At 33.2% G+C, this 72089-nt stretch overlaps 5 protein-coding genes and 1 long non-coding RNA gene across 9 annotated transcripts in view; 3 read left to right on the forward strand and 3 right to left on the reverse strand.

Annotated features, from left to right (window-relative positions):
• Positions 1-11589: 11589 nt before the first annotated feature.
• LOC120092225 (copper chaperone for superoxide dismutase, chloroplastic/cytosolic) lies at positions 11590-16888 on the reverse strand. Of its 2 annotated transcripts, none has more exons than XM_039050496.1 (6): positions 16538-16888; positions 16392-16418; positions 16086-16158; positions 15571-15705; positions 12819-13042; positions 11590-12135 (listed from the first exon to the last, which is right to left on the reverse strand). In XM_039050496.1, exons 1-6 carry the CDS (start codon positions 16796-16798, stop codon positions 11872-11874), a joined length of 984 nt encoding a protein of 327 aa, XP_038906424.1. In that variant the 5' UTR covers positions 16799-16888; the 3' UTR covers positions 11590-11871. The 2 variants fall into 2 exon arrangements, with proteins under 2 accessions (XP_038906424.1, XP_038906425.1); XM_039050497.1 differs by having other exon boundaries at positions 16392-16453; positions 16538-16666.
• Positions 16889-18249: 1361 nt separating this feature from the next.
• On the reverse strand, positions 18250-20747 carry LOC120089960. The gene is made up of 3 exons (XM_039047412.1): positions 20574-20747; positions 20095-20210; positions 18250-19006 (listed from the first exon to the last, which is right to left on the reverse strand). Exons 1-3 carry the CDS (start codon positions 20679-20681, stop codon positions 18511-18513), a joined length of 720 nt encoding a protein of 239 aa, XP_038903340.1. The 5' UTR covers positions 20682-20747; the 3' UTR covers positions 18250-18510.
• Positions 20748-23312: 2565 nt separating this feature from the next.
• On the forward strand, positions 23313-32218 carry LOC120091245 (PGR5-like protein 1A, chloroplastic). The gene is made up of 11 exons (XM_039049187.1): positions 23313-23617; positions 25874-25989; positions 26621-26717; positions 26803-26903; positions 29635-29691; positions 29915-29991; positions 30717-30768; positions 31267-31377; positions 31466-31563; positions 31697-31773; positions 31960-32218. The coding sequence occupies exons 1-10, from the start codon at positions 23425-23427 to the stop codon at positions 31764-31766; spliced, it is 972 nt and encodes a 323-aa protein (XP_038905115.1). The 5' UTR covers positions 23313-23424; the 3' UTR covers positions 31767-31773; positions 31960-32218.
• A 65-nt stretch (positions 32219-32283) lies between these two features.
• Positions 32284-33929, reverse strand: LOC120091246 (histone deacetylase complex subunit SAP18-like). The gene is made up of 6 exons (XM_039049188.1): positions 33723-33929; positions 33537-33569; positions 33117-33227; positions 32921-33016; positions 32682-32756; positions 32284-32590 (listed from the first exon to the last, which is right to left on the reverse strand). The coding sequence occupies exons 1-6, from the start codon at positions 33912-33914 to the stop codon at positions 32558-32560; spliced, it is 540 nt and encodes a 179-aa protein (XP_038905116.1). The 5' UTR covers positions 33915-33929; the 3' UTR covers positions 32284-32557.
• A 5866-nt stretch (positions 33930-39795) lies between these two features.
• On the forward strand, positions 39796-59172 carry LOC120090231. Of its 2 annotated transcripts, XR_005485459.1 has the most exons (4): positions 39796-39846; positions 57387-57640; positions 58220-59008; positions 59114-59172. It is a non-coding gene; the product is annotated as an uncharacterized LOC120090231 (long non-coding RNA). The 2 variants fall into 2 exon arrangements; XR_005485458.1 differs by lacking the exon at positions 39796-39846 and having other exon boundaries at positions 57242-57640.
• Positions 59173-63575: 4403 nt separating this feature from the next.
• Positions 63576-72089, forward strand: part of LOC120091007 (transcription initiation factor TFIID subunit 11) — an 8532-nt gene continuing 18 nt past the window's right edge. Inside the window, exons 1-5 of one of the 2 annotated variants that reach the window (XM_039048779.1) lie at positions 63576-64049; positions 65738-65825; positions 66042-66141; positions 66311-66397; positions 71892-72089. The exon at positions 71892-72089 is cut by the window's right edge and continues 18 nt beyond it. In XM_039048779.1, the coding sequence (XP_038904707.1) occupies positions 63610-64049; positions 65738-65825; positions 66042-66141; positions 66311-66397; positions 71892-71950 (774 nt within the window). In that variant the 5' untranslated portion in view covers positions 63576-63609 and the 3' untranslated portion in view covers positions 71951-72089. Of the gene's footprint in view, positions 64050-65737; positions 65826-66041; positions 66142-66310; positions 66683-71891 lie in introns of those variants that run through there. The other variant, XM_039048780.1, reaches the window with a different exon arrangement.

The following is a 72089-nucleotide window of genomic DNA, read 5'->3' on the forward strand; positions in this document are numbered from 1 at the left end:
TGATATCCTGATGTATTCAAGTAGTAAAGAAAAACATGTAAAGCATCTAAGAATAGTGTTGTAAACACTACGTGAGAAGCAGTGCTGAGTTCAGCAAATGTGAATTTTAGCTCGACCAGGTGGTATTTTTAGGACATGTAGTGTTTACAGCACGTGTCAGCGTTGATCCTCAGAAGATTGAGGTTATAGTAAGATGGGAACGACCTGCCTCAGTAACAAAGGTACGTAGTTTCCTTGGTCTTGAAGGTTACTATAAGAGGTTTGTGGAAGATTTCTCGAAGATAACTCTTCCATTGACCAATTTAACCAGAAAAGATGCTAAGTTTGAATGGACAGATAACTGCCAATGGAGTTTCCAAGACTTAAAGAAAATATTGGTGACTGCGCCAATTCTAACCCTTCCAGTGCAAGGGAAGGAGTACAAGATTTACTGCGACGCATCCAGACAGGGATTAGGATGTATGCTAATGTATGATGGTAAGGCTATAGCTTATGCATTCAAGCAATTGAAGAAGCATGAGGGTAATTACCCTACTCATGATCTAGAATTAGCAGTTGTTATGCTAGCATTAAAGATTTGGAGGCATTACTTATATGGTGAGAAATGTCATATCTTTACAGACCATAAAAGTTTAAAATATATCTTTGATCAGAAGAAATTAAATCTGAGACAGAGATGATGGATGGAGTTGATAAAAGATTATGATTGCATCATTGACTACCACCCAAGTGAGGTTAATGTGGTAGCATATGCTTTGAGCAGGAAGTCGAGCTGTTCCAGAGATATATGGAGTTCTTTAAGGGGAAGGTTATTATAGGAATTCAAATGAGCTAATACAGTATTAACAGTAGGAAGTTTGGGAGAAATGATAGCTCATTTTTAGGTGAGACCTACATTAGTAGATGATATCACCAGGGCTTAAATGGCAGATGATAATCTCAATAGGTTGATTGAAGAAGTTAGACAACAACAAAGATCATATTTTATTTTAAGACGGGATGGAGCCTTGATGAAGGATGACAGGTTATATGTTCCTAACGATGAGCTGCTGAAAAATGCAGTGCTGGAAGAGGCACAAGATTCAGCCATGTTATGCACCCAGGTAGCACCAAGATGTACAAGACATTGAAAAAAGTCCTATTAGTGGCAAGGATGAAAAAGGACATAGCTAGTTATGTAGATAAAATTTGATCTGTCAACAGGTTAAGCTAGTGCATCAGAGACCTATAGGATTGTTGAACCTGTTGCCAGTACTTGAATGGAAATGGGAGCATGTGACCATGGATTTCATGTTTACCCAGGACACCCAGCGGTTATGATGGCATTTGGGTAATAGTAGACAGGATGACAAAGATAGAAAAGTTTTTGCTTGTTAGAGCCACATTTACCCTTGACCAGCTAGCTAGGTTATATGTTGATTGAATCGTGAGCCAGTTTGGGGCTTCAGTATCTATTATATCAAATAGAGATCCAAGATTCACCTCAAAGTTTTGGCCTAGTTTACAAAAGGCACTTTGTACTAAGTTGCATTTTAGTACAACCTTTCATCCAAAGACAGATGGACAGTTAGAATTAACGATTCAGACCCTGGAGGATATGCTGAGAGCTTATGTATTGCAGTTTAAAGGTAGTTGGGATACACATTTACCATTAGAGGAATTTGCTTATAATAATAGTTACTATTCCAGCATTGGTATGGCACCATATGAAGCTTTGTATGGAAGACCTTGTACAACTCCAGTGTGCTAGAATGAAGTCGAAGAAAGACAATTGATAGGACCAGAGTTGGTTCAGAGGACATTAGAAAATGTTAGGTTAATAAGAGAAAATATGAAGATAGCTCGTGACAGACAGAAGAGCTATGCAGATAAGAGAAGAAGGGAGTTAGAATTTGAGATCGGAAATCGAGTATTTCTGAAGTTATCTCCGTGGAAAGGGATACTCGGATTTGGTAGCTATTTCATTATTATCTTTAAGTATTTCACCTTCCTCACTAGTCATGTTGAGGATTTTTTTATGGGTATTTACCGTTGGGGTTGATGCCCTAAATCTCGTAGGGTCTTATAGTTTGTAAATACCTGTATGAATAAACGCTTGTGATGTAATAATATGAGATATTTTCTTCACTGTTGTCTATGAAATATGAGATATTTTAGTTGCATTTACCACAAACCAATAAACTAAGATCCCTAATTGTCGTTGTAACTTAAACATGTATGTGGAGACATACAAATAGATCATGCCTTAAGTGATAATCTAAATGGTATGTAGTATATGGATAAAGGAGGGAAACCTTATCTTGGTGACACTACGGATACGACCTGCTTTGTAGATGTTACAAGTGTTGTAAAGTGCTACAGATGATTTGATCCTGATCATTCATGTGAAGACATGCGAGCAGGGGTGTCCTATACAAAGGAGTTTGTATAAGACCGAACCACGAAGTGTTTAGTCTCGTTATATAACGTCGTTCATGACAGAGACTTTCATTTCACTATGATGACCATAGGTAACATGACCTTAATCCTGAATGAGTTGGGAATTCTTATCTATGATGGCGGTCCTTTGATTTGCATGGGTGCGAGTGGCCAGATTGTCGACTCAAACCTACCACTTTGGGGATTCATCTAATTGGAGAGCTGAGAACTTAGCTACACAAGATGGAATTCACTCCTTCCCCGAAGCAGGGGTAAGTAGATAGATTTCTCCCTTAAGGGCTGATTTCGGGGCTTGAACAATGTGGTGCCATACACTTTCTCATGACCCTAGAGGTGTTCACTCATAGTAGGACTATGATGTATTGTTCACTAGAGGAATCAGTGGTACTTGAGTTAGATGTAACTACAGGGACAAAACAGTAAATTGGCCCATCTGTACTTACGAGAGATTTGTGAAAGGTTACCGTATTGTTGACTGGTTATATCAATGGACACAAAAATATATCTGTAGTGAGAAGAGTGCAGTTTTCAGTCTTTAGTGGAGTGCTCGACAGTTAACGGATGGTGGATCTCGTGATTAAAGAGCTTAGTCAGCCATTAACGTACCGTTAGAGCTTCAAGCTACAGGTCCATAAGGTCTCCTTGGTAGCTCAATGGATTCAAGTTGAGAATAAGTTTTTGGGTTAGTTTGAAGTGTTCAAATTAACAAGAGAGAGTTTGAGTATATATGATATAATTAAACCGATTCAATTATATGTGATATAGTTGACATGATGTATGAGATACATTAATTGGAGGAATTTGATATAAATATGATTTATATTGAATAAAGGAGAAAATAAATATAGTTTAAATATTACATATGATGTGATATTAAAACTATATGTTATAAATATAATATGATAAGTTAGTTATTATATTTATTTATAATTAAAAAATTATGAGATAATTGTGGTTGGTCATTTTTCTCCATTAACCGTGAGAGTGGGAGGTTATTTTCAGTTTTGAGTAACTGAAGGATAAAATGAAAAGTGTTTTCATTTGAATAAAATCGCTTCATTGTGTGCATTATTAATCGTTTAGCTCACAAGAGACTACATGATAGTCTTCTAAGTGAGATTCTAAATGATCGTGTAAAGCGCCTTTTACTAAACGATCATGTAGACGATCTAGTGTGATTTACTAAGCGATCGCGTGCCAAGCAAGATTTACTAAACGATCGTGTAAACAATCAAGAGTGTTTTTACTAAATGATTGTGTACCAACCGAGTTTTACTAAACAATCAAGCATACAAAGTCTATGTGATAGACAGTACATTCTCTCACTTGCTTGATCATATAGTTCGATCGTTGCTTTTGTCCGTCTCTCTACTAAATCTAACAGAGCACACACCTCCTGGATTCTTACTCTAAGAATACCAAGGTTTCCAAGTGGTGGTGTCTAAGGGTGCTTGCTCGTGGAGAAGACTGTTCGTGATTACTAGGCGATTGGGTAGGCGATATGGACTAGAGCGAGAGATTGTTGTCCAATGATTCACGGGAGTGAGAGATCTTCAGAAGAAAGGTTCTTCAAAGGTATGTTTCTCATTCCTTTTATTTTTTATTACTAAAGTATGTTGTAATTTGTTAAAGATGCATAACTGTTCTGTATGTTTGTGAATGCATTTAATTCTTTCACAATGGGCTTAGAAAGATCTTGCTTCTGCTCTTGAGTTCTCTTGGATAAGAGTTCTTTCATTTACATCCTCAACTAAGTCTTTTTCACTATTAATTATTTTTCGTTTTCGAGGATTTTTTTTCTTTGGAATCGGTCTACCACGCTTCTGGGGTGACAACTTGTTGTGTTGGGATATCAATTTTTTATGAAATATTTGCAGCTGGTATATGTGACTTAGTTACTTTCTTTGCATCCATAAATGCATTTGGTAATTGATTTGCTATATTTTGAAAATTAATTATTTTCTGAACATCAAGTTCACATTAATCTGTACTGGGATCTAAATGAGACAATAATGATGCATTCCATGTAATTTTTTTTCCAACTTCTTAATTCCTCCCCCAATGTTGGAAAATTTGTCTCATTAAAATGAATCAGCAAATCGTGCAGTAAATACCTCACCGGTCAAAGGCTCAAGATATTTAATAATTGATAGGGGATCATATCCAACATATATTCCTAACCTCCTTTGAGGACCCATCTTATGCGTTATGGTGGAGCAATTGGAACATATACTGCACATCCAAAATCTCAGATGGGAAATATTTGGCTCATGACCCTAAGGTAATTGTAATGGCGAGTACTTATGATAAGCTACTGATCTAATGCGTACAAGTGACGCTACATGCAAAATAGCATGTCCCCATACAGATGAAGGAAGCTTAGCTCTCTCATAAATAATGGTCTTGCAATTAATTGCAAACATTTTATAAATGATTTTGCTAAACTATTTTGTGTATTAACATGAGTTATAAGATGTTCAACGCTTACGCCAATTGACATACAATAATTATCAAAAGCTTGAGATGTAAATTCACCAACATTATCAAGACGAATGGTCTTAATTGTATACTCAGGAAATTATGCTCTTAACTTAATTATTTGAGCAAGTAGTCTTGCAAATACAAGATTTCAACTTGATAATAAGCACACGTGTGACCATCTGCTGGATGCATCTATTAATACCATAAAATATCTAAACGGTCCACTTGGTGGGTTAATGGGTCCACATATATCACCATGAATTCGTTCTAAAAATGCAGATGATTCAGTTTCCACTTTAGCTGGTGATGGTCTAATTATCAATTTTCCTTGAGAGCAAGCATCACATGATAATTCATTAGATTGAAGAATCTTTTGGTTCTTCAATGGGTATCCATTTGAATTCTCAATAATTCTCCTCATCATTATAGATCCTAGATGACCTAATTGGTCATGCCAAATTGTAAATATGTCTGGTTTTATGAACTTCAAGTTCATTATTGTCTATGTTTCAATTACTCGTATATGAGTATGATACAATCTAGAAGATAATGCAAACAACATTTCCTATATACGTTTTTCATTTGAGACAGTGGATATGATATATAGATATTCCACATTTTTCTTACTATCAGTTTCAATATGATAACCATTGCAACATATATCTTTAAAACTTAGAAGATTTCTCTTTGATTGACTAGAGAACTAATGGATTGACCCCAGCAGAAGACATCAGAATCCATAAGCATTCTAATTGATTAATTTTGGCAGAAAAGAAACATGCTAAAACCGAGTTTAATGGGTTTCAAGAACATACCTTGGCCAAACCATTGAATTCTTCATTTCCAGCTGCAATATCCTCCAAATCCTTGTGTAGACCACCACAAGATCTTCCCTACTATTCTTTTGGTGCTCTAGATTGTGTTGTGTGACTCAAAATAAGCTGGAATCAAAGGGAATATAGAGAAAGCTCACTGAACCAACCTATTGAAGAACACCTTCTTCATCCGAATTTTTTGGCAAAAATTCAATCGGTTCATCCATCTTTTCTTCACTCCAATCTCTTCAATATATTGCAGACTATCATGCAAAGAGATTTGCTGCATGGGATGCAGCTCAATTTTGGAGTAAATGAAGGAAGAGGTGGGTTCATTGTAAGCTAGTTGAAGATGAACATGAAAAACCCATTTTTCAATTTTGTGTAATTTTATTTCCAAAATCCAAAATTGATTTAAAATCATATTTTATTTCTAAAATCAAAATTTATTAATTTTAAAAATTAATTTCATAAATTAATTTTCTAATAAAATTAATATATATTATTTAAACAATTTAAATAATTGTAATTGATTTAATATCTAATATTAAATTAATTTTTACACAAACTCATATTCATATATTTAAATCATATTTAAATATATTTTCTCCAATTCCGTTTGATTCTAATTTGAACTTTTCAAATTAACTTATCACGCTACTCTAGAGCTAATCCATTTCCGAGCTAGTAGGGGGATTTCATGGACCTACAGATCATGGGCTCCAACGATCCGAGATTAATCGACTAAACTCATTAAACCAATCTAACACCATTCGTTAACTAATGTGTCACTTAGTTGAACTCCCCTCATTGTAGATATATTATGTCCACTCGATATAACCATGATTAGTAAGTTAACCCTTCACAGGTTGTTCATAATAACGGATGGGTCAATTCTCTGTTTTACCCCCGAAATTACCTCTTCTTTCTTAAGTCCCCATTGATCCCCTAATGAACAATTGTTTTGTGATCCAATCAACAAAATCGAGTCTCTCTCATGCCAAATGAGAGGGCGGGATCCCTTGTTCAAGCCCCAAAATCAGCACTTAAGGGAACAACCTCTCTACTATCCCTAAAAGCGGGTAGGAGTGAATTCTCTCTTGCACTTTATGTCTCCAGCTATCTATCCAGTCTTACCCCTGAAATGGGAGTCTTATTGAGCCGGCGCTGTTGAGATAACCCTCACCTATGCAAATCTAAGGATAATCCCGCATAAACAGAAGTTTATAGTTAGCTCAGGATTAAGGTCAAGCTACCTAGGTCATCGCTTTGAAATAGTCAGTCTTAAACAGTAAACAATGTTATAAAGTAAGAGTGACTCATTTCGTGGTCCGATCTTGTACAAACTCTTTTGCACAAGGACACCCCCCATTCCTCATGTCGAACATGAACGAATTAGGATCACTTTGTTTGTAGCACTTTACAACTCCTTGTAACAACTACAGAGCAAGTCGTATCCAATTGTGTTACCAGAATAAGGTACCCAACCTTATCATATACTATAGATCATTTTGACTATTTACTTGAACCTAATCCACCTTTATGTCTCCACATAAAGTTCAAGTACTCATCCAATAGTCAAGGGACTTTTAGGTTTATTGGATTTCTATTCAATCAATAGATCTATTCAATAACACCTTTATTGAATTTTCAGAATAAATTCCATTGTTTACATACCATGATTTTTAGGACATAAAACTCAACAAGAACAATGCACTATCAATTATAAATTTTGTTCCTCTAGGAAAAATAATATTTGCTTTTCCAAAACCTTCGATCAAGTTTGCAGAACCTAATATTGTATTTACTTTTTCTTTCAACATTGTCATTTGGAAAAGTATATTTCTATGAAGCACAGATACTTCGTGTGAGGCCAAGAATCAGTATTAGACATGTTTCGGATACCGATATTTTCAAATACTTCCCAGATACGTATCTGACACACAATTTGACGTATCTATACTTTCAGTTACTTTCCAGATACGTATCTGACACGCGATTTAACGTATCTATTTCTATGCGTACTTTTTTTCTTAAAAAATAATTTTTTTTAAAAAAAAAGACAAGTAACTCATCTAATTTTTCCCAATCTAAAATTAGACAACCTATTTAAAAAGCTCACTACTCGAGTCCAAAACTAAAAGAAAAAAAAAATAACAGGTCAAACCCTAGACTAGAATCACATAATCTCCATCTTCACATTTGAATCCCCACAAAGTTCACCAAAATATAAACCATTTTGATATCTTTAACAATAAGATCTTCGTTTATCTTCATACTTTTCTCTCTAATCTTCTTCTTCTTTGCAATATGAGTCACTTTTTCATTGCATTTTATTAACTATCGTACTTAAACATCTTAGATGTTGCTTTTTTGTATTGTATTTTATTTTATGCTATTGTTATTAACATGTATACTAAATTTATCTATATCCTACATTTTGTGTCTTCAACGTATCAGTATCCTTGTTTTTTAGAAATATACATATTAAAAAAATGGCGCATCCTTAGACGTATCCGTATCTTAGTTTTTTAGAAATTGACGAATCGTCGTATTCGATCGTATCCATATCGTGTAGTCGTATATCTGTCTGTACTTCATAAGTATTTTTTATTTGAAAGTATTGTGTATGTAGTTGCACTGTATACCAGACGTATATCTTCTTTGCTCTTTTTTTAAACACCCAACATATGAAAATGATCCATGTTTCTTCATTAAAAGAAAATAATTACAATAAGAAAAACAACACTTAAAATATACAAAAGTTACTAAAAAAAACGTGAAGATAGATAAAAGAAAACAACAACATTAAGTTTAGATATTCTCAAAGTCAAAAGAAACACTTGATGTGCCACCAACTGTGTCAATCTCCTCTTCAGGAGATTCAAAAAAGTTCGCCACATCCAAATTTGTCGCGTGGGATAGGTCAAATATGTCATTATCCTGGTATGCAAAATTTACTTCCACATTTTTCTCTTTTTCCTTCAGGGAGACTTGATAAAGGTCAACTAAGTGTTTTGACGTACGACAGGTACGTGACCAATGTCCAATCATTCTACATCGGAAGCATTTATTTTCAACACTCTTTGAACTTATATCTTGTGGAGCTTTTCCTTTGTGATAATCATTTTGTGTGGTTCTTTTGAAATTTAAATGATTAGAATGACCACTACGAAAATAATTATTATTTCTTCCTCTCCACAGACATGACCTCGACTACGATTATTATTAAAATTCACTGCATTCACTTCAGGGAATGGTGTTGTACGGTTGGTCGAAATTTATGATTTTTCATCAATAACTCGTTATTTTGTTCGGCCATGAGAAGACATGAAATTAATTCAGAATATTATTTAAAACCATGAAATTAATTCAGAAGACTGTTTAAAATCTTTCTCTCGATATTGTTGCCGCAGGAGCATATTTGAGACATGAAATGTAGAAAATGTCCTCTAACATATCAACATCAGTAATTTTCTCTCTGCATAACAACAATTTTGAACTGATTTAAAATAATACGGAGTTGTAATCACTTACTGATTTGAAATCTTGTAGCCTCAAATGCATCCACTCATAACAAGCTTTAGGAAGAATAACTATTTTTTTTATCATACCTCTCTTTCAAATTTTTTCACAAGATACGGGGATCTTTTATTATAAGAAACTCCATTTTCAATCCCTCGTGGAGATGATGACAAAAGAAAAATCATAGCTTTTGTTTTGTCTTGACTGGATGTCGTATTTCCTTCTTTAATTGTTTCTCCCAAGTTCATAACATCCTTGTGAATTTTGGCATCGAGCACCCATGACAAATAACCATTGCCATTAATGACAAGGGCTGAGAAATCTAATTTTGTAAGGTTTGTCATGGAAACACTATCACAAAATATTATATTAATATTAGAAATTTAATATGTACTAAATATACAAAATAACATTTAATTTATTAATTATAACGAAGAGAGAAAAACCAACATACCTTTAGGACCTACCTTTAGCGGAGAAAACGACAGGAGCTCGTGCTGATAACGTTTTTGTGAAATTGAGGAGCACAACGGGAATACGGATATGAAAAAATATAATATAACAATAAATAAATAAATAAAAACAAAAATTATAAAATTGGACAATGGAAAATTTTAGTGGAATTTGGTGTGAATTTCTCACCAATGGGTATATCATTTTAAGATCTACCAAAGGCCAATATTTATAGATAAAATGGCAAGTAGGATGTGAACTTGCATGGACACCAAGCATGAATTACTACAAGCCACATAAACAACATGAATGGTGACACATGACCTTTGGGACACTAAGCATCTATTTTTTATTATAATATTCATAATAATTTATAGATTGTGTACTATTTAGTCCATTAGTTATTTCTTTTTAAATCTCATGTAATTTTTATTATAATATTCATAATAATTTATAGATTGTGGACTATTTAGTCCATTAGTTATTTTTTTTAAATCTCATGTAATTTAAAAGTAAACCATTCATATTAAATTAGAGTAGATTTAAAAAATAATAATAATAATTTAATTTTCTCTATAAATAGTTGTGGCTTTCGTTTCCATCAATTATCTCCTTTTCTTTTATTTCCCTTTTTTTGTTTTGATTTTAATTTTGTTAATCCGCTCTTTCTAATTTTTGTAGATTTTTTTTCTTCTGTAACATTAAAATAAACTAATGATGGAGAGTATGAGACGTTTCACAAAAAGTTCCAATTTTTATACCAATTACGGACTTACCTATAGTTGAAAAAGATTATCACAGTAGGTCGGAGGCTTTTTTCAATTTTCCAGTAACAATCTTATACATACATGTGTTGTACTAAAAATAAAAAATAAAAACATACGTGTGCACATTACGTGTCGTACATATATAAACGCGTACACATGCGTTCATATATGTATAGACGTACATAAATATGAATATGTGTATTTTGGCTGATCGATATGCACTAAACCGAGGATCACCAACTAATCGACGTTCTCGTTTCTCTCAACTAAATTGAATCAAGCATTTATGTTCAATTTGACGTAATTTGATAAAAATTGATGTTATGGACAAAAGATCATTTAGAGAATCAACTAAAGATGCTTACGTCCTTAAGTAGGTATGTTAGACTGACAAGACGCTCTTTTAGATAAGTTGATCAGATTTAGAGAAAAAGAATATGAGACGAGAAAGCTCATCACAGGGTGCACAAAACCTAGAAGACATGCCCCAAAAGATGACCTAGCATTGAGGTATGTTAGTTATCTACTAATAGGAAATGAATGGTTGATGGGTTTAGTCGTCAAATATGAGAATTAATTGCAGTAAAATAACCAAAGATCAGGAGAAGATTAAAAATATGTTAGGGTATGTTTGGAATACATTTTCAAATATTTAATTTAAATTTTAGAAGAAATTTAAGTATTTAGTAATCACTCAATAACTTTTCGTATATATTTTAATCATTTTTTATAAAAATATTTAAATAAAAATAAATTTTTTGAAAAACATTTTTTTCTCATATCAATCAAAACAGATCCTTAATCTATTAATTTTCCAATATCATATGTTTCGGTTCTTTATGCTCTTTACATTACACTATTTAATTAAATATTCATATGATTAGATTGATGAAAGATTATTACACATTGCTTGTTCATTTTAGGGTGTTTATGTTGATTGGTTTGAACTGAATATATTTTATTGTGTTTATGTTGATTGGTTTAGAAGATACCCGATTTCAATAAGAAAATTCCCAAAACTTAATCAAAAGACATCCAGCATGACCAGAAAAAGAAAAGAAAGAAAAAACATATAAAATTAACTACTTAAAGAGTATTCATTTCTCCACTTAATGAAGTTAAAAATCAATTTCATCAAATGAAACATTTTCTCACAAATTATACATATATAAGAACTTTTTATTCTTCAAAAAGAAGCCCATAACAGGAAACTGTCACAGCAAAACACAAAACATTACATGATGTGACAAAAACCAAGAGGATGAGTCATGTGCCCCTCATAATTGGGACATTTAACTTCTTTCTTTAGGAAGACAGAGAGAAAAGGTGAAGCAGATGCCCTTGCATGGCTAGGCTAGTTTTAAGTGTGTTTGTTAGTTTGAGAGACACCATTAAACTTTGCTGGTAACAAAATCATTGTTACTTGATTCCCATATGGTAGTTCCATCACAGGTGCATAGCTTCTTGTAGTTCTCTCCGACACCGGCACTTCGAGCTACTACTGCTGCTGCAATCCCTGGAACTGATTTATCTTCGGTCTCATACACAGCTATTGATCGTCCAATAAGATCAGAAACTCGCAGGTTCTGTTTAACACCAGAGAAAAAGGCTTCGCCCTTGTCATCAGAATCTAATGTTCCCAGGTCACCCAGCGGCTGAAAATACATTGCATGCGACACGACACCACGTTAGTTTGAAAGAGACTCATAAAGTACATACAGAAATCATATGTTAATTTACCGATTTGGTCTTATGGTTTGGGCTTAGTTTCAATTTGGCCTTTTTGGTCTTTATTTTGGATTTGATCTCATAAAGTAATTATCCACTAGGTGTTGTTATCTTGGATTCGAGGCTATTTTGTAGTTAGGGTGAGCTATCTTTTTGAATGTCATTTTGGAGAGCTTGATATTTTGTAAAAGTAAAAAAGAACATTTCTACTGTTTCAAATCATTACTAAATTGAATACACATCACACTTTCGATCCACATAACTTGGCCTTTTGTTCAATTGACTCTATTAGGTTTATTGTCTTGAAGGAGAGAGGCTTTCGAATGGGTAAAAGATGATTTACAACGATTTATGAGATTTACCAAACCATAGGACTAAATTGAAACTTTTAAAATGAACATAAACTAAACCCAAACCTTAAGAACAAAATTGGTAATTTAACCTAAATCATGATATACTTATCAACAAACCGCTCAGCTGATTACAACCAAGCATCCCAACACTAACAATAAAACTATAGTAGAAGCATGGTCCCAAGGAACAGCAGTATGAAATTTATGGAAGAACAAGAAAAGGAATGGCTTTTAAAATCCATAAGTTGAAAGGTAACCTCATTAGTGGGGCTAGAATCTGCAGAACCAAAGATTTTTCCTGTGCTAGCAGCGCCACTTGTCAGATCACCGAATTCATTGATTGACCAACCATGTTTTCCAGGTGACAGTCCACTAAAGTTGGCTTCAACCCTAGCCAATTCCATATTTACCTGAGCCAATCGAACCACGCCATATATATCCGGGCCTTTAAATTCAGCAACAGCAGCAGAAACTAAGAAATCTGCAAATATAGAGCAGTGATTTATCAGATCAATGACTTTTTCATTCCTTTCCTTTCAACAGATCAATCAGAAGCCAGTACAATACCCCCCCCGCCCAAACAAAAAAAAGGGGAGAGAGAGAGAGAGAGAATGCAAATGTGTAAATACACACACACACATATAATAACATTGTTAAAAAAAAAAAATTAAAAAAAAAATCTTAAATAGAAACAATGTTATTATTTAACAAATCTTAAAATAGAACACCATACCATTGCATCAACATTCAAAGCACTACAAAAGGTTTCAATTTAAATCATTTGGAAGAATGAAACTGATGTCAACCTCAGAAAGGGGTATTAGAATTGCTAAGATACTAGCAAAGGTTTTGTACTTTGGAAGATACTGCCTTCTCATGGGATAAACTTCACCAAAAATTTTCTACGATGCTTTAGTATTATCAATTTAAATTGTAGTCCTGTTTTTTATTCCTCTTTTGAGTTTTTGTGATCTCAACTCGTCATTAACAAAAGATCAGGATCATTAAAGAATTGTTTACAGTTGAAGCGCGAAGGCACTATGTTTCGTCCAAACCTCAGCATTGTACCACACATGCGCACTTTGTCACATTCTCCTTCCTGTGTGACCATTACAAACTGTTACATTATGCAACTGTTTGCTGCTAAACAGTTACTATTTTATTAAGTCCTCACATTACCCAAACCAAGAGACCTCTTCAAGATTTCCTCTAACAATCAAGTCTCCATTTCACTTGGATGGTTATTTATCTCCATCATCAATTTAGGCTCGTCAGAGAACTTGCGACTTTTCATTCTCCTAGCAAGACCCAACAGGCTTATGAACATGGAACAGGAAATGAAACTGTCATTTGTCTCCTGATAATCGAAATGCCTATGGAGTCAAGGTTTCAGATTTGTTAATTCAATGACCAACTTGCAAAAATATATATTTTGTTGGTAAGAAATTAAGTTTTTTTTTTTTTTTTTTTAAAAAAAAAAAAAAAAAAAAAAACACATACACACGAGCGCGCACACACACAAGAAGGCGAAGGAAGCCCTAAACTAGCTTGCACAAAACTATAGCGGAGATCACAACAGATGGATTGAAGGTATTGACCTATACCATTTTCACCCTGGAACCATTTTGTGGCTAAGAGGTAAGAATCTAAGATCGTGATGAGGATTATTATTGCCAATGAAGCCATAAAGGATTACAAGGCTCATTAAAGGGAAAACAATGGTTTCTAGATCAGTTTTGGAAAGGCCTTTGTCCTTTGACCATGTTGACTAGGGCTTCTTTTCTAGAATATATGGGTTGCGATATCCCAAGTCCGAGGTGTTTAGTGAGTTTCATGGGGGGTTTATTGATTCTTCCATAAACAAGACCTATAGGTTAAGGAATGTTGTCTTGTACTTGTACTATCTCAGAGGCTTTAGGAGATTTTCTGTAGAGTATTTGACACAAATGAAGGCGTGGAGGATTATAGGGCTAAGAAAGTGGAGGGCATCATGTAAAATGTGGAAGGATGAAATCTTGAATAAGATCAGATTTTCTGTTGGTTGATCACACATAGGAGGATTAACAGTATTGGATCTATTCACACGTCCTCTTTAGAGGTTCTTAGTCCGCAATGCTGTATTTTGTATAGGCAGACTACAAAAATTTTAAATCTCTTCCTTTGACTTGCTTTTTCCTCAAAAGATTCAGTGAAGGTTTCTACAGAGTTTTGTTGCACGACAGTCCTAAAGTCGAGATTTGTCATGACATGATGGAGAAGGCGCTTTGGACAAGATAGGAGGACGCTCTTTTCGAAAACCGGTTCTTTTTGTTATCATTTGTTTATGGCCAGGAAGGAAGCAGAAGATTTGTGGGTTGTAGAGAAGACTTAGCAGGAGATTTGGCATTTGGCTCACTTTTAACACTACTCCTTAAACTACTTTAACTAAGTTCCATTTTGAATTTCTTTTATTATTGATTCACAACAACTGGCTTTAGACTATTTCAACTAAGTTCTTTTCTGATTTTCTTTATTATTGATTCAAATCAAGATCAAGTTTTTGTAATTTATATCTATATTTTAGTGGCTCCTTTGTCCTTCGCTTCTGTTCTGTAACATTTGTATAGCTTCATTTCGAACTTTTATTCATCTTAATGGGGTTGGTTTTCCTTTCAAAAGAATCAATCACTACTCAATAAAAAAAGATTTATTAAAGGAAAAAAGTGTACTAAGACCATCCACACAATAAAGAAATTGGCAACCTTACAACATATCAAGGTACAACATTCAACTCATCCACAGCAGGGCTTAGAATAAGAGGCTGAAGCCATTTTTTTAACAGGTTGTGACAAAAATCAATTATAAATGAGTTTAACATTTACCTATCAATGCAAATGGTTTTCAGAAGCAACATATAACTTGATAAAATATTCAGAGAAATCCAAAATATTCAAAGAAGCTTTTATCATCATAAAACAGCCAACCATCAGATTAAGAGGAAGGAGAGGGGGTAAATTTTGTTACACATACCCTCAGGAACCCCTTGCCCAATTAACCGGGCTTTTCGACCGGTCTGCTCCAAAGCTTCAGTCATTATCTTCACAGGCGTTGTGCCCAATATCCGAACCACTTGATTACTCAAGTCCACATCAACACTCTTTACACCTGAAACAACACTTGAAGAAATGCAACTAATGTACAACAAACGAATAAGGGTGTGCTTAGAAATGCTCCTAACACATTTTATAGTAGTTTAATTACAAGCACTTTGATGAGAAGTGTTCACTGAGAATAATTTTAAGGGTTCTGTGGAATCTTAAACGTGCTATTTTCGGGTGCTTTTGGGTGTGTAAAAGTACTCCATAAGTGATTTCTTAGTTAAAAAGAATACCTTATAGTACTTCTAAACAGAAGTAAATTAAAGGCATTCCCAAAACGTAGTCTAACAAGAAATCAGAAACCAACCAAAAGGTGAAACAATTAACAATTGAAACATGAAACTTGAATCAAACAAGATAAAGAAAATCTTCTTTTAAAACGCTTACCATCAACACCCTGTAACTTGTTCTTGACGGCATTAACACAGCCCTCACATTTCATATCCACCATATACTCCGTCTGTCACCCGAAGAGAACCAAATAGTTAATCTTTTTTGTTATCAACGACAGACCAACCAGCTCACCAAGTAAATTCCCAACACAGACTCGAAATCTCATATAAATCCATAACTAAATAACCCTTTAACCATTTTGATCAACAAAGTTCCTTATTAAAAAAAACTACATCAATAACCAGAAGCTACAAAACAACACACCCACACAAGGTGGAAATTCTAAAGAAATAAACTCACCAAAAGTTCAGGCAAATCAACATTGTTCTGCATCAATCAATACCAATTAAGGGGGATTAGAACTGAAACACGAATTGGGTTTAAGAAATTGAACGAACGAAAATTTAAGGGAAAAAGAGAGATGGGTTTAAGAAATCAGAGGAAACCTGAGAGGAAGAGATTGATTCCGAAGTGGGTATCTCCATACGAACAGCAGAGAGTGGAGGGGTAAAGTTTCTGATAAATCCGAAGGAATTTGGAGTTGGAAATGGAGAAGAATGTAAAGAAAGGGAATTGGGTTTGAAGGATTGAGGGAAATGAAAAGGGAGGGAAGCAGAAGGAGGACTGGTGAAGATGAAAGCTGCAGGTAAAGCAGATGCTGCTATGGCAAGGCTAGTAGTTGTTGCTGTGGACCTTAGAAATGCCATTAAGAGCGAATGTTCTTTGTTTCTGATTTTCCTTTCCACATTTGTCAACGAAACGAGCAAAATAAGAGAACAGTTGAATAAAGAATAATCTTTTTGAGAAAAATGAAAATTTCTCGAAATTTCTATAATTTTGTAGCTGGGATTGAGAAGGGTGTTTTGTAATTTTATTTTAAATATTATAATTTCTCTAAGGAAGATAATGGATATGTTTTTTTATTTACAACAACAACGCCATAGACAATAAAGAGCTAACAAATCACAAGTCACAATAAAGATATCTGATCTTCAACATGACAAATTAAACTGTGAGCAATTATAGTTTCAGTGATAAAAAGGAAAACCAAGAATAATGTCATGTTAGGAAATATTAGAGAATTAGAGTACTACATTATTTTTTTGTTAAATTAAATTATTATTTGATGTCAAAATGAACATAACTCAACCGTAATTAACATGTATTAACTTCGTCGAGGTCAGAGATTCAAATTCTAATACTCCTCATTATTGTATTAAGAAAATGCAAATTTATAATTTAATCGTTGTGTTTGTAAGGATTAGTGTTACACCATTTAAAAGACATGGGATGTTTTGAATTTATAGTTGAAAAGAAGATTATTAGGGTAAAATGCACTTTTAGGTAATAGGATTTTTAACTTAGTTTTTATTTGGTATCCCGATTTTAAATAAACATTTGTTGTCTATGAGACTTAAGTTTAGTTTCTGATTGATTCTTAAGATTTCAAGAGTGATATATTTAGTTTTCAAAGTTTGAATTTGATTTTAGTTGTTCCCTGAAATATGAAATTAGTTTATAAATGATCTTTTAAGTAGAGTTGACATAACAGTAGTGAATGAGAAGTTTTTCCTTCATTTTAGATTTGGTTTACAATGTTAATCGAAGATGTCCATAACACTGCACATTTTGGAGTAGAGTAACGAACGATCAACATAAATGCAATGACTGTAGATGATAAAGGCAGTTAGACGCCAATGAAAAGTTCATTGGAGAAAGGAGGGAAAAGAGAAAATGAAGTAGAAAAATAAAACTGTCCAATCACATGTTTAGTCACCCAAATAAATTATTAAATTAATATAATATTGCCTGATCAAATGGTATAATCAAATTTTAACTACCAAATTATTCTATCGTTGGTAACTAACGGTCAAAAGAGGTCAATAATCCTTTTTAATAATTTTCTAAACTTTAGGGACAAAAACGTTATTTTTAAAATCTCATCAATCAAATAGACAATTCCAAATTTGATGAACCAAAATTATATTTTGCCCTCGCTACGATACACATCATCTAATTTGTCAGTAAGGCGACCTTAAAAAATCAAGAAAATATTAGGAATTGAAAAGATTTGTGAACGAAAATGATTTTCTACTATCAATTTTAAGTTCAAAGAGAATGAACCCTAAATTACGACAGATATTTCAAACTTGAGGCCTTCAATCAAACTTCTTACCTTACATTGAACAACATTCTCTTCTCAACATAATGTTTCACAATTCAATCCACGTGGAATTCAAACTTTATACATTACAATCACCTGCATCCATTACAAACCATGGCAGATGAGATGATCAATCGATTAATTGCGACTTTTTTTCATCACATCGCACATGGGATCCGACCAAATACTTGTTGCAAGATGCTTGGAACTGGTGACTGCATGATCAGAAGAAAACCAAAGTAAAAATGTAGTTCTTCAACCGAAACCAGGAGGAACATCCGGGTCTTCATCACTACCAGCATCTTTACACATTTGGTTGTGCTTCCTGTTTGAAACAAAGCCTGGCGGCAGATCAACATCATCTGCATCAAACACATTGTTCGGATGGTGTCCCTCTACATTTCTACTATCATTATTGTGCCTGCCTTCATGACATTTTGGAAATTGCAGCTCCTCTACGTGCTGCTTTCCATTGTTCGTATGATTGCCGGCAAAAGAAAAACCTGGAGGTTCTATCGGATCAGCCTCGGAATGGTCAAATTGACTGGTGGAGGCCTTCATAGAACCATTATTAACTTCCTTCCGAACTGGTATAGTATGTTGGGTAGATGCTTCGGCATTTTCCTCTGCTTTTGGGTTCGCTAACTTATTGTAGACAGATTGTACCGTTTCTGTGATTTCATTTTTCATGCCATCAGCTGATCTGATTATCTCCCATAAGTTATCAGAAACCTTGCTCATTATTTCTTCCCTAAAGGCAAGGAAAGTACATTATTACCTTCTTATCTCTCAATAGAGTAATTTTCTTCAAACGAAAATTTTAGTACAGACAATAAAAAGAGGGAAACAAAGATATACTGGTAAATTGTATAAGATAATTGACCTATTTTGCGGCCTTCTCAACAATTTTTGTCTTGTCAATGTTTATCCAACTAATTCAGCACCGGATAAGACTAACTGGTCCTATATTTCCATAGAAACAAGTGCCAACAAACAAAAGTATCCAATATATTTGGTCTAAGGCATAGATAACTTGGGTCACTCATCCACTCAGATTTTGAAGTTAGTTAATGATGGAGAATTCGAGAAATAGTCAGACTCAAGGGTGTATATTTCTCTGTGGAATAATTCAGTCAACAAGAAAAGACGCACTTCGGAAGATGAATGATATGTTGTCTCTGATATTAGTGTTGACAGTATTGATAAGGAGGAGTTTGATTTGTAGAATCAAGAACAGAAAGACTAAAGGTTAATGAATTAAACTGAGGGGTCCTGAAGGATGAATTAGTGCACTTCACGAAAATGGTTTATGGACGTGTTTTCTTAGCTTGGTGGGAGAAGTTTTGGTTGCTTTCGCTTGTTGATTGCTTAGGTATTTTCTTCTTCAGGATAAATATATGTGCATATATATTTGTTCTTGTAATATTTGGAGATTTTCACCCTTTTTTGTTATTTGGTTTTCTTTTCACTCTCTTTGGAAGTTTGTATCCTCAGTACATTTTTCTATCTTTTTATCTATCAATAAAAGATTTGTTATTTGTTAAAATAACTTGAGTAAAGAATGGTTATGGGGTCTTATAGAACTTCATAGTGGGAATTTCTTAATGTGAAGCAATTACTTCATCTGGCTGAGATAGAACTTTCACCTCCCATTGTAAGAAAGTCAGCCCATTCTATGCCATCCAAATTTTAGTTGCAACATCACAAAAGAAACAGTCATAATCCCAGCTCCACTACCTAATTCAACTAGAGAAACTCAATAAAGTTCACTATAACGAAAATATAACCAATGCCAAAAGAAACAAATAAGAACATGGGATGGCAGAAATTTGGTCTTACCCAACCTCGTCATATATCGCATCAGAAAGTTGCCGAGGCTTTACATTTTCAGCTCCTGCCCGATTAAGAGCTGCAGATTGCTTCACTATTGCAATTATATTATTGCGCAATTCTTCCTACAATTAAAAAAAAAAACTTTTTCTATAAGAATCCAAAATTCAACAAGTATGTCAATGTTCTTGGAACTTCAATTAATACTACCACCTCGTGAAGTCAAATTTCTCCGATTTATCTCCATTAATACCCTAAACAAATATACTTCATTTGGAATTAGAAGAATGAAAGAAGTAATAGCTCAAATGTATGAACAAATCCCTCCTTCGGCGCAGTTCCATTCTTTCTTATATGAATTCCATACGATTGATTAGAAATTATGGCTTGGTATTAAGCGAAAATTGAAAGAAGAGCAAAAACTATAGAACAAAAACCTAGGAAACAATGGAAATCGGGATGAAAAGGAAATGGGAAAACGAAGATACATTGTCTTTCAGCTTGCGAATGATTTTGAGACGGAGTTTGTCGAAGTCGCCGTCATCCTTGAGCTTTTCGATTACATCTTCTCCACTAATCTTAGGCCCGATCTCCATTAACAACAACCAGTGGCTTTCTTCCAAGCTTCGAAGGTCTATGTTCTATTATCATGATCGTTTGCCCTACACAAGTAGCATTATAAAATTATTATTATTATTATTATTATTATTATTATTATTATTATTATTATTATTATTATTTAAAAAACAAAAACAAAAGTTTCTACTTAAATTTCTACCTCGCCTTCTAACTTCAGAGTTTTTTTTCTCTCTTTTTTTAATTTTTTTAAGTACACTTCAATGAGCTCTTAAACTTATGTTAAAAGTAATTTAAATTAAACATATAAATCACATTCTATAGGTTTCATTCAACTATGTACTCCAAAAAGGAAAAATCATTCAACTATTAATAGAAAATGTCTCATCTTCTCCTTTTAGTCATGAGTTTGGTTTGATTGGTAGATATTAAATATCTAGAAGTTTAATTTAAAATGTTTAAATATCTAAGATATTAATTATTTGTATTTGGATAAATGTGATTGTTGATGTCAAACGAAATATGTGTCTATTTCACTACATTTGCTCGCGAGAATCCTATCTAATTAACTAAGTAATGAATAATCATAAATTAAAATTAGTGTTATGTAATATAGGCAAGATTGCAAAAATCATCCTAAAGTTTGGTAGTAGTTGATATACCTTTGAACTTTCAATGGTAAAAATGGAGCTATCAAACTTATTCAAGTGTTAAATTTAGACTGTCAAGTTTAAAATAGTTATAAAAATTTGATCTAATTTGAATCCTTGAACTTATACAACTATTACGATTATGATTCAAGGAGATGATCCAGTTGAGTTTCCTCTAAGATGATGTGGTTACAATTCTTCATATCTAATTGCCCATGGCCGTGATGTCAAATACAATATGTGTTTATCATAAGAATTATATTTAATTAATTGAGTAGTTAATAATCATAAATTAAAATCAATGTTATGTAATATATGGCAATTTGCAAAAATCACTCATGAAATATAGTGGTAGTTGCAATTACACCCTCAAACTTTCAATGGTACAAATTGAGTCCTCAAACTTATATTGTTAAATTTGGACCCTCAAACTTGAAATAACTATAGATGTTGGACCTATAGATCGAGTCCTCAAACTTATACAATTGTTATAGTTATGATTCAAGGAGGAGATGATCTAGTCGTGTTTCCTCCAAGATGATGTGATTAAAATTCTTCAAATCCAATTGTCTAGGGGCCATTCAATCGTGATAATTAGATCATATGTGACCTCGACAAGAAAAGTGTGTCTAACGTTAAAAACACTTACTTTCTGGGGTGAAGTTGGCTAACTTGAATTATGTTTGTTCCTCTATAGGAGATGTCTTTATGAACTTGTAATAGTCCATATGGAAGGCTAAGATTTGGTAATGAAAAATTATCCATGATATTTTATTAAAAAACTAAAACTAGTATTGCTAAGAAAGCCGTTCTAACTTATCTAATATGCCTCATTTTCAAGAATCGTGTGGAAATGACAACTCATTTTATGTGGCAATGTCAGGTATCTATGGAGATTTGGCCTCGGTTTCTTTCCACTAACATTAATCCTCTTTGTGATGGTAGGTTTTCATGGAGTTATCGAGATCACTAGCACTAGCTCTTTGCACATGTCACCTTTGATTCTCTGGTCAGGTAGCAGCCACTTGCAGTGTCTTTTTGGAAGTTGAACACATGATGCTACTTGAAGTCATGTATCTAATATGAGTGGCCCTGGTTGGGTGTTTTTAAGATCATTTGGGTCATGTGCCATTTGGATGAACTGACGTTAATTCCTATATGTTGTGAAGTTAAGATCTTTGAAGTGATGGCAGTTTGTCTTAAAACGGAAAACATTTTTCAGATTATTAATTCAAATCTCTTGGTTGAATTTGATTGTTTAAAGGCGATCAACTTGTTGAATAATGTTGTGGTCGATATCTTTGAGGTCTCTTTCTCCATTGATGAGGTTAAGACTTAAGATAATGTTATGGGAGCTATCTTTTCCTCTCATGTTGATCACTGATGTCAAAATGTCCTAACATACTCTTTTTGCAACTAGTGCTGTGAGTCTTCCCTTCTTACTACTTCTTATCCTAAAAGATTTTTTTATACTCGTGTTTTGTGATGTAATCTTTTTAGTTTGTTTGTTTTTTTTTTTTTTTATAGTATCATCCTAAGTAAAAGATGACATTTCCTTTTATTGTTTCACTAGTATTTATAAAAGATATCAAAGACGTCAATATATCTTTAATATCAATGTTGAATCATTCAATTTAAGAATATATTTACATGTCAACGAATATTTTAACCATTGACTACAGAGACAATATTCGAACTTTCTCTAAATATGGGGACGAAATTTATAATTTAACTTACAAAAATTTATCTTTACATTTGCGGATACAATTCACAAATTCCGAAACCATGATAAAGGCCTTAGTCTGCCACGTGACAAATACACAGGTGGCAAGTGACCAAATCAAAATCATCCACATGATGAAAACTTAAGGGACAGCTCAGATCCCAACAGCCAATAAAAAACAGCCATGAAGCTGACGTGGCCGATTTGATCGATTTCCCAAAACCTCTGCGAAATAATATAATAAAAAAATAAAAAGAAAACCGTTACAATTTTTTTCCCTCCACACATTTTCCCATTGCCTTATCTTCCTTTCCCTCCAAACAGGGAGGGAGAATCCATCAACCATCTTCCAATAATCCTACACAATTTCTGCTCAATTTTTCCTCTCCAATGGCGACCAAATTGACGCTCTCCTTAGCATCCTCGAGTTCGCTCACTGTTCCGATTCAGAATCAGAAACCAGCAGCTTCTCTGTTTTCTTCTTCTTCTTCAAGGTCCCAATTGGTTAGGGTTTCTAGCCGGCGCCTGTTCCTTCGACGGCGAGTGGTTCTTCCACCTCCCCGGGCAACTACTGATCAACCAGGTTAGTGTTTTCTTTTTGTTACCAACTCAACTAACCAATATATTAGTGAGTAGTGTTGAGATTAGTTAGTGCGATTTGTTAATGGGAGTGGGAGGCAGGGGTGGCAAGATTAGTTTGTGTTTGATGGTTGACGTAGTGGTATAATTAAATTCACTGTAACATATTAGATTAAATTTTTGAATTAACGGGTGATTTAACATCGTATCACGTAGTAGATTGTCTTGAAAATTTATAATACTTATTGAGATTTTTATATATTTTTGAATGTATAAGTGAAGGGAGTGTTGAAGTATTGATATAATTAAATTTATTATATAGTATTGATATATCTTCTATGTATTTATGTTCGTTTTTTGGAGTGTTTTGTTAGAACTTTGAAGAATACTTCTAACCGATAATAATACTAAAAAAAAATAATTAAAAGTAGTTTGAAAAAGTTTGGAAACAGATTAGAGTGAACTCAAAATGCTTTTGTTCGAAACATTTTTCTTCTAGAAGTGATGTTTCACTTAAAAACACTTTTTGTTCCAAGGACATTTCAAATTCACTCTTAGTTTGAGAGGTCAGGTTCCTTGGGAAAAAAAAACGGTGTAAATATGAACTAATGATGCTGTTTGTTTCTTTCATTTTCCTAGTATTTGTTGTTTTTATTCTAGAGTAGAAGTGTTCTTATTTAAAATCACTATACAATACTTTGAAATAATTATACATTAAAATAATTAAAACAACCAAGATTGAAACGTTTTTGAAGGTTAACATTCTAATGTTGTAGAGTGGAAAAATCACTTAAACTAGTGATAGGTACTACATTTTAGATTTATTGAAAGTAAATGGAATAAAATTGAACTTATGAAAGCATACATACTAAAATTGGACGAGTCCCAAATAAGTTAGGAGAAGTTAGAAATTTGCAATCAAGCATTTCATCCTCTTTAAATAAGTTAGGTGAAGTTACAAATTTAGTCTATAAATTTTCAATTTTTTTTTTTTTTTTAATTTTTAGAATTCATGTATCTACTCGAACAAAATTTTAAGTTTAAGGCTCCGCTAAGCATAAAATTCATACTTGAATCTAATAGATAAATTAATGTTTAAAAATGTTGAATTTGTCAAGGACCTATTAGGCACAAAATTGAAAGTGTATGGACTTAAAGAAATACAAATCTGGATACGAGACACGAATATGATATGGATACGGACACGGTGACACTTCATTTTTTAAAAATGTAGGACATGACATGGCAATGACATGTTTATTAAAATATATATCGTTTTTATACCCGAAGAAAATTCAAAGTAAATGGGTTGCTTGATATATTTCACACTTAAAATGTATTATTATTGTCATATATGTATCTTTTTAGTCTACTCTGACAAGTGTTCTATGCATGTTTAACACATTTGTTGTATTAACAAGTGTCCAACAAGCATCAAAGTATCCAAGACATAAAATAAAGTGTCCATACTTCTTGATGGACCAATATCGTTTATAGACCTTATTAGAAACTTTTGAAAGTTAAGTGCTTGTGTGTTAACATTGTTGTTTTTTTCCCCTCACTTTTTTTTTTTTTTTTTTCTTTTTATTATTATTATTTTAAAAAACCTACATCTGATAACTATTTTTTTTCTTTTTTCTTTTTTTATTGAAAATAGAAACAAAAATAAGTATGATAATCATTTCTTGTGTCTTATTCTCTAATATTGCAAGTTAAAAATGTAAAGTCGTATATGAAAATTAATTTTAAAAATTAAAAATCCAAGATTTTTATGTGATATATTTTTTAGATGTTTATTATGCATTTTATAAGTTGATTAATAATAAAAATTATTTTATTTATATTTTGGAAAAAAAACTGGAAACAGTAGTAAGAAACAAAAAATTGATTTTGTGGTTTCCAAAATTTCTCTACACTTATGGAAATGTTATGAAAATTGAGCAACGAGAAACAAAAACAGTTCCCAAACACTTTTATTTCTAAAATACTAGGGGGAAAAAAATGTACACGAGAAACAGGAACAACTCCTAATTTGCTTGCAGATCCTCATGAAATTAATCCTTTGAAATAAAATGTTCACCAGATATCTGATTCTGTAATTTTTATGAAAGGTTTGGTATGACAATTAGAAGATAATATTGAAAACTTCTTGGCTTTCACACCATCTTGTTTGCCTCTAGAGAAGGTTCAGAAAGGAAAATTTGATTAATCCTTGATTGCAAGAAGAAAATGCAATGTGCTGAGTCCAACTCTCTTTCAGGTCAGGTTGAGGAAGATGAAGTTGTTGATAGTAACGTCCTTCAATATTGTAGCCTAGACAAGAAGGAGAAAAAGTCCATTGGAGAACTTGAGCAAGAATTTCTCCAAGCTTTACAGGTACATTGTATAAAGATTCTCAACATTGAATTCTGAATCTCTTTATCAACGTTTTCTTGTAATTTATGCAAGATTTGATATTTTTAAGGTTTAATTATAAATTTAGTTTCTATGACAAGGAGAAAATTAGAATTTAGCACTATGATTTAAAAGTTAAAATTTATTCCCATGGTTTGTTAACAAACTACAAGGTTGAAATTCGTACTATTAAAACCATGAGATTTAAATTCTAACATTTTTTAAATTATAAATATCAAAATTGTAATTTAACATTAGGACTTGAAGTTTGGTATCAGAATTGATCTAGTTTGAACTCAGGAAACTCATAATGTTTTTATGCCTCTAGAAGTTTGATAACTTAGATTGTATGCACTCTCGAGTCAAAGTTTTCATATTTGGATTTTGTTACAAAGCAATTTACTTGGTAAGAAAGAATTTGTTGAGTACTTTTGGCTCAAATGATTGATGAGAAGCACTTCTAAAGTACTTTAAAAGCAGAGAATTAGGTATCAAAATGATTTGTTAATTACAAAAACAATACTAAACAATTAAAAGTACTTTTAACAAAAAGTACTCATTCTTGAAGCACTACCAAATGCACCCTAAAATAGTTTCTCTTCGCTTGGTGCAGGCATTCTATTACGAGGGTAAAGCAATTATGTCAAACGAGGAATTTGATAATCTCAAGGAAGAACTTATGTGGGAAGGCAGCAGTGTTGTAATGCTAAGTACGTACTGATCAAACAATCAAATCTCTCCCTCTATACCCAATTCGATTGAAGATTGATCAGATACTTACAATTTGTGATACAGGTTCTGATGAACAAAAGTTTTTGGAAGCTTCAATGGCATATGTATCTGGAAATTCGATTATGACGGATAAAGAATTTGACGAATTGAAGCTGAGACTTAAGGTATATTAAAATTAGTTACAGTTTTAATCTCTGCTGGGCTGATTGAATTGCAACTTTATCTTGATTAACTCCTACATGGTTTTAAAGTTGTAATTTATTTTCTTTTTCTAATTATATGGCCATGTGACGAGAAGTTACTACAGGAGGGAAACGGAAGATGTAATTGGAAATTATTAGGGGGCATGCAGATTTTATAATCCACCTCCCCCTTAATTTTTCCCACGCGGCCCCTTCCTTTTGTTGATGATCTCTACAGAGTGGATCAAAGTTTTTTGTTCTTTTTTGGGCTTGGTTAATATGGTTGCCAGAGGACTAACATAATTATACTGATAAGTGAAACAAATAATGCCTTGTGGAATCTTAGCCATGTAACCCTGTCTCTCCACTGTCCTTTTCAAGTACATTTCACTTCACAATCAACAGTCCTCAACTCAAGAATTTGTTTGGACCATGCCCCTCATTATATAGTTACTGCCTTACTGGATACAAATGAGAAGTTCCAAAGGAGGTGCCCCAATGTGCATTTTGTCCCAACCTTGGATGGAAGCTGTTTTCATGAATGTACAATGGAGAAGTGGGTGTTCTACTCATTTTCAGGAAGTTTGGTAGTTTAAGAATAGATGCAGATGAGGACTTGGAATAGCTCAAGCCAGAGGTGCCACCTTTTTCTGCCTCATTCTTTAATATTCTTGTTATTTTGTCTCAAAAAGATAACACAAGAACAATTAGGCCTAGTTTGTGAGTCCTCAAGTGCAAGCAATATCAATAACCTACCCATATTTGGGGTTTGTTAAATATCTATCTAATCTCATTCCATGGTTTAGAGTAGAAAACCACGTGAAGATAATAGTGGTTTACATAAGACAGAGACATAACTTGGAAATAAATTTGTAATTGAGTTTTGTAACTCTGTTCACTTGCTTGATTTGTGAAGAATGGGAACCCATTTAGAGTTGGGTATGTACAACCACTTTTCCTTAATACATGGAGAGGTCACAACAATATATAAAGTTACAAAACTAATAATCAAATCTAAACAATCTAACTAAATCTGGAAGGAAATCACAACCATTCCTAATACACCAACTCAAAACGCATGACGGGAGAGGAGTCATGAGTTTGGAAGAACAAGGGGCAAAGGAGTGGGAAGAGAGTGATTTAGTGAACAAGTCTGCAACTTGGTTCTGTGAAGAAATGAACCGAACCGGTAGATCTTTCTGAACAAACTTCTCTTGAATAAAGTGATAATCAATTTTGATATGCTTGGTCTGAGCATGAAAGACCGAATTACTGGCAAGATAAATAGTAGACATTATCACACCACAGCCGTAGCCAGTAAACATCAGAAGCAGTACTAGCAAGGGACCGATACTCAGCCTCCGTTGAGGATTTGGACACAGTATGTTGTTTTTTTGGTACACCATGAAACAGGAGAGGAGCCAAGAAACACAACATAACCAGAAGTGGAACAACGATCCGAAGAATCACTTACCCAATCAACATCACAAAAAGCTTGGAGATGTAACCTGCCAGGTTTGAATAGGATCCCAAGGGTTCGTGTGCCACAAAGATACCGAAGAATGCGCTTGACAGCAGAAAAGTGAACAACAGTAGGTCGTTGCAGAAATTGACTAACACGATTAACAGCAAAGGCAATGTTTGGGTGAGTGAATGTGAGGTATTGGAGGGAGCCCACTAGCTGTCTGTAGAGAGTGATATCAGAAAAGGTGGAGCAAAAGCATGAAGATCCACCGTTGTAGACATAGGTGTCAAACAAGGCTTAGTAGTAGACATTCCACAAGACTGGAGTAGATCCAGAAGATATTTAGCCTGATTGACAAAAAGACCCCCAGCAACAGTCTGTAGAGATCCATAATCATGAACCATCTATTCTTAGCATGGTGGTTTGAGATTCATTACTCAATTATATTGTTACAGTTCCTTCCACGAACATAGGTGCCTCATCTCTATTGTCCGTCCCTTCATGAACTTGCGTACCGAGGCCAAAGTGAGAATCCAAGCTACTTATTATATGCGTGTCTTAAACATAGGATTCCATCTTTCAATGATAGTCCCCAAGCATTTCATTCAACATATCCACATATACATACAGTCTTAAACGTGAACATGATCAGAGCTACACCTTACATCTCTATCAATGTATGTTAACTTGCTAAGGGGGAACTAAGCCTGAAGAAAAGGCACTTGCATTGAATGTATTCATGAATGAAATTCAAAGAATTGTAAAGAACTTTATAACTAGCCTGTGGTCAAAGTCTCTAGGATGTGAATGGTAAAAACTGTACAGAGTTGACTTAGGCAAATGATCTTCCTTCATTACTAGGTTGAGCTCTGTCATAGGGGAAAAAATATATGAAGACTCACTGAATGTTTTTAGAGTTTAAGCTTTGAGTCTTGATAGGAAGAATAATATGGGCATGTTTGGAATGACTTTTCATGTTAGTCATTCCAAACAAGCCCATGATCTCCTCCCCAGAAATTGTGTTTTTAAGGTGCTAATCAACAACTTAGTAGAGAGATTTTTTTCCACTGAGAAAAAAAGGTCTCTTTCAAAATTGAACAAGCAGAAAAATGAATGCTTTCTGCAGCAGTTCCTACTATCCTACTACTAAAGCATAACACAAAACAAATAAAATGAAGTTAATACATTCAAGTCTAAAGGGTGTTCAATATCTCTAATGCGATAAACTTGAATTTATTGAACTTTCAGATGGAAGGGAGTGAAATTGTGGTTGAGGGTCCCCGTTGCAGTCTCCGGAGTAGAAAGGTATGTATAATTGAGTATATGGATTCAATCCATTTTATAATTGGGCGAGTTGAGTATGGTGAAATATGTTTGGTTATCAAAAGTAATTTTGGGAATTCTTTGTACACTTAGAAAGAAGTACTTATCCGAAAAATGCTTAGACAAAATATTTTTTGGGTGGGGGGTGCAAAATGCAAATGATACTTCAATGGGCTAACTTGTTCTGTTTGCATATCTATTACAGGTTTATAGTGACCTTTCTGTGGACTACTTTAAGATGTTCCTCTTGAATGTTCCAGCCACTGTAGTTGCACTCGGACTGTAAGTCTCCAACTAACTATTTCAATTTAGTCTCTTTTAAGAACCATCTCAACCAAAAACTTGCAGATTATGTGATGATATCTGATCTAGAAAATCTTGAAGGGCACATAAAACTTTCGGGAAAAGAATATCTGTATCTTGAAGGGCACATAATATTTTTTATCTTAAATGCTGTAATCTTAATCTTAAAAGTGAACAACGGTTGCTACTTTTACCTTCTGATAAATTTCCAATATATATATATTTTACGTTAATATAAGTTTTTTAAAAATAAGAAACCAAAAATTAAGGACCGTTTGATAATCATATATATATATATTTTTTTTTTGAAAAGTAAGCCTATTTCATTCACATTTTTTACAATGATTTGCATATTTCTTAAGTATAATAGTTGAATTCTTATCCAAATTCTAAAAATAAAAACAACTTTTTGAAAGCACTTTTTTTAGTTCTCAAAATTTGGCTTGATTTTTTAAACCATTGGTGAAAAGTAGATAACGAATGAAAAAATTTGGAAGTAGAAGTATCGTCTTTGACTTAATCTTCATAAACAAAAACTAAAAAAAAATAATTACCAAACGGGACCTAAATTATTATCAAGTTTGGCCTAAAACTAAATCTTGAAACTATGGCAAGGTACTTGTGATATTGCAATTTTATCATGCCTGACCAATATTTGTTTCTGCATTTGCCTAACACATACATTCTCTTATGGATCCTTTTAGGTTCTTCTTCCTGGATGATATCACCGGATTTGAAATTACATACTTGTTGGAGGTAAATTTTCATCTTCTTTCATTATGGCGCGAAGCCTTATTTCTAATTCTGTCGATATGACATCTCAAATTAATAATTTTGCTACCCCTTCCTTTTAACTCTCCAATTCTCAAGCTCTTACCCTGACTTTTCCTTAACCAAGTTTTGAAAATAAACAAGATATTTCTCTAATCAATTGCATCCTCTAAAATAATCCTATCAGCATCTTCGAAACTACATAATTCCTGTCACACAAGGAACAAAACCCTTTTTAAGCTTTATAGAGCTAGTTTTTAGCAAGCGACAGCAGTGACTACAATGATCTCTCTTTTTATTGGCATATGAATTGTCAATCAATTCTTTTTCAAGAGAAAGCTCTATAGGTAAAGAATAAGGTAGCAGAGAGCTTCCACCAAACATTGCACCATTTGTTTAATTCTAAACTCTCATGAGACATAATAACTTCTTACTTTATGCTCTTATAACTTGGAATTTGTTCACACTGAGTTGTGTATGCAGCTTCCAGAGCCATTCAGTTTCATCTTTACTTGGTTTGCCGCTGTGCCATTTCTGGTTTGGTTAGCTCTTACCCTCACAAATGCAGTTGTTAGAGACTCTTTGATCTTGAAGGTAGAGTTCTTTGTCACCAGTTTTTTTGCCAATTTACACCTTGAAATGGCCTATGGAGCAATCCTGACTGAAGAAGAATCTTATTTAGGGACCTTGTCCAAACTGTGGAACTGAGAACGTTTCCTTCTTTGGCACCATACTGTCAGTTTCGAGTGGTGGCAGCACAAACAATCTCAAGTGCTCGAAGTAAGTACGAATCTCATAAATTTGCAACCATTAGTATCAACATACCTATGATCTTCTTTTCTCAATTAGTAGATCCATCATCCAGCTGCTCATCTTATAACTTCTCAATGTAAAAACTAAATATTTTCCTCAGCTGTGGAACCGAGCTGGTTTACAACTCAAAAACACGCCTGATTACGTTACCAGAAGGAAGCAACGCCTAAGTGAGAGGTACACTTTGAGATCATCTTCAATCCCCTGAGGAATTGTCTTTTAACATGCATCTACTGAACATTAATTTCTAAGGAACCAAAGTTCATCCCACTTTCCAACTCAGTTCGACATTTGAGAACTCATGCCCCTTATCTCAAACCCCATCTCATGCTACTTACTTAATATCTGTTGACAAAAATCCAGGATTTGTTAGCTGCAATTCCAGGAGAAACAAGACCAAAGGATATCATTAGGCAGTTACAAGAATTCTCCATGGTTGGATACTAAGGATTTTAAGATATTTAAAACCCTGCCTTGTAGAGAGTGGATTCTTCAACTGTTGTACAACATTGTATCTTGATGTACAAATTTGTGAATACTCATCATGTATAAACGATACCTAGAGAAGGGTGTGATGAAGTTTCAGAATGCCATCCAATAAAACATAATTCATGTACGTAAATCATCAATCTAGTTGAATATTTCAAAACTAAACTTTGCAGTTGAACAGAATGGAAAAGTATTTCCTTTGAGAAATAGAGTTTCTAATATACATAGAGATCTAACAATACAATATCTGGGGAAATATAAGAGGAGGTTATTAAATATAAGAGGAGGTTATAAAAATTCACAATCAATACAATCTGTTCTTCTACCTCACATGACATCTAAATATAGAACATAAAAAATGCAGAACAGAATCGATACTACAAATGACGCCAAATCCAATCTTCTAAGGCAGCAAACAAATAACTCTCACTCTTCAACTAAATAATAGCATCCTTCAACATAACCAAGATTTCTATAGGATTGCCACGTCCAGATAGTCTCCAATCTACATTTTTAAAGTTAAAAACACATGAGAAGATATATCAGTTTATCCTCATAAACTTTCAAATAACTTAGTTCATGAACCCTAAATTTACCTGGAAGTCCAATTCACCCAATGCCTTGCTATCGTCTAACCTCCTCCCATTTCCATAAGAATGTGTCATCCCCACCTTAAAACGAGTATATCATTTTCATATTAAGAAAATGAAAACAATTTATCCAAACAAGTAGCGCATTTAATAAGTAAACTGCTAAACATTTAGTACAATTGTAAATGAGAATAATTTAAATTCCATTGCAGTTGCAGGTGATGTTTATGTTAACATTCACTAACCTGTTTCAAAACAAATCGACCGCGCTTATCGGGATAAACAAAAGCAAAAGAAAGTTTGGCATTTCTTCTTCTTGCCTCTGGAGCAACCTCCTTAACCTAAAATTAGATGGTCATTTGTCAAATACAGAACAGCAGCAGCAAAAATAGATAGAAAAACACTAGAGAAGAAACGGATGAATGTAGGTTTTCAGCATACTAGATCGGTCAGCTCCCGAAGTGTTGCATCTTTCCATGTATAAATCTGAACCTCATCTTTGGGTTCCTTACCTCTAATTGCAAAATCATCATCAGTGTGATGACCTCCAACCTGCAAAAAAATGTAAATGAAGCATATTTTGTATAATAATGTCTGCAGTAAGATGAAAATACATTATGAAGCAAATTTTTCTCAATATACTTCCCAAGTGCACCAATCAGAAAAGAAAAACATGTGGACAACAAGAAAAACTTCAACACAATCTTCACACAACAAAAGAAACTGCCATACTGATTCAAGACGAGGTATCATCAAAGGTACTGGCAAGTCAATAATGGAAAACAGATACCTATTCTCTCAAATTCCAAAAGAACGATGATTAAATCAGACAAGCATGCTTCTCGATGAATTCAAATGTACCTTAGTGAAAACGCGAAGCAACAAAGGGCAAGTCTTGAGATCACCACAGAGGAAAAGAAAATTTGCAAAAAACGAAACGAAGAGAAACGTCAGTTGAATTAACGAACCCAAGATTTCAGAAACCATAAACTTATCTGAGTGATGAAAATAAAAATAGGAGCGGAAGCAGCAAGCCCTAAGAGAAACCTTTTCGCGGTCGACAGGCTCGAAACGAGGACGAGGAGGAGGTGGCGGAGCTTTGGGCGGAGGAAGTGGCCGCCCCGACGGTCTCCCTTGCGACGGAGCAGTTGCAGCTCCGCTCATCTTCTCGTCTCTGCTTCTCTTGTCCATAGTCGTAGTGTTACAAACTTCTGATTCTTCCATTTTTGGTTTAGCCATTTCTTCGTCTCGTTTTGGGCTTTTGGAATGAATTGGGCCGAAAGTGGGAGAAGCTAAGCCCACTGCCTTTATAGCCCATTTTGATACATTTCTCCCTTAATTGTAGGCCTATATTACAATATTGTCCTCTAAATCCAATTTATTACATAGGATTGTAAATTTTTACTAGTATTGTAGTGCATTTACCATTAGGACCTCATCCAATGTTTTTATAAAATAAAACAAAATTTAAAGAAAAATGACGTGACTCTTTTGTGACCATTTAATTAACAACTAATTAATCAGTCGATTAATAGCTTGATTGAGCCTGAAATTATAAATTGGAGCGAGTTAAGTAAGCCCAAAACAAATTCAAGCCCCTTACAAAAATTTGGTTCAAATAAAAGATTAAGCCCAAATAAAACAAGTCTAAGCCCAACAAGCAGTTGGACTCAAGCCCATGGGAAATCTAGCCTCAACCAAGGGTCATGAGAAGAGCAGAGAGACGCAACCAAATTCACCACATCACCTTGTCACGATTATTCTTGAAGAAATTCTCACCTGGATAAGAGGTAAAGATGTCCACGGGACGGGGCGGGGCCGGGACACCATTCCCCATCCCGTCCTCGCTCCCCATTTCATTTCCCATCCCGTGAAATTCCTTACGGGGATCAGGGCAGGGCGAGGATCGAGTTCCCCGCGGGAAACTTTTTCCCGTAACTTTTTTTTTTTGTAAAAAGCCAATTAATTTAAATCACCAATGTGAGCAAATTTTAATTAAATAATTAACTTTATCACTAAATTGTTTATTATGGTTGGTTTTATATAACAATTTGAATTTAAAGATAAATTACTCAAATTTTGGCCTAAAAATGCTAATTAATTTTTTTAGTAGATAGAAATAAATATAAATCAAATTATTCACATATATAATCTAAATTTAAACATATTCATTATGTTTCCCAATAAATAATCAAATTTAAGATTTAAATGTAATATTTATATAATAATAATAATAACATAATATTAGATAACAATAGTAAAAGCTAATCGGGGCGGGGTCGGGGGCGGAGACGGGGAATGTCGTCCCTGTCCCCGTCTAGTTTACGGAAAAAAAATTTCTCCTACACCCTCCCCATCCACCTAATCGGGGAATCCCTGCCCCCTTCAAGGCGGGGCCTATGGGACCCATCCCCGTAGGAAAACTGGATATCTCTAATAAGAGAACCAATAGAGAATGAAAAAGATCTTCCTTAGGCGAAAACAAAGATCGTAAATTAGAAAAAGACCGTAGTTGAAATCGTTCATTGATGATCTTCTCGATGGAAAGCATCTTCCTTGAGAATTCAAAACAATTATTTCAATTCATTAGAAAAATAAAAATATAGGACTGTTTTTTACCACCATCGATAAATTATTACTCCAACAAAGTTTTCCACAAAAACATGACATTGTCAAAGACTAATAGGCTAAGAAATTGGATTTTTCCCAACTTTTTAACCATGGATTTTGGTCGGGATTTTCGGTTTTTGCTATTCTTCAATTCAAAACCCCAAATTTTGCTATCTGATAAAAAATTTCCTGATCTCTGAATAACATTTAAAAAATTTATTAATGAATTGGCTTTTAAAAAAATAAAATTAAAAAAAAAAAAAAAAAAAACTAATCAGAACTACAAAATATTATTCAATCTAAATCTCAATCTCACACCAACATTAAAAAGAACATACACTCAATTTATGTTAAATAATAAGAAAAAAATTAAAACATATGACATACCTTTGAATTAAAAGAAAAGAGTATGATTGTTCAATTAAACAAGAAAAAGAAAAAAAATTCCTCCTCATTTTGGGAATAATGTATAAATTTTCTAAAAACAAAAATCTACTTCCAAAAAACAACTTAGCAGCTCCAAAAGCATGAGCTGAAATGACGTCTCTCATTCCAATCTTGAGCATCATTTCACCCTATTCAAGATGCTGGAATGAACTAATTCCCTGTAAAGAAGAACAAACGTGATTAGTGGCTCATGAATCCAGTATCCAAGCATCATAGTCATTTTCCACTAAACAAGTTTTTAGAATAAGTAAATCATATTTACCTTCTTTCTCTTTCTTCTTATCCCCAAGGTACTTGGGGTAATTGCTTTTCCAGTGACCATCCACATTATAGTGGGAGCATTTGCCCTTATCAGCCTTAGCTTCACCCTTACCTTTTCCAGCAGCGGGAGCCTTCCTCTTCACTCCTTTCTTTTTCTGGATCTTTTTAGAACTAGAGGTCGAAAGAACAGACTTATTTCTAGAGGATGAACCCCTATAAAACTTTTTGGAATGGACAACATTTGTTTCTCCTTCTACTGGTCCCTTACCTTTCATAAGGGACTCAAAAGTCTGTAACTCGTTTAGAAGGGTAGTCAAACTGTACTGTAGTTTGTTCATAACCGCATTGCTGCAGAATTGAAGAAAACTCTTCGGAAGAGATTCTAAAATAAAGGTCACCTAATTCTGCTCGTCGATGACCACACCTTTCATTTTGATGACATTGAACTAGACCATCAGGTCGAGAACATGTTCTCTCATCGATCGGCTTTCTTTCATGTGCACATTATAAATGTAATCTTGAGGGTTTCATGCTGGATTTGAATGGATGGTTGTCCAAACATCTCCTAGAAGAACTCCATGATCTGACTTGCAGACATTATGGCCTCATACTTCTTGGTAAGAACGTCAGACAAACTTACTAAATATAGACTCGGGACTCATCATTAGCCTTCATCCAACGGTTATAAGAATCCTTTAACATTTGGGATGCATTTCGAGTGAGGACTGGAGGACATTCCACTGTAAAAAAAAAAAAAATTACAGATCATCAATAACCAGAATCATATTCAGGTTAGATTTCCATGTCGCATAGTTTTCACCAGTTAATTTCTCATTTGGAAGCAAAGATATGATTATGGAAGACATGCTGAAACATAAAACAATCAATTGACCGTATTAATTATATTTGTCATAACCTATTACTTAATAATCCAATCAATTTAGCAAAAACAAATGTAATAATAGAACCCTAATTGAACTATTGATTTTCGTTTTTACAACGATATTTCAGAGGTTTAGAGCAACAACCACTGAAGGATGATCGGCTAGTGTTCCCCTGAATCGAGACAATCTCAGCTAATCACTAACACCAAATTAACTCTTATTTCTATAGTTTTTAGCTACCATTGTTTCAGCTAAGGATTCATTAACTAATACAATTCATCCTATAAGTGTGACCCTCCCATTTTCGGATCCCAAAGGTACGCTTCTACAGGCTACCGAAGGGAAAGACAACTGTTGAAGATTAACCTAAGAAACCCTATCCATTGCTGGAGTTTGCGTTGTTTCGACCCCTATAATCAGACTCTTCGAAGAGATGGTCGCTCCAGGACAACATGCAACTGGACCATAGGAATCTCATAGTGCAACCTAATGGAAGAGACTGTAGGATACATTGACACGCGTCTGTTGGGTTGTATGTCCTAAAACTCGCAGTTTGTAATGTTAAACGTATTCTATTATCAATAAAGATGTTATTAATGTTTATTCAATAAAACTATTATTGAATATGTGAATTGCACTTGTAAAGTCTAAATCTAATAAACTAAAGATCCATGGCTATTATATGAATACATGAACTTTATGTGGAGACATAAAAGTGGATCAAGTTCAGTAAATAGCCAAAACGGTCTATAGTATATGAATAAGGCTGGGTACTTTATTCTGGTAACACTATTGGATGCGGCTCACTCTGTAGTTGTTACAATTTGTTGTAAAATTCTATAAACGAACTGATCCTAATTCATTCATATATTGACATGAGGAGTGAGGGCGTCCTATGCAATGAAATTGCATAAGATCGGACCAAAAATTAAGTCACTCTTACTTTATAACATTGTTTACTATTTAAGATTGACTATTTCACAGCGATGACCTTGGTAACTTGACCTTAATCCTGAGCTAACTATGAACTCCTATTTATTCGGGATTATCTTTAGATTTGCATGGGTGAGGGTTAGCTCAACAGCGTCGGCTCAATAAGCTTCCCATTTTAGGGGTAAGACCGGGTAGATAACTGGGGACATAGGGTGCAAGACGGAATTCACTCCTACCCGCCTTTAGGGATAGTAGAGAGGTTGTTCCCTTAAGTACTGACTCCGAGTCTTGAACAAGGGGCCCCACCCTCCCATTAGCCTGAGAGGACTCGGTTTAGTGATTGAATCACAAACCAATTGTTCATTATAGGATCAGTGGAACTTAAGAAGCAAAATGTAATCTCGGGGGTAAACAGCTTTTGACCCATTCGTTATTACAAACAACCTGTGAAGGGTTGACTTACTAATAATGGTTATATCGAGCGAACATAATATATCTACAATGAGGGGAGTGCAACTACTGGCTTTAGTGGAGTGATCCGGTAGCTAACGAATGGTGGTTAATTAGGTTAAAGAGTTTAGCCAGTTAATCGCGGATCGTTGGAGCCCATGATTTGTAGGTCCATAAGATCCCCTACTAGCTCCAATTGAACTAAATCTTAGAACAGTGTGACGAACGAATTTGAAGTTCAAATTCGATTTTTGGAGCAAAGTGTTAAATAGATATGATATATTTAACCTAATGTTTAATTGTGAATTAAATATACATAGAGAGAAAATATGAGATATTTAAATAAGATTTAAATATCATAATTATGAATAGTGATTCATATAATAATATTAAATTAAATTACTTAATATTAATTTAGTTTTAAATTTGATTATTAGAATTAATTTTGAAATTAAATGGATTTGGTTAAAATTGCATTAAAAGTCAATTTGTTGACTAGGTAAAAAATGCAATGGAAGTCAAATTGTTGACTTTTGATTCTTGAAAGTCAAAAAGTCAAATTTGTTGACTTTGAACTTTGAGAGTCAAACTTTGATCAAGTTAGTGAAAAGATCCAACATTTGTGAGTGGGAAATGCCAACTTTTGCATGGCTAAGTATTGTCTTCATTTGAAGACACTTGTCCCACTAAATCCCACTTTTTGAGTTAGTGGATTTTTTAGTGTCAAATTCCATCAAACTCAACGTTGCATGTTTGAATGTAATGGTCTTTAAAAGGGAGTGTTTAATGCTTTTGAAGAAGACTTGGCCATAGTGGGTTTAGATGAGATTATGTGATAATCTCATCTCTTTTTCTCTCAAAGCTTTAGCTTTTTCCTCTCCAAATTAGTCACTCACCGGATTCCACCATCCCATTCTAAGGACAGAGAATAGTTGGGAAGACTCTCTGGTGGTCTACGAACCGTTCGTGAGGAGATTGGAGTTGATTTGGAGAAGATTCAAAGACTACAAATGTTGTATTCTTTTTCTCCTTTTTCTTATTTTATTGCATGCATGCTTATCTTCATAATTAATCTAATTAGAGTACTTTAGATTCGTTTTTCTTCCATTGCGCATATGTTTGTTCCATCAGCGTCCCTCTCCCACTTACTATGAGCACTTTCCTCATTCACCTTGTTATTGACCCATAAAAACACTTTCTAGAGGGAGGTTGCGCCTAGGGTGACACGAAGTTGAGCATGAATCTCACAGTGTGAACTCATAGGGATGTGAGAGATGAATTTTGATATATCACGTATACCATCATCCTCCCACTAAAGTATTCTAATATTTTTAGGATTTTATTATACTTAAACCCAACTAATGAATTTATCTAAGTCCTTTTATATTTCCTCAATATAACATTTATGTTTTATAATTTGACAATACTTGATTTCATTTATTAAACTCTTTTTAATAAAATCAACCATTTATTGCATGCTTATAAAATATTTTCCCAATTCACCTTCCAGGTCGGTTTCCAGGTGAAGGTGTTCCGTTTTCGTCAACTTAAATACCCCTCCTAGACAAAACCTTCCTTAGACAAAGGTACATTATGGGCAATTATTTTATAAATTTAATCTTTTAATTAAATTTATTTTAATCCTATTAAAAAAAATTAAAGAGATAAACCTATTTATAATTCCATTAGAAATAACATAAGTCTAGGTTGATCACTTTTAAACTATCTAAAATTAATTTGGACCTATGTTTGCATGCGACTTTTGATTATAGATTTTAATCTATCTCACTAAAACTTTAACTCTTTATATTTGAATCTTTATTAAAACCTATAAATTTGCATCTAATGACATCGATTAAATACACAAATATATTTATCTAAGTAATGTCATACTAAATACAAATTCAATTTTCATTTGATAAATATAACACTTATATAAATCATTCATGAAAAACAAGCATTCACATATTGAAGGGCCCTAGATGAGGAGATCTTTGAGCGAAAGTGGATCGTCCCAAATCTCATTTTTACAGAAGTCATAATTTTACAGAGATAGAAAATAATATGCATTTAACAATAAACAATTACAACATTTTTAATAAAGAAATTGCAGAAAAATAAATAGGATTAAAAAAACTCTTACCTTTGAAGAACATTTCTTCAATTGTAAAACCCTCGATCTCCAAATTAGGCACCACCACGAACGCAACCTCGATACTCTCGGCAGAGAATTCATGAGGTGTTGGCTCTGGCTATTTTGGACTTTTTAGGGATGAGATTGAGAGAAAAGAAAAACAGAGGAAGAATGGAGAAAACCTAACAAAAAATATAGAAGGAAAGTGAAGACCAAACTTCCACTCCTGTACGTTGTGCATAGAAAATCATAGGGAGGGAGTTGTATCTCCCTCCCTAAAAATGGTTTATTACTATTAATATTAAAATAAAATTAATAAATTTAATTTAATAATAAACTTTAATATATATATGAAAGAGTAAACTAACGCGCAGGGGAAGAAACTAGAATCAATAAGCACTAAAATTACACTTAATTTGAGTTTAAAACATGCATTGAAACAAAATTTTAGAAGAAGGTTTCTAGAATACAATACCTTTGAAAATTCTATTTAATTTTAGCTTCCCTCCACAAATTAGATCTTCAAATCAACAGAGGACCACCACAGAGACATTCTCTACTATTCTCTAACTCAAATTGAGAGATGGAATCTTTGAATTTGAGCTGGATTTAAGTGTGTTCAAGTGAGGGTTTGAGATGGATTTAAGTGTGTTCAAGAGAGGGTTTGAGCTGGAGAGAATTGAGTTTGCATGCATGAATAATATGAAAAATTGAACGTTTTATATGTTCAATTCATGCAAGCACTTAGCATTAATGCAATTTGACACTTTAAATTGCATTAATATTAATGCTTAGATGTGCAATTTAGTGGATTAACCCAACAAAAGTTGGACTATTCCACTACCTAATTTTTAAAAATAAAAAATCGTTTTCAAAATAATAAATCAAAATTGATTTTCAAAAAACCAATTTTAATTCAATTCTTAATTTCTAATTTTGAAAAATGATTTGTTTAAATAATTAATTAAACAAATTCATTTAATTAATTTAAATAATAATAATTTAATATCAAATATTAAATCAATTAAACACTTTATTGATACATGAATCCTATTCATGTATTTTGATGATTAAACCAAATATTGAAATATTATAATCTCTCCGATTACGTTGAATTTCGATAAATTAAACATATAATTGTATCGAATACAATCAAACAAACCATAAATTGAATTTGAATACTTCGAATTCAAAATCCTAATTTCAAATTTGAAAATTTTCAAATCCGCTAATTCACTAATCCAAGATAATTTTACGAGCTAGTAGAGGGATCTTATGGACCTAAAGATCATGAACTCCAACGATTTGAGATTAATTGGCTAAACTCTTTAGATTGAATTAATCAATATTCGTTAACTACCGAGACACACCACGATAGCTCGATAGTTGCACTCTCCTCACTGTAGATTTATTTCTTTCTATTTTAACCATAATAAGTAAGTTGATCCTCCACAGGTCGTTCGTAATTAAAGTTAGGTCAAAATTACCATTTTACCCATGTGAATACATCTTGCTCCTTAAGCTCCCACTAATCCTCTATTGAACAATTGATTTATAGCTATGAAGCACAAATACTTCATGTGAGGCAAAGAATCAATATCAGATACCGATATTTCCAGATACTTCCTAGATACGTATTTGACACGCGATTTGACATATCTATACTTTCAAATACTTTCTAGATACGTATTTGACACTCAATTTGAGGTATCTATTTTTATGCATACTTTTTTTTTAAAGAAAAAAGACAAGTAACTCATCTAATCTTTCCCAATCTAAAATTAGGCAACCTATTTAAAAAGCTCACTACTCGAGACCACCAAAACTAAAAGAAAAAAAAAAATAACAGACCAAACCCAAGACTAGAATCATCTAATCTTCATCTTCACATTTGAGTCCCCACAAAATCCACCAAAATATAAACCATTTGGATATCTTCAACAATAAGTTCTTCGTTTATCTTCATACTTCTCTCTCTAATATTCTTCTTCTTCTTTGCAATATGAATCACTTTTCTATTGCATTTTATTAACTATTGTACTTCAACAGCTTAGATGTTGCTTTTTTTGTATTGTATTTCAGTGTTTGTATTCTATTTTGTGCTATTGTTATTAATTTGTATGCTAAATTTATCTATATCCTAGATTTTTTTAAAGAAAAAAAGATATCTTCAATGTATCAGTATCCTTGTTTTTTAGAAATATATATATTAAAAAATATATATAAAAAATGGCGCATCTTTAGACGTATCCGTATCTTAGTTTTTTAGAAATTGACAAATCGTCGTATCCCATCGTATCTGTATCGTGTAGCCGTATCTGTGTCTGTGCTTCATAGATTTATAGTCTAACTTATAAACCACATCCCTCTCGATAATGAGAGGGCGAGGCCCCGTTGTTCAAGACTGGGAATCAGCGCTTAAGAGAACAACCTATCTGCTAACCCTAAGTTGGGTAGGAATGAATTCTATCTCGTAGAACTATGTCCCCTACTATCTATCCAGTCTTATCCCCAAAATGGTAGGCTTATTGAGTAGTGTTGTTGGACTACTCTCACCTATGCAAATAAAAGAACAATCCCAAATAAACAGGAGTTCATAGTTAGCTCAAGATTAAGATCGAGTTACCCTAGGTCATTGAATTTGAAATAGTCAGTTTTAATAGTAAATGATCATTATAAAGAAAAGTGACTATTTCGATATCCGATCTTATGCAAACTCATTGCATAGGATTCGTTTATTGGATTTTTATAACAGAATGCAATATCAACAACAATTTATTGAATAAAATACTTAATAATATATTTATTGATAAATAGAATATGTTAACCGTATTTATGAACGGCGAGTTTAGGACATTCCCAACAATCTCCCACTTGGACAAATACTTCAGTGAGATAAATATACAAATATAATGTTTTACTATGTTGATAAAAATAGAGAAAATACAATAAACTAGAGCATCTATATACCCTTTGATATTCTCCCACTTGTCCTAGATTATGATGCTCGTAGTCCTAATCCGACTAGGTGGCCCTTGAACACTTTAGCTGAGAGGGCCTTCGTAAACGGATCAACAAGGTTATCTTCTGAGGCTATCTTCATGACTATCATGTCTCCTCGATGTACAATCTCCCTAATGAGATGGTACTTTCTTTCGATGTGTTTTTTTACGTTTGTGACTTCTTGGTTCCTTGGAATTGGCAACTGCACCGCTATTGTCGCAATACAAGGTAATGGGCAGATGCATTTGGAACCACTTCCAAATCTGACAGGAACTTGCGCAATCACACTACTTCTTTAGCTGTTTCGCATGCAGCTACATATTCTGCTTCCATCGTGGAGTTAGCTATACAACTCTTTTTTATGCTTCTTCACACTATAGCTCTTCCGTTAAGAGTGAAATCTGATCCTGAAGTAGATTTCCTAGAATCTACATTAGTCTAAGAATCAAAATTAGTGTATCCCGTAAGGATCAAATCCTTAGGTTCATACACAAGTATACAGTCCCCCGTTCTCCGAAGATACTTGAGGATGTTCTTGACAGCAGTCCAATGACTGTGTCTAAGGTTAGATTGGAACCTGCTGACGATTCCAACTGCAAAGCATATGTCAGGACGTGTACACAACATAGCATACATCAGGCTCCCAACTGCCAATGCATATGGAATTCTTTTCATTTCCTCAACTTCTTGAGGTGTCTTAGGACACTACTCCTTCAACAAATGAAGTCCATGTCTAAAAGGTAACATACCTTTTTTGGAATTTTGCATATTATATCTTGACACATCTTGTCAATATAAGATGCTTGAGATATTGCTAAGGTTTCGTTCTTGCGATTTCGAAAAATTTGAATCCCAAGAACATATTGGGCATCTCCCAAATCTTTTATTTGGAATTGTGATGCTAATCATCTCTTCACATCAGCAAAGAAACTTGTCTCACTCCCAATGAGCAAGATATCATCAACGTAAAGGACCAAGAAAGTTATGGTTTTGTTGACTATTTTCTTATATACACAAGGTTCGTCAACATTCTGTTCAAAATCATAAGATTTGATTGCAACTTTCTTCAATGGTCATCTTGATGACAGTATTTTCATGTTTCAAACAAAAGATTCATGTCACTATATTTTGAAGTGTAAAATGACCTCGCAATAATAAACAAAAGATTCATGTTTCAAACAAAACAAACAAAAGATTCATCCTAACACAATTTCTTAGGATTTTTCACCAACACGTGTGTTAGGCATCCCTATATTTTGAAGTGACATAAACTACTTTTACGTCATCTCCATAACTCATGCAGTGTTTCTGAAACACTTTTTGAGTGAACCATGTTAATAATATATACAACAGTCTGTATAGCACTGTATAGCATACCCCCCAAAAGAATTGAGGTAACTGAGTATAACTCATCATTGAACGAACCATGTCTAACAAAGTTCGATTTCTCCTTTCTGCAACACCATTTTGTTGTGGTGTTCCAGGTGATGTAAGTTGGGATTGAATTCCATGATCTATTAAATAGTTCTGGAATTGTAAATCATATACTCACCACCTCGATCTGATTGAAGTGTTTTAATTCTTTTTCCTAATAAGTTTTCAACTTCAGTCTTAAATTCTCTAAACTTTTCAAGAGTTTTAGACTTGTGACCCATTAAGTAAATATAACCATATCTTGAATAGCCATCAACAAAATTGACGAAATATTCATATCCTCCTTGAGCTTTGACATTCATCGGACCACAAAGGTCTGAATGTATAAGTTCTAGGGGTTCTTTGCCACGAAGACCTTTTCTAGAAAAAGATCTTTTAGTCATTTTTCCTTCAAGATATGATTCATATGACGGTAAAGAACTATATTCTAACTGATTTATATGACTGTATTTTACCAATCTTTCAATCCTGTTGAGATTTATGTGACCAAGTCTAAGGTGCCAAAGATAGGCTTTAGAAGAAATTTTTCATCTTTTATTTTGAGTTTCAGCCGTTTTACACATCTCTATATTTAAACTGGCTTTTTCTTCAGTTGGTTTTAATACATACAAGTTATTTTCAAGTCTAGCAGAAAAAATATGAACACCTCTTGAAAAAACTAACACTTCATTGATTTCAAAAGATACTTTATACATATTTTCTAATAGACAAGATATGGAGATCAAGTTTCTTTTCACTTTCGGTACATACTTTAACAAAATGAAAGATTCTCCAAAATATAACTTGATGTCTCCCACTGCTTCAACTGAAATGACTTCCCCTATTCCCATTTTGAAAGTCATTTCATTTTCTGAGAGTTGATTCCAAGAACTAGTTTCCTGTAGAAAAGTGCAAATGTGGTTAGCGGCGCTTGAATCTAATCTCCAGGTTAAGTGAGAATTTTCCACTAAGCACGTTCCAATTACAAGTAAATCTGATTTACCTTGACTTGCCTTTTCTGCTCTCTTTTCAGCCTGATATTTCATGCAGTTGCGTTTCCAATGTTCATTTTGTCCTTGTTCATTTGAGTAGGTGCTCAAATCAGCATCATTTGCCACCAAATCATCGTAGAAGCAAGGTACTCTAACCGATAAGTACTTGGCTCCCTTTCTTCACAACTTGGGGGATGGAGGAGAGTTAACTATTCAGATATTCATACCCTTTATTTTTCCTGGAAGACCCTGCATTATATCACCAGATCGTGATTTTTAGCCCATCTTTTCCACAATGAAAACATTTTCCTTTAGGAGCATTGGTTTTATTAGTAGCAGGTTTCTTCTTCCCTTTTCCATTCTTCTTCATTTGGCTACTTTTATCTTTAGAAGAGGAAGGGGCAAACTTCTTTTTGTTTGAAGGCTTCATTCCTGAAAATGATCCCTTCAGAAATTTTCTCTGTGAAATAACTTTTGCTTCACTTTCTTTTAATTTCATCATCGATTGGTAAGTCTGGAGTTCATCCAGTAGAGTAGTCAGATTGTAATAAATCTTATTAATTACAACATTAGTTCGGAAGGTCAAGAAGCTCTTCGTAAGAGACTCCAAGATCATGCTAACTTGACTGGTCTCATCTATGATAGCATTGTGATCTTCTGTAATGTTAAAGTGGACCATCATGTCCAGGACATGCTCTCTAACATTGTTCTCATCTTTCATGCATGAGTTTTAAACATACTTTATAGCCTCATGTTGTACTGAAGATGATGGTTGCCCGAACATCTCTTGCAACGATGCCATAATTTCACGGGTACTAGGAATGGGTTCATGTTTCTTGTTGAGCACATCAGATATGCTCGCCAAAATGTAGGCTCTCGCCTTCTCATTAGCCCGTGCCCATCTATCATAAGCTTCTCGAACACTTCGGTTAGCATTTGAACTAGGAAAAGGAGGACATTCTTCCGTTAAAATAAACCTCAGATCGTCAACCACTAGTATTGTGCTTATATTATATTTCCAATTATAGTAACTTTCTCCATTGAATTTATAAGAAGCAAGAAGTTGTATAATCGAATTCGACATTGCTGAAAAATAAACAAATTCTATGAAACTAATGCATTTAAATCCAATTTTAGCAAAAGTAATAAAGTACCTATATTTCTTTATTTATTTGCAACGATACTTTTGTGAGTTAGAATAGATGCTACCAAGGGGCAGTCAAATACTCCTTCACTGAAGCAAGATAATCTTGACCAAATACTATATCCAAAATAACTCTTATTCCTATAGTTGTTTGGTTACCGTTTTCGGTCAAGAACTTTACTAACATTTAGTAACTCTTGTAAATATGACCCACCATTTTCAGATCTTATAGAACGGTATGAACATGCCCCCCAATTGGAAGACAATGTTCAAGAGGGAACTATAAAATCCTATTCATTTCTGAAGCTTGGGTTGTTCTGAATCCTATGTTACAACCCTCCGAAAGGATCGTCGCGGTTAACGACTAGCTAGTGCCACCTAAAAACGATAGTAGGTGCAATATAGGAATCTCACGGTTCAAACTAACGGAGGAGACCATAGGATATATTGACACATTTCCTTCACCCACTTACTATGAACTACTTCCCCTATTTACCTTGTTGTTGACCCATGCAAACACTTTCCAAATGGAGCAACCGCGGTAAAAGCGACACGAAGTCGAGCATGGATCTCACAGTGTGAACTCTTGGGGATGTGAGAGCTAAAAACAATATATCGTACATATTGTTAATGTCCCACTGAAGTATTCTAAAAGTTCGGATATTCTTTTACTTATGCATATTCTGGCTAATTTAACCAACCTAAGTCTATATGATAAATCCAAGCATAACGTTAATATTTGGATTTTATCCTACGATGTCTAGGTGTTAAACCAATTTTAAACCTCACACCGATCATGCAAGCTTATAAATCCGATTAAGAACGCTCAACATTTCGGTCACAATCTCTAGGTAGTAGATCTTACGTAAACCGTCAACTTAAATACCTTCAACCTTAGACAGGATTATGAACCGATTGAGTTTGTAATCGAATTTTATAAGATAACGACCTATTTTAACTATTAAAACAAATTCTTAACCTAAGTGAGCATGTTATTTATCTTTATTATGGATTTTAATGTCTAAACCAATTTTATAACAATTTATAAAACAATAGACATGCTTTCAAACCATAACATACATCAAAGGCATTCAAAATTAACATAACACTTATATTAATTTTAAGAAATCCTAAACATGCATACTATATATTATAATTAACTTATAACATAATATTATGCATGCAACATGCTTTCGTATGGTGAGATTTTAAATCTAAATGGCATACTATATGCACAAATATGTTTAATTCAAATATAATACACATCATATACATAAAATAATTAAACAACATCAATATGGTTAACCTTTGGCATCCTAAGCAAGCACAATAATTAAATTATTACAAAATAGGTAAAAAACTACTTCAAAACTGTTATGGACCGCACAAATTGACTCGAATCGGACCTAAACCGCCCAAATCGAACCACCAAGCCTTCAAAAGATGCTCAACTGATCCAATGATGGTTGAAAACCGATCGAACCTGTCCTTCCACACAAACCGGCTCTAATACACGCGCAATGCTGGTTCCAAAGTGCGCATTACTGAGCTAGGATGAGCAGCGTTGCAACGCTCTGAAGATAGCGTTGCAACGCTGCCTGGACAGAAGTTGTTCTTCAGTTTTCTGCTACAGAGCTTGCCTTCTTCAATTTTCAATTACAACCTAATTTGGACTCTATTGACTCTAATAAAATTACAGACTCTAAAGCACACATATAAACTCATCAATCAAGAGCCAATTACAAATTAAACTTCATAACTAAAGAGAAAACTCAAACTTAAACTCAAACTAACAATAATTGAGTACTTAAATCATAAACTAACAATAATTGAGTACTTAAATCATACTCTGATACCAACTGAAAGAGTAAACTTACATGCAGTAGAAGAAATCATAATCAATAAGAACTCTAATTACACTTAATTTGAGTTAAAAACATGCATTGAAACAAAATTTCTGAAGAGAGTTTCTAAAATACAATACCTTTGAAGATTATCTTCAATTTTATTTTCCTCTACGAATTAGATCTTCAAATCAACAGAGGACCACCATAGAGATCTTCTCTACTACTCTCTAACTCAGATTGAGAGGTGGAATATTTGAATTTGGGTTAGATTCGAGTGTGCTCAAGAGAGGATTTAAGTTGGAGAGAATTTTCAGAATTTTTCAGAGAATTGAATTTGTATACACTAATAATCTGAAAACTTGAACATTTTATATGTTCAATTCATGCAAGCACTTAGCATTAATGCAATTTAACACTTCAAATTGCATTAATATTAATGCTTAGGTGTTTAGTTTAGTGGATTAATCCAATTTCTACTTTTTAAAAATAAAAAATTATTTTCAAAATAATAAATCAAAATTGATTTTCAATTTTTTTTTTTAATTCAATTCTTAATTTCTAATTTAGAAAAATGATTTATTTAAATAATTAATTAAATAATATTTAATTAATTAAAAAAATAATAATTTAATATCAAATACTAAATCAATTAAACACCTAATTGATACATGAATCATATTCATGTATTTTGATGATTAAACCAAATATTGAAATATTATAATCTCTTTCTGATTACGTTAAGTCTCGATTAATTAAACATATAACTAAATCGAATACAATCAAACAAATCCTATATTGAATTTGAATACTTCAAATTCAAAATTCTTATTTCGAATTTGAAAATTTTCAAATCTGCTAATTCTAATCTAAGATAATTTTACGAGCTAGTAGAGGGACCTTATGGACCTACAGATCATGAGCTCCATCGATTTGAGATTAATTGGCTAAACTCTTCAGATCGAATTAATCAATATTTGTTAACTACCGAGACATACTACTATAGTTCGATAGTTGCACTTTCCTCAGGCGTTCTCCCACTGATACTCCATTGAACAATTGGTTTATTAGTCCAACTTATAAACCATATCCCTCTCGATCATGAGAGGGTAGGGCTCCACTGTTCAAGACTGGGAATCATTGCTTAAGAGAACAATCTATCTACTAACCCTAAGTCGGGTAGGAGTGAATTTCATCTTGCAGAAGTCCCCAGTAATCTATCCAGTCTTATCCCCAAAATAGGAGGCTTATTGAGTAGTGTTGTTGGACTACTCTCACCTATGCAGATCAAAGGATAATCCCGAATAAACAATAGTTGATAGTTAGCTTAAGATTAAGATCGAGTTACCCTAAGTCATTGAATTTGAAATAGTCAGTTTTAATAGTAAACGGTCGTTATAAAGAAAAGTGACTATTTCGAGGTCCGATCTTATGCAAACTCATTACATAGGATGCCTCCACTCACATGTCTCCACATGAATGATCTTGGGATCACATCATTTGTATCAATATATAAAATTGGCCGCATCCAATAGTGTCACTAGCATGAGGTACCCAATCTCGTCCATATACTTATAGACTATTTTGGCTATATACTAAAACTTGATCATCTTTTATGTCACCACATAAAGTTAAAGTATTCATATTATAGTCATAGATTCATTTATGGATTTTTATAACAGAATGCAATGTCAACAATAATTTATTGAATAAAATACTCAATAATACATTTATTGATAAATAGAATATGTTAACAATATTTACGAACTGCAAGTTTCGAACATTCCCTTTATATTTGTTAATAATACATATTTTATTACATAATTTTAAATGAATTTTATATTTATTAATAATACATATTTTATTACAAAAATGAAATGTTTGTACATTACAATTACAAACTATAGGATTCTACGAAATTTAGAACATCAACCAACACATATATCATTCCACTATTTATTATAACAATTTTAATATATAGTATGATGTATGGACATGCTTAGGTTAATCATACATCACTAACATAACACTTATATCATGACGCATGAGCATACTAATTTAAATCATGCATCTATAAAATATAAACCTTTTATATTTGTTTAAGAAGCATGTATCTGTTTATCCTAAGGTTGACAATTTTGAATCTATGTGACATATAATATGCAATATGAATTCAAATATTCATTTAAACACCCATCTAGTGCATAATTAAATTAAATTAAATAACAAAAATTGGGGCACCTTAATGCAAAATTAATTGATTAAATTAATATAACTTTTATATTAATTTAATTAATTAATAATAAATTAAATAATACAAAGGTAATTAGACCAAAAAGCAGCTGCAGCCGAAGGTCCTCGCACGCGTCGCCTGCACTCCGTCAAACCTCAGAGCATTGCAACGTTGAGGGCAGTGTTGCAACACTGTGATTGCTTCACAATGCGTATGCCTTTGAGCGTTGCAACACTGCGATAGTAACGTCGCGACGCTAAGGGACAAAATACTCCTGTTCTGCACATTTTTGGCTCCAAACTTGCCTCAAACATCTCCATTTCTTCTCCATCGCCTCAGCAACTGTTGCTCTTTCGATCGACATGGACTTCCAGACTCGAAGCAAGAATTAAATTTTCCAAAAAAAAAAAAAAAAAAAGGCCCTTATAACTTAATCAAATTAGAAGTATTCTAATGCCAAAATCGAAAATATCCAATTTTGCAAACCGACATTCAAACATTTCAAATGTTGAATATTAAACCCACCTCTAAATTGATTTTGTTTCAAAAAATATGAAGAACGTTGGTGCAAGAAATTGGCTTTGATACCAATGAAGGGATTGAATCCTACTGTTTTGTGTGAGAACGCTTTGCATCCCGCAATTCGTTTTTTATATAAACACATTCATTTTACCAAAACAGAATATAAACATGTAATTTAGCTTGCTTTGGGAAAATATTAGAATCATTCTTACCCTTGTAGATTCCCAAGCTTTACGAATAATCCTCTTGAAGTTCCAACGAACGGCTCCTCCAACGATCTTGATCATGAACGATTTCTTGAACAATCTCAAACACTACCACGAGAGTAACCTCGTCATTCTCTAGGATTCTAATAGAGAGATAGGTGGTATCCAACTATTGGGAGAGACAGAGGAGAAAAGGATTTTAGTGAGTAGAAAGGATTCTCTTTGTGACTCAGGGAAAATTTTGCATTATAACACTTGTGTATTGTGTATTTTCCACAATTAATTAATGAAATCACACTTATTTAATTTAATTTACACATTAATTAAATAACTGTTTATACATTAAATTTAATTTAATGTGTGTGTGTGTATATATATATATATATATATATATGATTATCATAAATATCCTATGTATATGTGCAATACCTCTCTATTAATTAATTTATTGTGAATTTAATTTACTTGAATTAATTAATTGAAACTTATTCAAATATTATTTTCCAATTTATTTTGAATTATAGATCATATCCATAATCAATTATATATTAATCACATTAATATATAGTTTCCTCAAATTGCTTTGAACAATTCAAACCATCCTTTTAAATATCCTCTAATGAGCTAACAAGGGGACCTAGTGGATCTGTAGATCAGAAACTCCAACGATATGAGATTAATTGGTTAAACACATTAACCAAGTTAATCAATATTCATTAATTGTGGGTACACTTCACTAAAGACCCATAGTTGCACTCTTCTCACTACAAATATATTTTTGTATTCATTGATATAGACCAATAACAACAAGTTAGTCCTTCACAAGTGTTCGTAACTCCAACTGGGCCAAATTACTATTTTACCCTTGGGTTACCTCTAATTCCTTAAGCACCAGTGCTTCTCTCATGAACAACCTGTTTATGGTCCAACCAATAAACAGAAACTCCTCTCGAGCCAATGAGAGGGTAGGCATATTTGATCGGTGAACTGGCCACCCTCATCCATACAAATCAAAGGACAATCCCTTGTGAACAGAAATTTATAATATACTCAGAATTAAGTCTAAGTTGCCTAAGTCATCCTACTAAAATAGGAACCTAACTAGTTAATGGTGTTACATCTAGTGGTTACTATTTCGTGGTCCAGTCTTATGCAAACTCATTGTGCTAATAGAAGAAGAATAATAACTAAATTTTTCCAAGTTGTTTATTATTAACCCACTGTATTTACTTTAAAACATGCTATCAGAAGAAGAATAATAACTAAATTTAAAATAAATTGATTTTTAGTTTGATATTTTTGCTGATACCATATTCAAAGTTAATAGGTTTCTATTGATGTTTTTATTTATATCCTTTTTAAATTTTAACTAACATTTTAAAATTACACACATGAAATCATTCAAACAACATATATTGAAACTTTGAAAATAAGGAAGACATAACAATAAAATGAAAAAGGTCTTAAAATAAAATTTTAAAATTGACAGGCACATGAAAGTATTCAACCAAATTTCTAATTTTTTGGTGTGAGATGACAAGGGTCTTCCTAGAAATAAGTTTAGGTACTTTGATATTTTTCTATACATTTTTTGTCCACTATATAATTTCTTTGAAAATTTTAACCATCAAATATTGACTAAAACCTAATTGGCCAAATTGTTTTATAATATGAAAGTAGTGTTTTGTTTTAATGTACATATATTGCATTTTAAGTTGATATTTATATATTAGTTACTGAGTTGTTGTAGGTAGGTTAAATAAGTCCTGAAACTATCGTTACAGACCAACTCTAAATTATGTCTAACTTGTAGACTACTATAATAAATTTTAGACAATCCTAAAAATTGTAGACTATAATATCAAATTTTATGCAAATCCAAATATGTCACGTATTATAATACTAATGTCGACTTTTGTCACTATTATGTAGAGACATTTATAATGTGTCAACTAGAATATCTAGTTGCATACTTTAGTTTTTTTATAGGTAGTAAAGGGTTATATGAGGGGACCTTATATCATAACCTCTGCGTCCTAACTCCCCAAAAAAATCATTCACTTCAACGTTCATTATTGGTTTTGACTACCTTTATTCTGAAAATATATATAGATGGGAAAACACAAATTCTATGTCGTTTTCATTGGTCGTATCCTAGAGATCTACCTATATTGGCACGAATGTCATGGACAAGTCAGTGGGTACAAGGGGCATTATACAAGTCATATGAAACATTCGATGAAGCGGAGCATGCATATAGGTCTTACAGTACACACACATTGGACAAGTTAGTAACCAGGGCGTAGGACAATGTAGTACAATTATTGCAACTGTAATATGCTTTATTTTTGGGATGATCGTAATGTATACATGACTCGAGATAGTCGAATATGAGTGATATACTAGGTTATCACGACTTGTTATTTTGTAACTAAACCCAAATTCACTTATTTTAAGCGTAATTCATTCTTTCAGGAACTACAACTTCCCTCATTACCCTAGTAAGATGGAGACTATTCAGAAGCTGTTTAAAATCATAACAAGTATTACTGAGTCTCAAAGACAATTATTCTTCACTTTGGCAACACTACTTAACAATAATAGAAGGATAAAACAACAACTAACAAACATTAGACATTACATTCGACAATTGACGTTCTTCTGCCTCATTTACGAGAGTGATTTATTGTGTCGTGAGAGTACTCGGATGGATAGAAGGACGTTTATGATTTTATGCAACACGATTAACACAACGGGATGTATGGAGCCAGGTAGATGTGTTGGTATTGAAGAGATGGTAGCAATGTTCCTATATATTCTTGCTCATGATGTAAAGAATAGAGTAGTGCACACACATTTTTTTAGATTTGGCGAGACAGTTTCGAGATATTTCGATGTAGTTCTTAGATCAGTAATACAGCTACACACAGTGTTGTTGAAAACCCCCAAACCAGTTACAAGTGCATGTACACATGGATGATGGAAATGGTTTAAGGTAGAAAAAGATCCAGTAACGTTCTATTAATGCATCCGAAATAAATTGTGTTGACATCTTTTCGAATTATTGTGATTGAACAATTTCAATAGAATTGCCTAGGTGCATTGGACGACACGTACCTGAAAGGGAATGTCAGTGCCGTAGATCGACCACGATATAGGATGAGGAAGGGGGAAATCACCACAAATATTCTTGCGATATGTGACCAAAATGGAGAATTCATCTTCGTTATGCCAGACTAGGAGGGCTTGATCGCCGACTCTAGGGTCTTGAGGGATGCAGTTGTGAGACCGCATGGATTGAGGGTTCCAAAGGGTATAAAAATCATTCACATACATAAGCAATCTTTAGTTTCTCCATTAATAGACATATATTACAATCCCAAAAATGGTCTAGGGTACTACTGCTTGTGCGATGCTGGCTACCCAAATGCTGAAGGATTTTTGGCTCCATATGAGGAACACTACCATCTCTTAGACTAGTGTGGCATGGGCAACACATCGACAATACCGAGAGAATTTTTCAACATGAAGCATTCGTCGACAAGAAATTTTATTGAGCGAGCATTCGAATATTTGAAGGGTCGATGGGCAATTCTTAGGGGCAAATCCTTCTACCCGTTACAGGTCCAATGTCGAACAATAACTGCGTGTTGCCTGATTCACAACTTAATCACAAGCGAGATAAGGATTGGTGCTTCACTTGATGATTCGCTGGACGAGATTCTGCTTCTATTGTTATAGAGGGAAAGAATATTGAATTTATTGAGACCTCGGACGAATGGACCAAATTTAGAGATGATTTGGCTGTCGAAATATCTTTTCAATGGCAAAGATCATGATTAAGTTTTCTAAAGAAAGACATATTTGAACATCTTATCTATTTGTTGAACAATATTCCCGTGCTTCATTTATGTCGTGAACATTTTTAATTCAACTATTTCAATTCATGGTTTTAGTGTTCGAGGGTCACCTAGTAGGACTAAGTCTACGAGTTTTGTATCACTAGGGCAAGTGGGAGAATTGATGGGTATTGTGATGCCTTAATTTATTGTATTTGTACATTTTATTCTCTCCATGTAAACTCAACATTGTATATATTTGTATATATTAATCCACTGGAGTTTTAGTCCAAGTGGGAGTATTGTTGGGTTTTATGTCCTAAAACTCGCAGTTTGTAAAATGATAAACATTTTCTATTATCAATATACTTGTTATTGATCTCATAAATTGTATGAAAGTCTAAATCCAATAAACTAAGACCCATGACTATTGTATGAGTACTTGAACTTTATGTGGAGACATAAGAGTGGATCAGGTTCGAGTAAATAATCAAAATGATCTATGGTACATGAATGAGGTTAAGTACCTTATTCTGGTAACACCATTGGATGCGGCCAACTCTGTAGTTGTTACAAAGAGTTGTAAAGTGCTACATACGATGTGATCCTAATTCGTACATGTTATGACACGAGGAGTTGAGGCGTCCTATGCAATGAGTTTGCATAAGATCCGGACCAAGAAATAAGTCACTCTTACTTTATAATGCTGTTTACGGTTTAAAACTGACTATTTCACCTAGATGATCTAGGTAACTCGATCTTAATCCTAAGCTAGTTATGAACTCCTGTTTATTCGGGATTGCTCTTAGATTTGCATAGTTGAGGGTTGGCTCAACAGCGCCGGCTCAATAAGACCCCCATTTCAGGGGTAAGACCGGATAGATAGCTGGGGACATAGGGTGTAAGACAGAGTTCACGCCTACCCGATTTAGGGATAGGAGAAAGGTTGTTCTCTCAAGTACTGAATCCAGGTATTGAACAATGAGCCCACCCTCTCACTGGGCTGAGAGAGTTTGGTTTAGTGATTGGATCACAAACCAGTTATTCATTCGAGGATCAGTATGGACTTGAGGAATAAGACGTAATCTCGGGGGTAAAACAAATATTTGACCCAGCCGTTATTACGAACAACCTGTGAAGGGTCGACTTGCTGATTATGGTTAAATCATATGGACATAATATATCTATAGTGAGGGGAGTGCAACTATGGGCTTTAGTGGAGTGACCCATTAGTTAACGAATGGAGATTAATCTGGTCTAATGAGTTTAGCCAATTAATCTCGGATCGTTGGAGTCCATGATCTGTAGGTCCACGAAGTCCCCCTACTAGCTCGTAACGGATTAGCTCTAGAATAGCGTGATAAGTTAATTTGAAACGTTCAAATTAGAATTAAGGGAATTAGTAATTATATGAGATATAATTATATGTTTAATTTTAGAATTAAACGGAATAGGAAAATTTATATATTTAAATATGATTTAAATATATAAAGATGGATATGTGTTAAAATTAATTTAATATTTGATATTAAACTAATTAAGTTTTATTTAATAATTAATTTATGAAATTAATTAATTTTTCATTTTTAAAATCAAAATAGATTTATTAAATCAAATTTTTATTTTTAGATAAAATTGAAAAAGAAAACAAAAACACATTTAAATGGAAAAATGAGTTTTTCCATTATCTATCACTTAATTAGCTCACTCATGAAGCAACTATTTTGCCTTGTCTTCTCCAAGCATGAGCTGCAACTCATGCATCTCTTCTCTTTGCATGTTGATCTGCAATATAGTGAGAAGATTGGAGTGAAAATCGGGCATGCAATCTACAGAATTTTGAGAGAAAATTCAGTTTGAAGAAATGTTCTTCAACAAAGGTTGCTTGCAGTGAGCTATTCTCCTTCATCCTTTGATTTAAGCTTGTTTTGAGTCCCACAACTCAATCTAGAGCACCAAAAGAATAGTGGGGAAGATCTTGAGATGGTCTACAACAAGATATGGAGAAGATTGCAGCTGGAGATGGAGCTTTGAAGAAGTTCTTCAAGAGGTATGTCTTGAAACCCATTTTTTCTGCAGAAGCATGCTTTATATTATGCCAAAATTAGTGAATTTGAATGCTTAGACGATCCTTGTTCTTTCGTTGCGATTAATACAATCCTACAGTTAGTTATTATATTTATTTATAATTAAAACAATTATATAATAATTGTTGGTAGTTTCTCCTTAACCATGCGTGAAAGTGGGAGGTTATATTTAGTTTTCATAACTGAAGGATAAAATGAAAAATGTTTTCATTTTGTAGCGTATCGCTTCATTAAGTACACTCCTAATCGTTTAGCTCACGAGAGACTACACGACAGTCTTTAATTGTTTGTCTAAACGATTGTGTACATGTGCCATTCTCTAAACGATCGTGTAGCTTTTTGCTAAACGATCGCATGGAAAGCGAGATTCTCTAAACGATCGTGTAAATGATCACGCTTGTTTTCCTAAACATTTGTGCACTTGCTGAGTTTTACTAAACGATCAAGTACCACAGTCTATATGATAGACAAATCACTTTCCCACTTGCTTAGTCGTATAGTGCGATCTAGTTTCCTCTAAACCGCTACCAAATTCATAACAGAGCTCACACCTCCTGGATTTTCACTCCGAGAATACCAAGGTTACTAATGGTGGTGTTCGAGAGGTTGCTTGTTTGTGGAGAAGTTTGTTCGTGATTGACCAGACAATTGAGTAGACGATCGTAGCGATAGCGAGAGGTGCTGGTCCAAGTCTTCACAAGAGTGAGAGATCTGTGGAAGAAGAGTTCTTCAAAGGTAAGTCTTTCACTCCTTTTGTATTTAATTACTAAAGCATGTTGTAAGTTTGTTAAAGATGCACAACTAATTTGTATGTTTGTGAATGTTTGTAATTCTGTTACAATGAATTTGAATCGATTGTGCTTCCGCTCATGGATTCTCTGTGTAACACTCCGTACATTTTTTTAGTAATAATGTAATTTCAATAACTTTATTATTTGAAATTTTAGTAATTGTTATTAGTTGGAGGGCATTTTTGAATTTTTTGACTTATAGTATAAGTGCAAGAATTTAATGTTGGCGTGAAATTATTCAATTTGAAATTCAAATTGAAAATTAATGGCATGAATTAATTTTATTTTGAAACGGAAAGGAATTTAATAGTATAAAACGGAAAGGAATTAAATGTAATTATATTTACTTCCTCTTTTGTTTTATTATTATTATTGTTTTTTTTATTTATAAAAATTCAAACCCCACCCCCTTTTCTTCCTCATGTTCGTGAGCCCGTCCAACGCTGCCCGAAGTCGCCGTGTCAGTTTCTTCTTCATGACCTCCGTCCACCACTACTTAAGCATCATTCGCTTTTGCCGTCACTGGATATATCGATTTGGGTAAGATTTCTGCCTTTTGGGTTTGTTTTTGGTTGATTGTTGAATACTCATTTACTTTTGGCATCAATTGGTTGATACCCATTGTGTTTCAACTTTGGATTCAAGTTTGTGAAGGTATTGAGGTGTTGTTCAATGAAGTTGGAGTTTGTTTTAGCGAGTTTTGGTAAGTTTTATGCTTTGATTACCCTCTTGTGGATTAATTTTAGTAAAGTCATTTGGAAGTGGTTTTTTGACGAAGCTACATATGGATAATTTATTTGAGACATTGGTAGTGAAGTATGTATTTGATTCAAGCTTTAATCATGTAAGCCTAATTTTAAATTATGATTAGGGGGTTGATTCAAGAATTTCATTCAAGATGAAGAAGAGTTTGGTTTGCTAATTATTTGGACTTAAAATTGGAGGTTTGGAAGGTGAATTTGAATTGGACCTTAGGTAAGGTTATCTGAAAATATTTTGTAATATTTGGGTGTTTGGAATTTGGCCTTAACTATTAATTTTAAAGCTTGGCTTATATTTAGGCTTGATTAAGGATTCAAGAATTTCACAAAGATTCAATTGCTTTTTGGTTCGACCTAAAATCAAGGTAAGTAATCTTACTACTGGAACTGCCCACGGACCAGGCATTAGATGTATGCTAGCATGCTAAATGAAAGTTATGGTAGAATAACAACATGAAAGATTGAAAGTATAATATGATTAAAGTATGTTCTGTTACGAGATCCGAATTATTTATTTATGCACATAGACACTTGAATGCTAGTATGAGATGGTATGTGCTTCCATGGTTTATTTGATCTGATGATGTTGAGGTATACATGTATGTTGTAGAACCATGATGTTGAGGTATATGTGTATGTTGTAGAGCCATGATGTTGAGGTTTATATGTATGTCATAGATCCATACAATGATGATTATGATGTTGAGACTGTGCAAATGTCTTTACTGATCAATTAGATGCTCATTAGATTTTGTGTTTCCTTCAGGATTCACCAGTTTTTATTTCCTTCGGGATTCATAAGTTTGTGCTTCCTTCGGGATTCACCAGTTTGTGCTTTCTTTGGGATTCACCAGTTTGTGCTTCATTCGGGATTCACTAGTTTGTGTCTCCTTCGGGATTCACTAGTTTGTGTCTCTTTCGGGATTCATCAGTTTGTGTCTCCTTCAGGATTCACCAAAGGTAGTGGACATACTTAACTACAGTAGGATAGGACTCAGTCTCCTTCTTATTTCATATGCATATGTGTCCCATGAGGACTAAAGTAGTTATATGTTTCACCAGAGGTGGGTATCTAGAGGACATAGATGCCCAGCATGACCCCAGTAGTGGGGTTACTTACTGAGCATTTTATACTCATTCTTTCTCATGTTGTTGTTTCAGGTAAGGGTAGAGATGCACTGATGATGGACAAACGGAATTCGTGATCGAGCCACTGGGACTAGTTTTTACGCTTCCGCATCATGAAATTTAGAATTCTTTTCATGTTTCTCTTAACTTTTAGTTTTGATGTTTAAAACTTATTTTTAAAAATCGTTTTTCAGATTATTTATTATCCTTTATGATTTATGGGTACCCTACTATTGTTTTAATATTTGAAATTAATGAAAGTCTTTTGAACTTACCTTATTTAATTAGCATTTATTTCACCATAACCGAGTGTCGTTTTGAGTTCCATGCATGCATGTATTTAGTTATTGAATGGGTCGTTACACTCTGTGATAAGAGTTCCTTCACCATCTGTGTCACAATGGAAGTTAAATTAGATATTTGAAATCTTAATTCTTTTACTTCAGAATTAGCAACTGAATTAGATTCAGAAGCTGTGGCTCCAAAATTTTTGTTGTTTTCAGCCATGCATGAGATTAATTCCTGAGCCTCCTTGGGCGTCTTTTCAATAAGAGCGTCTCTAGCAGCTGTGTCAATGGTGCTCCTATCATTGGCAAGCAAACCACTATAGACACACTGAATCAACAATTGGTCATAAATTGGTTAATGGGAAAAACTGGCACATAAACATTTGTATTGTTCCCAATATTTAGATAATGATTCACCAATAAACTGTTTAATCCCATAAATATCCTTTCTTATTGAATGGGTTCTAGAAGCCAATTTTTTTTTTCAAGATTTTTTTTAAAAAATCATTCCAAGTAGTTATCGATCGTGGAGCCAAGTAATACAACCAATCCTTAGTGTCATCCTGTAATGAAAAAGGAAAAGCCCTAAGGTTCAATTGTTTTTCTATAACTCCATGGGGTCGCATACTCACACAGACCATATGGAAGTCCTTGATGTGTTTATAGGGGTTCTCCCTTGCATTCCCTCTGAAGGTAGGTAATAGATTAATCAGCCTTTGCTTGAGCTCAAATGGTATAGTGGTTGGTGGAAAGACGATGCATAGAGGCTATTGGTCCATGTCTGGTTCTGCCAGTTTCCTAAGAGTTTTCTCATGAATTTCCTCTCACATTACTCTTGTCATATCATCAGCAACTTGTTGGTTTTCTTCTTCTAGTATTTCTCCTTTACGCCTCCTTCGGATTCTCTTCTCCTCTTGGTCAATATCTATAATAAAAACGAAATATGGACTCCCAGAGGAGTGGGTCATAAACAAAAAATAAGCAGTAACACACTTTTTTATTTTATTTTATTTGGAATCCAAAAATTTTCCTAGGCTAATTGCCAAGTCTCCCCAACAGCAGCACCAATTTATTTGCAGGTCTGTCACAGGCCCCGAACAAAGGAAGTTTTTGTTTTTGTTTGTTTCACCGACTCAAGACTTATACCTCAAATGTAGTAAAATGGTAAGATCGGGGTCAAATCCATAGAGAGACTAATGATTAGCTAGGCTAATTTAAGAATTCTAGGTAATGGGGTTGGTTGGATTTGAAAATCAATTAACAAATAATCAAAGAAAACAAGAATGAATGCGAAAAAGGGATTAAATTCAATCGATGAAAAAAAATCTTGGGATTAGTATGCATGCTTTTTATTTCTATCATCAGGCACTAGTTAATGGTTCAAATTTCGCGAACCCTTCAACCTATTAGAAAATCTAATAGCCCAATTAGCCAATTTTGATGATAAACCAAACTAGCATTATCAATTTAAGACTCTTCCTTCTTAGCGACATACAAGTAAAAATTGAATTGTTTTACGAAAGAGTTCAATTGTTGAGACATACCACAAACTAGAAAAGCCATATCTTATAGTATGATTAATTGAGAAAGATTATAGTAGGGCATACATAAATTTGGCTAGAAAAAGTCTAGACCCCAAACATAAAATCCTAATATGTGCAACTTAATTAATCAATATATGCATAAACTATGATGATTTTGCAAACAAGAGTTTTGATAAATTAATTTGTTAGATCAATTCATAGAAATTCTATAAGAATCAATTAAATCTTCCCAAAGTGTTCACAACAATTAAATACATCAACTAGTGGATCTTCAAGAATCAAAGCATACTTTAATCCCAAGAAAATTTACCTAGCCTTGTATCGGCATAACGAAATTACAATGATTAATGGAGAAACGAGGCTGACTATATGAAAAAGTGCACAACAATTCGACTGAATTTGCTCCCAAAATGGGACTAATTCTTAAATTTCTTCACACCTTTAGCTAGAGCCCCAAATATCATATTTATAAGTTTGCCACAGCATTACAACGCTAAGAAGAGCGTTGCAACGTTGTGGCGGCAACGTGCAAAGCGTTGAGGAAACATCACAACACTGGCCTAATGCTCAGTTGCGCGTGCGCGGAGGGGGAAGTCCATCAAAGTCCATAACGTCACGATGCTTTAGGGGAGCGTTGCCACGCTACCTATTCTACCTTATAGCGTTGGGCTTAGGTTGCGAACGGTGGCGTTGTTAATCTTTGGAGCATTGCAACACTTGGAGTAGTGTTGCGACGCTGCCTTGCACCTGAGCCTTACTGCCTTCAAGCGTTGGACTTAGGTTATTGATGAGCATTGCAACACTGAAACATGGCAGTTTAATCTTTTGTCATCTCAGCTCCGTTTAGGTGCACTCGACTCCCGATCTTCCATCCTTTTTGCTTTTCTTCAACTTTGCAATATAATTGCTCCATGAGATCAATTCTCCTACAAAATAGGACAAATTGACACAAGAATTACTTGAAAATAGTAAAGTTAAGGTCATAGACTTAATTCTTTTTTAGAGCTAATAGTAATAAAGTTCAGAAACTAAATTGTTACAAAACTGAAAGTTCAAAGACTAAATCGTTATAAACCAAAATTTAGAAACTGAATGATTACTTTTACGAAAATTTAAAGACTAAAAGTGATTTTTTTATCAAATTTAAAATAGTTTAAACCCACTAGTTTGTAATTAAAAGTTCACCCAATCATGGACGAAACAATAAAGAAGAAGAAGAAGGATGATGGAATGTCTTATCAATTGCGAACCTCATGGTTCACACCAAGGAGCGGATCCTTTTTCTTTATTTATTTTAATTTAATTCTTCTTTTTAGTAGAAGGTGGTTTAAACCTATTCTTAAAAATTTAATCACTAAATTGGTAAATTTGAAAGATAAAAGGACCAATTTGAAATGTAGGGGCTAAGTTAGATTCTTTAAATGTATCTATTCCTTGAAACGAAGCAATCCACGAACTACATCTGTTTTTCTTGTTCCAGGAAACCTAATCAGAGATATTTCACAAGAATGAAGCAATCGAAGGACCCATTTGAAGCGGCGTTCGAAGAGCAGGAGGAATCGCCTCCGAACTCTCCTTCTGCCGTCGACGACCTCGAAATTCCGACCAATGTAGCCCCTGCTACCGCCGACGCTTTTGATTTGCAAGACGCCGGCGACGATGATTCAAAATCCGCTGCTGTTGCCACACATTCCGCTGCTCCTGCATCCTCCACTTCTATGTTTGTTTCCTCTTCCTCCAATGTCTCTGCCGCCCCTAAAACCAAAGAAGATGATGACGAAGAAGAGGAAGAGAATGTCGAAGTTGAACTTGCCAAATTTCCCTCGAGTGGTGATCCAGATAAGAATATGGCAAAGATGCAGTTATGTTCTCTTGGATCTCTCATATATTGGTTTATGTTTTATTTTTAATTGATTTTTCTGCTTCAAGATCAGCTAGGTCTCGTCGGCAATTAGATTTACTTGATGTTTAAAATGTTAGAAGCATTTAGCCCTTTGGTCAGGACATCATTAGTTGATGGACATGAGTTGACTGTGAACTAGTTCTTTATTTAGTTTATCCATTACAATTTCTTAAACTTTTGAAATTCACAAATTCTCCCAATGCCTCTGCCAAATATTTTGCTTTCGAACCCGTTTTAGCTATTGCATGCTGCTTCCTGCTCTACCAAATTACCAGGTGTTACCATTAAGAATACTGTAATGGCCTTATATTGATTTTATTCATCAAGAGATCCAAAAGGTTTGCTTCTAAGATTGGCTTATCCAATTTTCTCAACCATTTTCTCTGAGAAATTCCCAACCCCATTGGCCTAGAAGAGCACGATTCCTAATAGCGAGATTGCTAATACCCAAACCTCCCATTTCAGTCGAGAGAGAGGCAGTTTTCCAATTAATCATATTTGTGGCCCCAAACTCCTTACTACCTTTTCAAAAGAAGTTTTTAATAAGTTTATCTAGCCAATTGATCACATTGTTGGGACAAGCAAATATTGAGAAATAGTAAAGGGGGATGCTAGTAAGAATAGACATAGCCAATGTAATTCTACCCCCCTCTTGAGAGGAGCAGATTCTTCCAATGCTCCAACTTTTTTTTTTTCTTTTTTCGAATTTATCAATGACAGGTTGTAAAAAAGAGGAAGTCTTGGAGTTATCGCCAATAGGCATGCCCAAGTACTCAAAGAGGCCCAATGCTAGCCGCACAACCCCACTTTTGTGCCACTCTGAAACCTATGAGTTTCAAATATTAAGCCCAAGCCAACCAAGAGAGCTTTAGAGAGATTAACTCTTAAGCCTGACATCACCTCAAAACCCACAACAATGTTCTTCAAGTGATTGAACAAGGGTAAGTTGTAGTTCGAAAAGAGAAGAGTGTCATATGCAAATTGCAAATGAAAAATATGAACCTCTCCACCTCTAATGGGAAGGCCCTTCATGAAGTCACCCCTCACTCCTTTGTCAATAAGCCTGCCAAAGGCATCCACCATCAACATGAAAAGGAAAGGGGCAAGCGGGTCGCCTTGCCTAAGCCCTTCAGTAGCTTTGATTTGTCCCCCCCGGTCTCCCATTAATCATAATAGCGGAGGGGTTAGTGATACAAGCTTTGATCCAACCAATCCAACGAGCACTGAAGCCTTTATGATTAAGCACCTCAAGCAGATAGTCCTAGTCAACCATATCCAAAGGCCTTCTCAAAATCCAGTTTGAAAATGAACCCTTCTTTCTATTAATATAATCATCGAGGATCAAGAATTTGCCTACCCATGATGAAGGCCGATTGGCTGTGGGTATGATGTTAAACTTTCTTAAGCCTTGTGGATAAGATCTTGGCAATAAACTTGTAGAGTATAGTTTAGTGGTCAGAGTCGTCAGACTAAGTGGCCTAAGATCAGTCACTTTAGAGGTACAAGCTTCTTTTGTTGTGTCTGTAATTTATGAATACGCTAGATCATTTTTATTTTGGTACTTTTTGACTGAACTATGAATGAAACATTATGAAATCTTCACTCAGAAAGAATCCTCTTGTAACTTGGTCTTATCATTTCTCCAGAGCCATTCTCTCACAATTTACGGAAGAGCAGATGAGTCGTTACGAGTCCTTTCGCAGAGCTGGATTTCAGAAAGCTAATATGAAAAGGGTAAGAATCTTAATAATTTCTCATTTTAAAAGACATTATAGACAGCAAGAAAGGGTGGGGGCGGGAATGCATTCTTCATTCTTGACCCTGGGGGAAATTTTAATCCGTCTCCATCCCCCATTTTCTCAAGGTCAAAGGTGGTTTTGTTTTATTTTGTTTTTTTTTTTTGAGCCTGAGATATCACTCATTTTGTTTCAATTCACTTGTAAATTGTAGCTGTTAGCAAGCATATCGGGGACGCAGAAAATTTCTGTACCAATGACAATCGTAGTGTCTGGTATAGCTAAGATGTTCGTTGGGGAACTCGTAGAAACAGGTATGTATAAACTTCAATAAAACCCAATTCCATTGTTCATGTAGGATTCAAAAGATGCATTTCTTTTTCCTCTGTTCAGTTGCTTTAAATGTCAATGTGAAACATAGACAAAAGAATTTGCATATTTAAAAAAATCTGACCTATTTCAATACTTTTTATTTTGTTTCAGCAAGAGTTGTTATGACAGAGCGGAATGATTCGGGACCTATCAGGCCATGTCATCTCAGAGAAGCATATAGAAGACTAAAGCTTGAAGGTAAGATTCCTAGGAAATCAGTGCCTAGGCTCTTTCGCTAATCACTCTGTTTAATTTATAATCTTTGCATTAGGAGTTTTTGGAAGAAAATTTCAATATTAAAGCATCAAACTTAGCAAAACATCTAATAAATATAAGTTCATACCATATTTTTGTACGAATTGGCTTCTCATTTTGCTACAAGCACGAATTACTGAAGGGAGAAAAACACAAGCATGGATTTCAAAGCACTGGAATTAAACCTATACATTTAAATAGTATAACACATTTGATAGTTATATGGAGTTGAAATACAATGACACGTAGAGTTTAGATATAATATGCTATGTTCATAGGTGACAATCATATAATGCGTGCTTCAAAATGTAGGAATATTCAACTCAAAAAATGAAAGTTTTGATACACATTATAACACATTTCATACTTCTAATTTTTCGCCATGGATATAAATATATATGTGCGTGTGTTATAGATGCATGCATGTATATTATTTTAACTTTCAGTACACTTGAAATAAGAGAGAATTTATAGTAAATTATTTTTATAAAAAGTGGTATGAAAAAATTTAGTTCTATTTTTAAAAAACTTCAATTAATATTTAGGTTTCATTTTTGTGCCTATATATTTAGGTGAATAATTCTATAAAGGTTTACAATGATTTTTTAAATTAGTATTACTTGATCTAGATATCTTATATATGTATTTAAAATTATATTCAAGTGAAATTACTAGTTTAATCCCTTAGTTTTGAAAATTATGGCTAATAAATTCTTGGACTTTAAATTTTGACTCCACTAAGTCCCTTAAAAATGTTTAATAGGTATCAATTTTTTATTTAATAGATCTCATAAAATATTAAAAATATTTAAAAATCAACCTTTTTATTAGACAGAAAATTGATTGTGTTATCGAGCCTTAAAGTTTCAAGTTTTTAGCTAAAAAATACATCAATTTCTTAGTTGAATATAAATTTGGGCTTCATGATTTGGAGAAAATTAGAATTTATTAATTTTAGTTTTATAAGTTAGAATTACATCTATTTATGAGGATTTTTATCAAATTATAGAGACTAAATTCTAATTATAAACTATATAAACTAACTTTAACCAAATTATATAGGTCAAATTTATAATTTAACCCTTTTGAAAAAAGAAATTGTTTGGTACTATGTATTAGATACACTAACCGAGAATCACGGACTATATTTTTTAAAGGTGCTCAATTTTATTAGTAAATGAGTTAAATTTTATTTTCTTACTAAATTTAGACATGAAATTTAAATTTTTTGACTACTTAGATCATAAAGTTTCCATTTTTTATTTAATATATAAGTACAATTTAAATAAATTCAAAAAAGGTTAAAGGCCTACTAAAATAAAACCCATCACCTCGAAATTGATGATATAAGTTTTGAAGTTTAGCTGGGGGAAAAAGTTATAATTATATATATTTTTTGTCGATCAAGTTCAATCATTTAAACTTATTATCAAATTATCTTAACATTCATTTAAACGACCTCACTTAATTGAAAATTATTAATTAAATAATGAGACTATTTAATAAAAGTTTATCCCTCTCTATATATATATCTCAACTCTTTTAATAAAACAAATGCATAAACTTAACAGAACAAGAAGTTGAATATTGGAGTAAATATATGGACGCAACATGCGTTATTTATTCCAAATATATATACAAATAACAAATGCGTTATTTATGTGAGACGCTTTTCTGTTTTGCTATCAATATATATTTTGAATATTTGTTGCGTATTGTGTTTATAAATTTACTTCAATGTTGAAATTCTTTGATATGTTTTAAGTTTATGCATGTGGTTTCTTATAAGAGTTATTGTCAAACTCTTATTAAATAGTTTTACTGTTTAACTAACGAGTATCAAATTAGTGATTTTACATTTTAATGTTGAATGTAATTGTAAGTTTAAATAGTTTAATGTTAGATTATATATGATTTCTACATTTTTATACTATTAATTTCGAAGTTTACAGCATAAGCATATATGAGAAAAATGAGCTAAGAGGATATTATGCAAATGTTCCAATTACTAAGAGTTTATTTGGTAGGAAATTTGAAAACATGAAATTGAATGAAAAATAGTTGTAATTCATGATGTAAAATGTGTTTGGTAATAGATTCATAAATTGAATTCTATTTTAAACCATTGTTTAAATGTATTTGATGTTATATTTATAAATCATAAAATTTAGTGTAATTACTCACTAAAAAAATTAAATGACACTAAAATATTATTAATTTATTTATGAACATATTTTATAGAAAAAATTTGTTTAATTATTATCTTGTAATATTGTATAATTTAAAATACAATACATAATATTTTATTGTTACTATTTTTTTTTAATTGAGTTTATAACATGACATAATTCTGCATTCTAAAATTTAAAATTCAAAAGAGGGATACAATCAAAATATAAAAATTATGTTTTCAAAATTTGTACGATTTGGATCACAGAATAGATTTGTCAAATATATTTACTAAACTTAGTAAATCTGAAAATATAAAACAAAATTTGAATTGCCAAACAAGTAGAGTCTAAGGGTGATTAATCCCACAACTCAAATTCTTTTTCTTTTCTTAATGAAGGAAAAACGTGAAAACAAAGCAAATAATATTTATAGTATATAATTTAGGAGTATCATTTTTTGCGAATCAACGTGATTTTTTCCTATCTCTTAGACAATATGTTGAGTTTGCGAATGTTACATATATTTTTTTGTTGATCCAGTTTAATATTTCACCATTTACTCTAATCATCAATTACTTTTAACATTCAATAACAAATACAAGTGTAATAGAGAAACATTAAGATGTATATCACTTAATTGAAACTTATTAATTAAACAATCAGACTATTTAATAAAAGTTTTTATATTTTAGCTTAATAAAACACACACTCATAAACTTAATAAGACAAGAACTTGTACATTGAAATAAATATATAAACAGAACCATTAATTATTCAAAATATACATAGACGGGAAAACACATGTCTTGCTTTTGTATATACAAAACTTTCCACAGGAAGACATTTTCTCCTTTGACATGGTCGTCCCATAATGGTCTTAGATGATAAGTAGTCGTTGAGGAAGCACTATAAAAAATAATGGTTTAAGATAGTTAACGAGAAAGACTATAAAAGACTTTTTATAGTCTCTTTTGAAGGGTTTGATAGCCTATGTTATAGTATGGGACTTTTTAAAGCATTTTGGTAGAACTACAATGATGCTATAATAGAATATGAAAATATATCATGTATACATGATTATGATAACATTTAATAGCGTTAGTCATTAAAGTTATTTTTAACATACTAATAGCATGTTCTCAATGCTATCTTTACTATATAATAACATTTTTTTAATATTTTCTGACATATGATATTTTTTTTTTAAAGGCTATTATATTATGCATGTAGATTTAATCTTATGCTATAACAAAAAATATTGAAATTATGCTTATTTACATTATAAGCACTTGTTTTTAACTAAAAAGACACATTGTATGTATTAAATACAATGGCTTCCTTTCAATATTGAAATTTAGTAATCAATTTACGTTAAAAACTAAAGAAATTATCTAATAATATAAGAAATACATCAAATGTAGTTTGCAACTATACAACGTCCACAAAATATAAAATTCATCAAGTGTTGAAGATTATAGCATCATGGAATAGAGCTTCTATCTTTGATCTTTCCGCGTGTAAAAGTATCATTCCATCCACCTACATAAAAGGTGAATTAGCATTAGTTTGGCTTCCAAATAACGTTAATAAAAATAAGAGGTCTGGAAGGTGAATAGTTCTAACTCGAGTTTCAAAAATAAAAATACGAGGGCAAGAGCAAGATTAGGAAATGATTAAATTTCAACAAAACCATACCATATGCATATGATGTGGATGCGTGAAGGTCACTTTGTAAGTTTAAATTTGGTCACTATGTCTTGATTTTGCTCATGTGCACTTGATTGCTCTAGATACCCCACAACTTCCTTTTGCTATTTTGGTCTACCTTATCTAAAATCAACCAGATGATTAATATAAACTTAAGAAGGGAGATTGGAGTATATAGCAGAATTTTAGGTTTCAATTGAAAAAATGGTAAAATTGAAATTTAATAAGAATTTTAGCAAATATGTTGTGGAGTAGGTGACCTAACTTTTTCTAATTCCTTATTTGCCCTTAATCTGATCTATAGTACATACAGTGTAATTGCTGAAAACTGAGTTATTAACATTTATATATACAATGTAAAAATTAACTATTGATTTATTTGTTTCCAATAGAATTGGATTAAATAAAAACAAAAAAAATAAATATATTTTTGCATTTAAACGAATAATCCTTTCTAGTTTTTCTCCCAAAATATCTCTCTTTGAATGAATCTTCGGATTTGATTATATTTTTTCATTTAAACAAATAATCCCTTCTAATTTTTCTCCCCAAATATCTCATATGTATCTCTCTTTTCTTTGAAGCTTTAGTTTTATCAAACTAATTTTTTTATTTATTTTTGTTACAAGGTTCAATGTTTATCTAAATATTTTTCATTTATTTATACATATTGTTATTTATTTGTTTTCATCCTTTTCTAATGTATTTGTTTGTATTCTTATCATATTTTATTTCATATTATATTAATATGATATTATGAGATTTAATTGATATATATTTACACATATAGTGTAGTTGTAGTGCGAAGGTATAAGAATTTTAACCATAATTTTGTATGATTCCTAATTATAATGCTATATCGCATCTTTCTAAAACTCTACCAATCTCAATATAATCTGATAATTAGCTAATATACATTTATAAATACAGTATAATAATAATATAAAGTTATTAGATTTAACTAATTTACCTTTACACATATAGTGCAATTATAATATAAGTTATGATGTTTTATGTAATACCCCAACCTTTCAAAAATAATTATTTTCAATCAATTCAAATTTAATTATGAATTTTGTCTTTCTTATTTGTTTTTGGAATAAATGTGGGTTCGATGAAATCAAAAGTTGGCTTAATTTGACTTTAATAGATGTCCAAGTTTTAATAAATTAAATTTACAATAGATTAAATTAAAATATTTTAGTTTTCAAAATGTTGAATAGAGATTTTGAATATAAGTTTCATAATTTTGGAAGTTTAATATATTTATTTTAATTTTAAACTTTTAGAATCAAAATTGAATTTATTGAGAAAGATTATCTTACGAAAGATAGGCAATATATTTGAAATTTAAGATGGAAAAGAGAAATTTTTTTTTTTTTTTTAAATTAAACATATTTGAATAAGTTTTTAGGTTAAAATAACATATAAAAAGTAAAAGAAGGTTAAAAAAATGGAGGAAAAAAACCCTAGTTATCTAACATTCGCACAAAGCCCTCCTCCCCCCTTCCCCAACTTCTCCTCCACACCATCATCCCTGCCATTTTGTTTGATTGCAGTCCACCACACACCATGGACCGCCTCAGGTCGTCTAAACTGTCGCTGTCACGAAAGTTAACTTCGATAAGTGCCATGAATCTTCCTATCTCATTCACTTTCTTTTTCTCATTTCCTCTCTCACTTTTCATCTCTTTTTCACCATTATTTACTAGACATCATCACTAATGCTGCCGTGTGGTCATAAGAGGAATCAACCA

Source organism: Benincasa hispida, chromosome 11 (assembly GCF_009727055.1).
Source record: "Benincasa hispida cultivar B227 chromosome 11, ASM972705v1, whole genome shotgun sequence".
NCBI lineage: Eukaryota > Viridiplantae > Streptophyta > Magnoliopsida > Cucurbitales > Cucurbitaceae > Benincasa > Benincasa hispida.

Coding starts and splice junctions, on each gene's coding strand:
- LOC120092225 (XM_039050496.1), bottom strand. CDS start 16,798: ATGGCATTTCTAAGGTCCACAGCAACAACTACTAGCCTTGCCATAGCA. Junction 15,706..16,085: donor CAAGTTACAGGGTGTTGATG/GTAAGCGTTTTA, acceptor GTGTTGTTTCAG/GTGTAAAGAGTGTTGATGTG. Junction 13,043..15,570: donor TGGGCAAGGGGTTCCTGAGG/GTATGTGTAACA, acceptor CTATATTTGCAG/ATTTCTTAGTTTCTGCTGCT.
- LOC120089960 (XM_039047412.1), bottom strand. CDS start 20,681: ATGGAGATCGGGCCTAAGATTAGTGGAGAAGATGTAATCGAAAAGCTC. Junction 20,211..20,573: donor TTCGCAAGCTGAAAGACAAT/GTATCTTCGTTT, acceptor TTTTAATTGTAG/GAAGAATTGCGCAATAATAT. Junction 19,007..20,094: donor GCGATATATGACGAGGTTGG/GTAAGACCAAAT, acceptor CCTTGCCTTTAG/GGAAGAAATAATGAGCAAGG.
- LOC120091245 (XM_039049187.1), top strand. CDS start 23,425: ATGGCGACCAAATTGACGCTCTCCTTAGCATCCTCGAGTTCGCTCACT. Junction 29,992..30,716: donor ACTGTAGTTGCACTCGGACT/GTAAGTCTCCAA, acceptor GGATCCTTTTAG/GTTCTTCTTCCTGGATGATA. Junction 31,564..31,696: donor AACAATCTCAAGTGCTCGAA/GTAAGTACGAAT, acceptor TATTTTCCTCAG/CTGTGGAACCGAGCTGGTTT.
- LOC120091246 (XM_039049188.1), bottom strand. CDS start 33,914: ATGGCTAAACCAAAAATGGAAGAATCAGAAGTTTGTAACACTACGACT. Junction 33,570..33,722: donor AGCCTGTCGACCGCGAAAAG/GTTTCTCTTAGG, acceptor GGTGATCTCAAG/ACTTGCCCTTTGTTGCTTCG. Junction 32,757..32,920: donor GTCGATTTGTTTTGAAACAG/GTTAGTGAATGT, acceptor ACTCGTTTTAAG/GTGGGGATGACACATTCTTA.